Genomic DNA, 72,089 nt, shown 5'->3' on the forward strand with positions numbered 1-72,089 from the left:
GGAAGCTAAAAATACTGTCCAGGTGAACCTCAAATAATCATCAACAATAATTAAAAAATACCTCTTGCCTCCTCTACTATGACCCTCATTGGTCCACAAAGGTTCATATAGACTAGGTCTAAGCATTTGTGTGTGCTAACACAAGCCTACTACCATGTCCTTGAAGGTTAGTTTGTTCAGTTGTTTTAGACTTGCATGTCCAAGTTTTTTGTACCATGGGAGGGGTCATTCTCAATTGCATTTAGACATGCCAACTTGTTACTAGGCATTCCCATGATATTAGTCTTATACACATTTTTGTGTCTCTTGACAGTTAGAACAATCTTCTTTGTATCCATCTTTTTCACCTTACATCCTGTAGAAGTAAAAGTTACCTTGTGTTCTTTGTCACAGAGTTAGGAGATGTTGAGAAGATTATATTTTAGTCCATCCACATGGTAGACTTCTTCCAAGGCTCTTAATTTAGACCTGTCAATCTTTTCAATTCCAGTGATAGTACCTTTTTTACCATCTTCAAATGACACATTCCCTCCTTCAAATAAATTAAATGAAATGAATTTTTGTTTATCTCGAGTTATATGCCTTGAGCAAGCATTATCCATGTACCAATGTTGTTTGCCTCCTTTCACTTTTACCTGCAAAATATTTTAGGAGTTAGTTTTAGGAACCCAAATAAGCTTGGGTCCTTTCTTATGATCAAAGGGATGATTCAAGTTTCTTCTAGCCCATTGAGACAACATATTAGTAAACTTGTTTCTCTGACCAGTTTTGATAGTTTTTTTGTTAGCTTGAGCTAACTTGAAATTAGTTCCTTTTGCTAGATTAGTACTTATAACCCTACTCTTTGCAACAATTGGACACTCGATGGTAGGATGTCCAAAATTTCCACATATGTAACATAAATTCCTTGTGAGATCAGTTTCTTTATAGAATCCTAACCCAGCCTTTTCATTATGAGTTCTTTTACTAAGACTATTCATAATTTTAGATGAGTTAGCCCATCTATTTGTTGTTTCAAGATCCATTTTTAGCTTAGACATTTCTTGATTAAGTTTTATCACTTCCTCCTTTTGATAAAGATAGTTATTTTTGTATTTGTTAAGTTCAAACTCAATTCTTTTTTTATCATCACTCATGACATGTTTCCCTTTTCAGAGTGAGATAGTTTTCAAAACTTCAGACATGAGATTTAGATTAGATAAATCAAGTTTGCTAACCTGTTCCTTTATGAAATAATTTTTCTTTTCAGTTGCAATCTTGCAAGTTTTCAAATTAATATAATCAAATTTTAAGCTTGCAAGACTACTGAACAATTCATCCCTATCAGAGGTAGTTCTTGAAAATCACCAATTAAGGCACTAATTAATGAAATGAGTTTTCATTTTGAAAAAATATGCAAATTTTTTTAGTTAAAGAATGCTTACCTCAGAAGTTGCTTCTTTCTCTTCCATGTCTGAATCTCCAACGTCTATGAGAGCAATTTTATCAACATTTTCATCATCTGATTCTTCTGAGTTTGAACCCCAGGCAGCTACCATAGCATAACCTTTCTTTTTCTTTTTTTAGCCTTTTACTTTAGTTTCGTTTCAGCTCTTTTCTTTTTTCACTCAATCTCCCAGAGAGGACAATCTTTAATCTGATGATTAATTTTGTCATATTTGTAGCACCCAGCCTGATTTTTTCCATTAAATCACTTCTTGTTATCAAACCTTCTTGTCAGAACCCTTTTACGTGAAAAACTTCTTGAAGTTTTTCATAATAAATGTGACTTGTACTTCATCCAATTCAGATTTAGCACTGTCAGATGCCCTTAGAGCCAATGATTTTTCCTTAACTACTTCCTTCCTTTTTAAATCTTCCATGTTCATCTCATAAGTCTTCAGATTATCAACTAGCTCATCAAGGGACATCCTGAAATTCTTAGCTTCTCTTATGTAACTTTGACATTCCACTTGGACTTTTGTAGAAATTTCAACACTTTCTCTACTTGTTTCTCATAAGATAAAACTTTTACTAAAGATGAAAACTCATTTACTAATGAAGTCAACCTAATTATCATTTCTTGTAGTGACTCATTTTCTTTATTTTGAAGGCCTCACATTCAGTGAAAAGTAAGACAATTCTAAATTTTCTCACTTGACTAGTATCTTCATGTGCATTCACTAAGACATCCCAAATTTATTTAGTAGTGTTGCAGTTAGGCACTTTATTGTACTCAGCCGGGCCAAGACCACAAAAAAGAATATTTTTGGCCTTTGCATTCTTTTTGAGTGCCACAAGATCTTTAGGGGTGAATTCACTCCTTACCTTTTTCATTTATTCTCCATCCACAGTCTTCATGGGAATTATTGGCCCATCCGTAATTCTATCCCATAATTCACAGTCCTCACCTTAAAGATATATTTTCATCATGGCCTTCCACCAAATGAAATGAGAGCCATCAAAGAGTGGTGGTCGAGTTATTAACTGACCTTCACTGTGTCCAATAGATGGTGCGGAGTTCATCATGATTTTATCTTAGGTGTTAACCCTTAAAAATAACCTCGCTCTGATACCAATTGATAGAGTACTAGACCTATTAATTTACTTATAGTTACTTATGAGTAGCCTAAGAGTTAAACAAGTTGCCTAACGTGTTTCAACCGTGTTGTAATAATATAAATAACAGAGACAGTATTTTCACGTAGAAACACTTAGCTCAAAAAGGTGTAAAAATTACGACTTATACCTCTACAGGATTTCACCCCAAACTTCACTAACCAACTTAAGCCTCAGCAACAACAAATTATAAGACTTCTGTAACCTAGGAATTATAAACTCTAACTCCTATTCAAAACAAAACTCACAAATCTCTCAAGATATGTGATCCCAAGTGTTCAAGTACCCTAACTTGAAGAAAATAAGCCACTCAGTATATAACTAACTAAAACAAGGATTACATCAATGTTACAATACAAGAAGCAACTCTAATACATAAAGACTAAGACTATTAGTTTTTTTAAGTATTAAGACCAGATTAGCAAAATATTCCTTCAGTCTTCAAGCTCTACACTGCTAAGTCAATTTGTTAATTGCCTTTTTTGCTTTGTAAGTGCATGAGTGAAAATGTAAGTCACTCCCTCTATTTGAACTCAACTCTCTAAAGAGTTCTTCTTTGAATCAGTCTTCTTCTTTCATTAGGACTCTCACGTATTAGAGTTCCACTTCAAGTGGGACTTCCACTTTTAATTCAAATTGAAATCTCTTCAAGTGTTGTAGTTCACTCTAATCTTTTGTTCAACATATGGCAATTGATTTTGAGCTTATCCAGCTTAGTCATTATCTCTTCTTGCACGTTTGTCTGTGTTCTTCAATAATCAAGTAAACTCTTTTGGACATTATTTCATTGAAACAACTTCACAAAGTGTTTCATGTATTTGTCTAATCATCAAAACTTCATATATCTAACACACGAGATACTTTCATGTTCAAAGGAAGACCACACCAAGTGGCAAGCAGGAATACTATAATCAAGTAAGCTCTTTTGGACATTGTGTCATTGAAACTACTTCACAAAGTGTTTCATGTATTTGGCCAATCATCAAAACTTCATATATCCTAACACACGAGATACTTTCATGTTCAAAGGAAGATCACACCAAGTGGCAAGCAGGAATACTATAATCAAGTAAGCTCTTTTGGACATTGTGTCATTGAAACTACTTCACAAAGTGTTTCATGTATTTGGTCAATCATCAAAACTTCATATATCCTAGCACATGAGGTACTTTCATGTTCAAAGGAATATCACACCAAGTGGCAAGCAGGAATACTATAAACAATATTCATGATGCCTAGTGATACGAATTGCAGGACCAAGTCTAGTGAAGGTTGAATTTTACTAATTTCTCCCACCTAATGAGCTCTATTGCTGAGGAGTTCCATTGCATAAATGTTGAGTTTATTCAAAGTGGCTCTTTATCAACAAAAGTTCATCAAGAGTTCGATCCTAGATGCTTTAGGAGAGAACACTTGGGTCTTCGAAAAAAATTTATGTGCCTAGAGCTGATGGAGGCCAGAATGTTCTTAATCTGTCACTTTGAAATCAAGTTATTGTACTCAAGCAACTATTGACATCACTGAGAAAAAAATTCATTCATGAATCAAATGGTTACAAGTGTACTATATAAAAGTTGTCTCTATTGACTCTTGTATCTCCCTAGGCTATGTTGCTTGAACTCTTAAAAAATGTAATGGGGTGTGTGTCAGATCCTTCAAAGTAGTGCATTTTTAAAAGATCCTATATAAGTGTGCAAATATTTTGGAGAGTCTTAGGAACTTAGATCTCAGATAATACAACTTGGGTGGTCAGAAAAATATTGAACTCTAGAAAGCATGTACTGCAGGCTAACTCTTTCCAGGGTAATCTGTATGCTGGTCTACAATCCCATGGTTTATGGGGGAACATTCTCTACAAAGACTATGTACATTCGTTTTATGTCACAATACCAAAAGGTCCCTTGGAGAGATATTGCGCTTCAACCAAATATCCACCCCATACATAAATTCATCGTGTGGTTGGTTGTTTGAAAATACTAAGTTACTAACCACTATAGACAGACTATTCAAATTTGATATTCAAGTTCCTATAAATTGTATAATTTGTATTGTTGCAATGAAAACCTTTGATCATCTCTTTTTTAATGCTCTGTCACAAGTTTGCTCGAGGGGTATCAAGTGATAGCCCTTTGTCAAAAATTTACACACTGTATATGTAGCTATAATTTTTGATTTTATAAATGTATATAAAGGTGTTGACAACATTTGACACAAGTTGAAGGTTAAGTGTAGTGATTGAGGTGTAGCAAAACAGTTTTGAGGTCTGTTCTAGCAACATAATAACACTTTTTAATTGCATAATAAACAACTTTAATTTATTTCATGATCAAATACAATTTCAGTTTTCAAGAATCATTTCTCACTTTAAAAATAAAAATTATTTTTTCTATTTTCACAATGAAGCATGGCCAAATGCATAACTTAGTTTCTTTTATGTTGTAAAATAGATTACTAGTGTTAGGGTATCTTCCAGTCTTTTCTTTGTCTAGTTCACTCTTTTTTAAGAAATGCGAAGTCTCCATCTATTTGATTTTATAAGTATTTAGTTTGATACAATAGATAAATTTAGTTACCCAAAAAAGAAGAAGAAGTTAAGAACATAATTGTGCAATATATATTTGGTTACCAAAAGAAGATAGAAAGATGAAGTTAGAAAATAATTATACAATGCACTAAAAAAGAATAGAGAACATACCCAATTATCTCATGAACTATAACTAAAAAGGCTATGACACACAAGGGGTTTTTTACCCCTGAACTAATTAAAAGTGTAATTTTGACACTCTTAGTGCCTACGTGGCGCACACGTGTGCCTATGTGGACACTTCAATGTGTTGTACCACGTATGTGCCATGTAGGCACTAAGGGTGTCAAAATTATACTTTTAATTAGTTCAGAGGGTAATAGGACCACCTTTAAGTTGAGGTGTATCATAATCTTTTTGGATATAGTTTAGGGGGTAATTGGGTATTATCTCAAAAGAATAAGAACCATTATTTCGACTCAAATTGCATACACCAACTTGAGTTTGAGAGAAAATGTGAAGAATATATTTAAAAGTATTTTTTAAATAATTAATTTCCTTTTTATAAATTCAATGTTAGAATATTTATTATTCTTTTAGTTTAGGAATATTTTATAGAATAGATTTATTTTCGTTCTAAGTTTGGGGCCTACATTATTGGTAGTAGAACGTTGATTTTTTCATATTTTATAGAATAGATTTATTTTCGTTCTAAGTTTGGGGCCTACATTATTGGTAGTAGAACGTTGATTTTTTCTAATGCTATAATAGGCAAATTACATACATATATATTTTTTTTTTATCTCTTTTGATTTTTTTATAAATGTCGGTGTTATCTTCTATTTTAATTCAATACACACCCACAAAAAACTAGAATCAATACGAAAAGTTATCATTTACTCTTTTTTAATTTTCATTCCAATTTCTTTGATATCATAACGATTCCTCGATTCTACTTCCCTATCATTGCTATGGTGATGAAGGTGCGGCAATATGATGACTTTCAAAAATAATTTTATTTTAATAAAACAAAGTCATTTTGGAATTTCTCACATATCCATGAGATGAGAAAGTACCTTTTTTTTTTCTTTTTTGTTATGGTAGCGTATTTTTATTTAATAATAATAAACTACATATTAAGAAAGATTGGAATATCTATTAGATATAAATTTAAAATGAAATGATAAGTGAAAATTGTGGCCAAGCTAATTCACCTTTTCTTTTAATTAATTATTGTAAATTGTATTCCATTCGGTCTATATTAACATACTTCTTAAGAAATCATAAATAAGATAGATAATTTGCTAGTTTATCCTTTATCTACTTTTTAAAAAAAGAAATTGTTCGAAATTTATAAACTTAGATGTTTAGAATATTAATGTTAGACATAAAATTAAAAAAAGAAAGTATTTAAAATAGTAAGATAAATGATTAATATAAAATGGAGAAAATAGGTAGCACTCTCTGATGCAATCAAAGCGAGACAATACTAAAATTTTTAATTAAATGATTTTTTTGGAGAGAAAATTATATATCTTGAGATAGAAACAATAAAGTATGCCTATAATAACTAAATCAGCTCAAAAGAGAGAGAAAGATCCCCTCTCACTATCTCCTCTAACCTTGGCAGCGACTTCAGTCATGGATCCAACATTAACTCCACCTATGTTACCAAACCTCCCAATATCGACCATCTCCAATGAAATAAGCATGGAAGAGCCCTCTCTCTCCTCACTATCGTACAAAGAAGTAACTATGGAAAAAATCTTGCCCCCTGAGTTGAACCCAGAAATAGGTTCAATAGTCAAAGAAAGAGACCTCGTAACCGCCGATCGAGGCATTCTATTAACGACGGAAGACAAATAGAGGCTGTATGCCCCTTGGATCTACTCCTTCATAGTAAAGCTGGTTAACACAAAATTCAATCACCAATTTCTAAAAAGTAAATTGGAGTATTTGTGGACATTATAAGAATCCCTATCACTTATTGATTTAGGGATGGGTTTCTACACATAAAAAATCTCCATAGCAGAAATCCAAGCGTCAATTCTCCAAGGTGGAACGTGGTTCATCGCGGGCTCTTTCATCTCTGTTCGGAAGTGGAAACCCAATTTCGTACCTGCAAATTCCAGGGTAGACTCCACTGCCATCTGGGTCAGATTGCCCCAACTACTAACGGAGCTATACGATGCCCTCATTCTACAATGAATAGGCAACGAAATTGGACAACTTCTAAAAGCAGATGCATGTACCTCAGCGGCTCTGAGGGGTAGGTACGCAAGGATATGCGTCCAAATACCACTTGATACCCCAGTAGCAACCTCAGTTTCCATCAATCATCATACCAAACCTCTTCTCTATGAAGAGGAGAGATTCCTATGTAAAAACTGCGGAAGATTAGGCCACACAACATCCAATTGTTCGTACTCTCTCACATCTTCGCAACAAACCCCGACTGGTATTGAGGAAGAAACTTAATCCACCAATGTGATGGAGCAGACAACATCCGTAATGGACGATTCCGATGAGTGGCAGACAGTTCACTTCACCAAAAAGAAGAAGCCAAAGTAAGCGTCAAACCACTCGAGCACGAAAGAAACACCCATCGTCAAGGTTAAAACCTTTGATGAGGTGTCAGGTAAGTTTCTCAGCCCTAGTACTCCCATGGCGGCGCCATTAAAGTCTCACCCTCAATTCTCTGAGACTTCTCAGTATGGGCCAGCCCAAGCTCAGACCTCCAAGCCCAATTCTTTGTCTAAGCCTGGCCTGCAGAAAACAACTAAGAATTTAACTGTTGGGTTTCCAAAAGGGAAAGCCCATCAAAACAAGGCTCCCATCAACAAAGGAACCCTTGGGCCCAGAATTCTGACCCATTTGGACCCTAGAGAACCTGGTCCCTCTCATCAGAATTCCCTTCCTCCTAAATTATTTCTTCTACTCTTAAACTAGATGAAAAAAAATAAAAACTCCCCCACTGGTGGGCCACCCTCTTTACACGCAAGCATGAGCAATCATGAAGCCTTTCTCACAACTGTGGGAAACCTTTCCACTTCCCGTAGTGATGTGATTGAGAATGTCTCAACTCTGGATAGTGCATTTAATGCTGGTGGAGTTCCTCAAGGAAAAACTCCTCAGCTGCCTTCTGTCGCCTCCTCACTCTCTATACATAATAAGATAAAAATAACAGAGCTTTCTCAAGAAAGCTCACATGGAGTCACCGAGCACCAATCAAATTACCATTACCAAAGCTCCACTACCACAGGACCACCCACCAACATCTTGGTTGGAAGTGTGCCTATCCAACCAAACAGTCCCCCTGCACCTAGAACGGGAAGAGAGACACTTTACCATACTAATCCAAGACCCCCAATACCTGGCCCAGCTAGCAATGGTAAGTCTAAATCAGGGTCTGCAGACTTAGTGGTCCAATGTTTGGATGGCCACCCTATTTCATGTGATCAACTCCCCATTCCAGGAGAAACTAAGCACGGAATCCTTAGCCAACATAATGAACTAGCTCAGTCCGGGACTTCTATTCTTTTCTCCCCATGAACCTGTAGTGATGCTCATGGGACCAGCTTTTGCACCTACAACTGGGGAGCAACTGGCCCCTCTCATCCAAGGAATGACACTAGCAACTCTGGCCACTCCCTCAATATCCCCTATTTGACTCTAGAGGGGATAGAGAGAATGAATGGATTGGAAGCCCTAAGAGAAACCAACAAGGACATAGAGGACTTTCTAGCCAAGTTTAAAGTGCTAAGAACAGAAATCCTCGATCTAATAGAGCCTCTAAGGCTAGAGTTCACAGAGACAGTTCAGGAGATTGTGATCATCCTGATGCCTCTAGGGTTAGAAAGACTAGGTATAAAAATAAGTCCAACAAACCCTATGATAGAAGAGGCCACCAAGGTCATACTCTTCTCTCTCACCAGGAAAAGGAAGGCTCCTTCTTGGGCTCCCACCTCCAACTCCAAGGAGAAGGACAAGGTGGCTATGACAGAAACCCACCATCTCCTACATTCTAAGATGAAGAACTGCATTGTATGGAATACTAGGGGAGCCAAGAATGTTAAATTTAGAAAGCACTGCAAGGCTATGGTTAACATCCACAAACCATGTATCCTTGCCTTGTTTGAAACTAAAGATGAATGAGCATAAGGACCTTTGTGAAGAGCTGGGATACCATGACTATATCCAAGCTGAAACAAATGATAACTCTGGAGGAATTGTTATCATGTGGAAAGAGGACACTATCTCTATTTCTTCTATCTCCATCTCCCCTCAGGTTATCAATGCTAAGGTTAAGTTAAATTCTCCTCCCTCTTCCTGGTTTCTTAGTATCATTTATGTCAGCACTGACTTTCAGTCTAGACTTGAGCTTTGGGACTAGCTCTCTGCTTTCTTTGATACACTCGTTCTTCCTGAAGATAAAAGCTGATTAATCGGGGGAAACTTTAATAAAGTTCTTAGAGCCTCTGAGAAATTCGGAGGCTCCAGTATTAACATGAACAGGGCTAACCTCTTTATGAATTGCTTAAATTACCGTAAGCTCATTAATTTAAGCTTCAAAGATAGCAAATACACCTGATCCAATATGAGATATAGAAATAGACAATGTCTCATCCTTGAAAGACTGTACATGTGTCTAGCTAATAATGAGTGGATTCACCTCTACCTAAAGCCACCATCACCCACCTCCTTAGAACTCACTCTGACCACTCTCCTTTTCGCCTTAATATGGGTTCCGCACTCAACAGCCAAATAAAACCCTTTAGGATTGAGTTCATGTAGCTTAGTCACCAGGACTTCCCCAACCTTATTAAAGATTCCTTCATGGATTGCCCTAGCATAACTGTGGCTACCTCTGAGTTTGAGAATGGGGCTAATAATTGGAATAAGCTTATCTTTGGTAACATCTTTGCCAAGAAAAAAAATTTGCTTGCAAGGTTAGCTAGTATTCAAAAGTCCCCCAATTGCCCTACAAGATCCTTCCTCCATGGTCTAGAGGCAAACCTTCTCAAAGAGTTCAACCATGTCCTTACCCTGGAGACTGAATTTTGGAAGCTAAAGTCCAGAATTTCTTGACTTTTAGAAGGGGACTCCAACTCTAGACTCTTCCATACCACCACTCTCAATAGAAAGAGAAGAAATAGAATCAACTCTCTTACTGATGAGAGTGGCAATTGGCATTACCAGTACTCAGACATTGAGAAATTGGTGTCCTTCTATTATACCAATCTTTATACTACTGATCATTCCCTGGGTTACCTGGGTACCCAATCCAATCCCTCTACCAAGGGTATCATCAACTCTCTCCACCATGAAGCTCTCCAGGCAATCCCTTTCATGGAAGAAGTTAAAAGAGCTATGTTCTCCTTTAAACCCCACAAGGCTCCTGGATCAGATGGTCTGCACCCTTTCATCTGCCAGAAATTCTGGGACATTATGGGCCCTCTCCTTTTTAAGTTTTTCCAGAAAACCTTTACTTCCTACTCTATGACCCCCAAGTGAACTCTACCTATATTTACCTCATACCTAAGAGTAGGAATGCCACCCCCCTAAGAATTTTACAACACTCAGTATAAACTTAGAACCAAAATCATTACCAGTAGGCTGAAACCCTTCCTGGCAAAGATCATAGGCCCTTGCCAGGCCAGCTTTATGGCCAATAGGAAAGCCTCTGACAATGCCATCATTGTTCAGGAATATGTCAGCCATTTCTAAAAGATGAAGGGTAAGATGGCCAACATGCTCCTTAAAATTGACCTTGAGAAAGCCTTTGACAGATTGTAGTGGTCTTTCATCAGGCAAGCTCTTTCTTTCTTTAACTTTTCTCCTAACCTTATTAAACTCATTCTATCTTTCATTTCAACCTCTTCCATCTTTGTTCTAATTAATGGAGGGAGAATTGTTAGCTTCACACCCTCAAGGGGTATTAGATAAGGTGACCCTATGTCCCCCTATATTTTTATTCTCTGCATAGAAATGCTGTCCAGAAGAATCAACCATGAAGTAGACAATCTTAATTGGACACCTATCTCTATCTCCAAAGAGGGCTTCCCTCTTTTTCATCTCTTCTTTGCCGATGACCTCACCATTTTTGTAAAAGCAGATTCAAAGAACTGCCTCACTATCAATAGAATCCTGTACAGTTTCAGTTCTCGTTCAGGCCAAAGGATTAACCTTTCTAAATCTAAGATTATCTTCTCTGCTAATTGTTCTAATAAGGTCCAGGATAATCTGAGTAGCCTTCTGGGAATACATTCTGCCATAAACTTTGGTAAGTAGTTAGGATTCCCCATCTTCCATAAAAAGCCTTAAAAGGGGGACTTTCAATTCCTCATTGATAATTTGAATTGCAAGCCTGCTGGTTGGAAAACCAAGTTCCTCAATATGACATGCAGGGTAACACTAGCCAAGTCCTCCCTGGCTAGCATTCCTAATCATGTTATACAGTACATAAACCTTCCCACTTCTGTTCATAAGCTTATTGACAGATCCCAAAGAAATTTTATTTTGGGAACTACTGATTCCAAGAAGAAAATGCACCTCATGAGGTGGGGCACAATCACCCTTTCCAACACTATCCACCATTCCTACAATTGGATCTGGAATCTTAGAATACCTAATAAGATCAAGACCTTCATTTGGATAATGCACCAAAACAACCTTCCAACTAACCATACTCTTGCCAGAAGAGGACTGAATATCAGTCCCTCTTTTCATAGGTGTAACAGTAGTCAAGAAGACCAGCATCATATTTTTTTTGGATGCAATGCTGCTAAGACCTTCTGGAACTAGCTCATCCAAAATTATAAGGGCTCCTTACACCTAAGTATCCACTTGTATGACACTAACAACTGGCACTCCACCTGGAAAGTCCTCAATAATGAGAATTATGACCCTAACACACCCTGGAGTTCCTTACTTCCCTTTTCTCTTTGGCATCCCTAGAAGATCAGAAATAGCAACAACTTTAAAAATCCCAACTCCCTTTCTTCCTTTAGCATTCCCTATGCTAAAACTGTGGAATACCACTACCTAGGGAACCCTACAAACCACCAGCCTAGGACCAGCATCTCTGTTAGATGGCAATCACCCACCTCTAACCCCTACAAGCTTAACACTAATGTGTCTTGCCTTGAGAACCCAGATAGGGGAGGAATAGGGGGGATCATTAGGAATAGTAGAGGGGATTGGGTAGCTGGGTTCAGCAGAAGCTTCACCCATGCGACCAACAATCTCATGGAGCTCTTGGCTCTCAAAGAAGGCCTCAACTTGGCCATAGACCATAACTGGATACCTCTGGATATCTGCATTGACTCTCTGCAGATCATTAGATTAGGGCTAGGCATAAAATATCGAAAACCAAATTACCAAACCAAATAAAAAAATTTAGTAATTGGTATTCGATAATTCGGTATTTGATATGGTATTCGGGAGTAAAATTTTAATATTTCGGTATTCAGAATTGGGTTTGGTAAAAGATATTAATACTATTTGGAATTCGGTGTTTATCGAATATCGAATTATATATATATTATAATACAATATGTCTAACCAACTCAACAGACAATAGTATTAGTCAATCCCAAAGAATCTCTTGGACCTTCGTAATATATTGGTAAAATGCAACAAAAAGGAATACTAAATAGGATTTCTATTAAATATACTCTTTGAAGTTAAAATGTACATTTGGATATTTCCAACTTCAATATGGTATTACCAAAAACCGTACCGAACCAAAGTTTAATTTACCGATTACCGAATTACCGAACCGATGTTTATAAGTATGGTATGTGGTATCTACTTTCAAATATCTATTACCGAATTACCGAACCTGAAATTTAAAAATACCGAATCGAATACCGAACGCCTACCCCTAATTAACATATTTCATCATGGAAACTTGTTATATAACTCAATTATTTTTTATTGCAGATCACTACTAGAGAAGATGGGGAATCCTCCGGTGCATCACACATACATGGAGCAGAATAGGTGGCAGACTCAATGGCTAAGCTTGGCTCAAAGCAGGTCATGCTTGACAAGCTTCATATTTTTGTTACTCCTCCAGCTAGTATAGGAGGAATTATTTAGGAAGACTTCAAGGGGAAATCTTTCTCCTGATTTGTATCCAGTACAGAAAACTTTGATCAAAACCTTCATATTTTTGTGGCAGACTAGATCTGGATTGTAACTAACCTTACTTAATGCATTTCTTCCTAACCAACAACAACAGCAAACAACAACAATAAACCCAGTATATTCCCACATCGTGGAGTTTGGGGAGGGTAGAATATACGAAGTCCATACCACTACCTCTAAAGAAGTAGAGAGGCTATTTTTTATAGAACCCCGACTCAAGACAAAGGACAGTATACAAAACAAAAAAAACACCAAAAGCATGGGACATGATAAATAACATAGGCATGATATCCACAAAAAATTGTACATTGCCAAACAAAGGATACCAAAGCCCTCCTAACTACTGACTACGGCTCACCCACACACCTTAGTCTTCTATCCTAATGTTTTTCCTCCATACCTTCCTATCTAGGGTCATGTCCTCAGTCAGCTATAACTGTTCCATGTCACGTCTAATCACTTCCCTCCAGTATTTCTTCGGTCTACCCCTACTCCGCTTGAAACCATCCAAGGCCAATCTCTCATACGTACGAATCGGGGTATCCGTACCCCTCCTCATTACATGAATAAACCATCTCAACCTCACTTCTCGTATTTTATTCTCCACCGACACCACACCCACCTACTTTTGAATAATCTCATTTCTAACCTTGTTAGCCCTTGTAAATCCACATATCCAAGGCAACATCCTCATTTTCTCCACCTTCAATTTTTGGATATGAGAATTCTTAACCGGCCAACATTCTGCTCCATATAACATAGCTGGCTGGACTGCGATTCTATAGAATTTTCCTTTCAGTTTGGGGGACACCTTCTTATCATATAAAATTCTCGAAGCGAGGCTCCATTTCATCCAACCTTCCCCAATATGGTGAGAGACATCCTCATCTATCTCTCTATTTTCTTGAATCGTGGACCCAAGGTACTTAAAACTATCCCTCTTACAAACCGCCTGGGAATCCAACTTTACTACCACCTCCTCCTCTTTCCTCGAGTCACTAAACTTGTACTCCAAGTACTCCATCTTGGTCCTACTCAACCGAAAACCTTTAGACTCCAGGTTTTATCTCCAAACCTCTAGCTTATCATTAACACCTTGTCGTGACTCATAAATTAAAACTACATTATTCACAAAAAGATACACCAAGGCACCTCACTTTGTATACTCCGCGTCAATACATCCATCACTAAGGAGAATAAAAATGGACTAAAAGTTGATCCTTAGTGCAATCCTGTCAAGATTGGGAAATGCTCGGAATCTCCTCCCACTGTCCTTATTCGAGTCTTTTCCCCCTCATACATGTCCTTAATCACTCTGTTGTACGCCACAGGGCCCCCTTCACTCCAAGCATCTCTACAGAACCTCCCTAGGGACCTTGTCATACGCCTTTTCCAAGTTAATAAATACCATGTGCAGATCCCTCTTCCTCTCTCTATACTGCTCTACCAGTCTCCACACTAGGTGAATTGCCTCAATTGTGAAGCGACCAGGCATAAATCCAAATTAATTCTCCAAAATAGACACAATCTTCCTCAACTTTTGCTCCACCACTCTCTCCCAAATCTTCATCATGTGACTCAACAATTTAATATCCCGGTAATTGTTGCAACTCTGAATGTCACCCTTATTCTTATATAAAGAAATCATCGTGCTCCATCTTCATGCCTTAGGCATCCTTGTGGACTTGAAAATGTTGTTAAATAAGTTGGTCAGCCACGTCAACCCTGCCCCCTCTAGAAAACTTCCAAAAATCCACTAGATCTCGTCGGGCCCCGTCGCCCTACCCTTCGCATCTCGCAAATAATCTTACTGAACTCCTCTACCTTAAAACACCGACAATAGCCAAAATTACAACACTTCCCGAGTGCTCCAATTCCCCTAACATAACACCTCTATCCCTTTCCTCATTCAAGAGCCTATGAAAATACGACTGCTATCTTTTCTTAATTGGGGCGTCTTTCACCAATACTCTGCCATCCTCTTCCTTAATGCACTTCACCTGATCCAGATCCCACCTCTTTCGCTCCCTAACCTTAGCAAGCCTAAACAACCTCTTTTTCTTGCCTTTCTCCTCTAACCCCTTATATAAACTCTCAAAAGCTGCTATTTTAGCAGCCGTAACTGCTAACTTAGCCTCCTTCTTGGCTAACTTGTACTCCTCCCTGCTCACCCATTTCTCCTCTTTATCCTTACTCTCAACCAACTTAGCATAAGCTGCCTTCTTCGTCTCTACCTTCTTCTTAACATCTTTATTCCACCACCAATTCCACCGATACCGACTAGACCATCCCCTTGATACACCCAATACCTCTCTAGCAGACTCTTTGATGCAACCAGCAACCCTATCCCACATACTATTTACATCCCCCCTACACTCCCACACCCTCATCCCTCCCAACTTAGCCCCTATCTCCAAAGCACTAGCCGGAGTCAAGCCACCCCACCTAACTTTAGTGGACTCTTCCTACTCTGCCTCTTCTTGTCCTTTTTCATAGCCAAGTCCATCACCAGGAGTCTATGTTGGGTCACAAGATTCTCACTTGGGATTACCTTACAATCCTTACACAAAGCTCTATCCCCCTTCCTAAGCAGCAAGAAGTCAATCTGAGTCTTGCCTAACTTACTACGGAAAGTAACCAGATGCTCCTTCTTCTTTGAAAAACTAGAACTCACTACCACCAACCTAAAGGACCTCGTAAACTCAAAAAGAGCAGCTCCATCATCATTCCTAACCCCGAACCCAAGTCCTCATGTGTATCATCATACCCTAACGGCAATGACCCGATGTGCCCATTAAAATCCCCTCCTATGAAAATCTTCTCCGAACTAGGCACGCCTCAAACCACCTCATCCAAAACCTCCCCAAAACCCTTCTTCTCCTCCTCATCCAAACCCACTTGTGGCGCATACGCTCTACAGATGTTCAAAGTAAACCCCCCAAAGACCAACTTGATAGTCATCACTCTATCACTAACCCTTTTAACCTCCACTACCTGCCCCCTAAGCTCCTCATCCACTAATATACCTATGTCATTCCTACGCCTCTCACTACCTGAGTACCACAACTTATACCCATCTACCTCCCTGGCCTTAGAACCTACCCACTTGGTCTTCTGAACACACATAATATTAATCTTTCTCTTCCTAAGAATCTTAACCAGTTCTATTGAATTCCCCTGCAAGGTCCCTAAATTCCACGACCCTACCCTCAACCTATTAACTTTCTTGTCCCCTCCCTTAATACCTCACACTCTGCATGACAAACCTAACCCAACACCAGACCCCGCCCCCGCCCCCAGTACCCTAGGACATGACCCTATTCCACCATGTGTCACCCCAGCCGCTACTCAACAAAAAACACAGCGAAGGGTAAAAACAACAAAAACTATAGAAGGCACAACATTTCTTCTTAACCAAAAAAAAGTATGCCTATAATAAAGAAAAGAAAAATTAGTGTTGTTTTAAATTTGTAAAGTGGGCATCCCTAATTTTGAACAGAGATGGGATAGAATGGTGTTTCGAGTTTGTTAAGTATTATATTTTTATTTATATTTAATATTTATATTAAAATTAATTAAATTTAAATTTGCACAAAAAAAAAATGCCTCTAACAAAGGTTGTTTCATTCTGTACCTGTAAAGTTTAAATTCAAAAAAAGTTAATCAAGTACAAAAAATTATTTATTATTCCACCTGTTATGAAATAATAAAGAATAAAGAAGAGGAGTAGAGAGAAAAGAGAGAGTTATTCTTATTTCTCTTGACGAATTCTTTGAGGGGTGATTTACAATGAAGAAAACTCTTCTATTTATAGAAAAAATTTACTCTTAGTTTCTCACTAAAAAACAAATACTTCAAATCCTGATAGATATCAACTAGATCTTGGTAGATCTTGATAGATATTATCTATATTCTTGATAGACATTCACTATAATGTAAATGCATTTATAACACTTTCCCTTGAATGTATAATTGGTAGATAATGTACCTCGTTAAAACCTTACTAGAAAAAATTTAGTGAAAAAAAATCTAGTGAAGAAAAAAAAGTACATATCTCTAATAATACGCATTTGGGCTTCCTCATTAAAAATCTTACAAGGAAAATCCAGTGGAACAAAACCTTGAAAGGGGAAAAGAGTACAACACGTATTTACTCCCCTGACGAGAACATTAATGAACTTTTGCATCCTGATCTTGTGCATCATCTTCTTTAAAGTTACAGTTGGAAGAGACTTGGTGAATAAATCAGCCACATTGCCAATTGAACAAATTTGTCGTACATTAATATCACCGTTCTTTTTGTAGCTATGTGTATAGAGAAACTTTGAGGAAGTGGATTTCGTTCTATCTCCTTCATGAATCATCCCTTAAGATGTGTTATGCATGCTCCATTATCTCCATATAAAATTATGAGTACATTGTCACATTTCAAATCACATTTTTCTTGAATAAGATGTATCATGGACCTCAACCATACATATTCTCAGCTTGCTTCATGAATAGTTATAATCTCAGCATGGTTCGATGAGTACTTTATAACGAATCTAATTTGATATATTTTTCATTTCAGCAATAAAAAGTTTTAATAATATTCAAAACATCAATTTATCCCTTATAAGGATAATAAAAAAGTTTTCCAAAAACTTTATATGTTTCAGGCATTTTAAATCCTTTAGAGATTTTCATATAGATTTTTGTCAAGTGACAATATCCAACATTTAGTGTGTGACATCTTCTAGTGTCTGCACTGCAAATCAAATAAGTTTCATGCTTATCGAGATGCATTCTTTTACGTCACTTGATAAATATTTCTACGTCAGCATGCTTAAATAAATGTAGAACTCAGATCCTCGTAATCTTTCACAATATTGTACAAATACTGTATCAAAGATATTAATGATATTTCATTTCGTATCGGTTCACAATGTGACATAACATTTTGAGATCTCATCACTTCATTATTTTCAAGTACCTGAACCTCTCATAAGGTTTCATAAAATGTTATGTCGTAGGCTCTTCAAAAGCACATTTTCTTCTTATTATGATTATTTGCTTCTTATTTTTCAAGGATTATTTTATTTAAAATTGATTTATCTACCACGCTTCACGCATGCATAGACTTTATCCTTTTGGACACAAAATAACAGCACTTGCAGTTTAAATTTTAGATGCTTTCGACATTTGACATAAATTATCTTTTGAATGAGGATCTGATGATAATTCCTAACATATTTCATAGTTGTTTATAATCTCCCTCTTATGTTAGGAAAACTAACATACATCCTCCATCTTCTTTAAGGAATCCATCTTTGTGCATCATGTTATATTCTTTAATCGTATACCGCACATCAAAATTATTATATGGACAATATGTGGTTTCTAACTTAGAACCAACTTTGAGGAAGAATTAATCATAACTTATTGGTTTGATGCATACAAGTACTTTTGTATATAATATTTTAAACCAACACATGGAGCTTTCGTTCTCATTAGTAATGATTTAGCTATATATCGATGCATCTTAACAGATCACATGACTGGTGAACGGTCCATATTACCTTTTATACTTTTCAACACTTTTTACTTTTTAATCCTAGCACATACATTTCCGAAGCAAAAACTATTTAAAAAACAAACAAACAAAGGTCACATACCTAAAATAAAAGAAAAATAACTTTTTTTTGGAAAAGTGAACCGAGTTTTTTTGAAAAAAAGCACACATCAAAACACCAACAAAATATTATCATAAATTTAGAAATTTAGATATAAATAGAAAACTATTTTCTATTTAGAGCGATCAAATCTAAACATTAGTTGGTCCAACCAACTTGTCATGAGAATAAACAACATAAACAATTCTTGAATAATCTTCTATTTCTTCAACATATGTCTAATACTTAATATGCACATTTTCAGAATGTCATAATCGTTCATGTCAACTTATAAACTTATTTTTACTAGTAAACTCCAAGTTTATCATGACATGTATCTTTTACTTTAGTAAATTTCAGATTTACTATTACATGAATAAATTTTCAAAATTACTACTTCAGAAGTAGATTTCAAAATAAATCTTCTCAGTTCTGCCTCTTTCGGGGGTGAGTTGTGATACCATCATAATCAAGTACACATTTGCATTAATAAGCTTCTTATTTTTTAGGAATGAAATACAATCGTGCCTTAACCCTATCAAATTTTGATAGCTTATAACCTTTTTCATGATATTGCTACTTCAGGAGCACATCGAGGTATACATATCTTCCAAAGTATATCATATATTGCTATCACATTCACTTCAAGAATGGAGCAAATTATCATCTTTTAGACCTATCATATATTGCTACCACATTCACTTCAAGAATGGAGCAAATTGTATCTTTCAGACTTATCATATATTGCTACCATATTCATCTCATGGAATGGAGCATATTCAACGAGATAAATTTCATGACTTTTCACCAATGCGTATTGCTTTGCTTTAGCTATCATAATATCACCGATATGGTGCATTAAAATTCAAACTCAACGTCTTATCCATATAAAGACGTCTTAGGATGGGACTTGAATCCAATATTTTATCATTCCTTTTAGTGCGATGAGATTTGAATCCACCGTCTTATTCTTGGACGGTTCAAAAGAAAATTACTTTGCGATTGTAAGAAATCCAACATTATATTTGTTAACTATAATTGATCATATAAATTTTAAATTAAAAGTATCTCAAGTTAAATTGCTGATGAGAATTTACTGTACAACAAAAATTAGAAAGAATTTTTTTCTTTTCATCATGTGACGTGTTAAAATATTAATTAAAGGTGAATAGGGATGAAATATTTCCTTTACTGATTTTGACTCGCTTCGTAATATGTAATAATATCTTCTTAATCGCCGAATTTCACCTGTAACTTGAGCAAACTTATTAGATAAAGATTTATTATTAAAAAAACATACCTCGTACTGGTTCCAGTATCAAACAATTGCCTTAACAACAATCATTCTTAGTTCCAAGAAAAATCATAAGAAAAGCACCAACAAGAAAACGTTATTCAATTAGAACGTGATGAGATTTAGAGTCTCGTGCTGATAATGTATTATAAAATAATAAAGAATAAAGAAAAGGAGTAGAGAAAAAAGAGAGAGATTCTTATTTCTCATAAGGAATTCTTGAGGGGTGATTTACAATGAAGAAAACTCTTCTATTTATAGGGAAAATTTACTCTTAGCTTCTCATTAAAAGATAGATACTTCAAATCTTGATAGATATCAATTAAATCTTGGTAGATTTTGATAGATATTATCTATATTCTTAATAGGCATTCACTATAATGTAAATGTATTTATAACACTACCATAGTTTTGGTGATTTATTTCTGAGTTTATTATTTGACTCTTTCATTATATTATTTCCTTTTTTTGAAGTCTTATCAAGCCAAAGGTTTATTTAAAATAATTTTTCTATTTCTGGAAAAAGAATAAGAGGAAAAGAATAAATTAAGCATATATCTACTTTTTTCAAATTTTATCTTATGAGATTACTATCATTTTTTAATTTTATTTTGTTGAATTACAACAACAATAACATACCTAGTAAATTTCCATCAAGTGGGGGTCTGGAGAAGGTAAATATATACAGTTCATACCACTACTTCAGATGTGAGATAGATGAGATATTTTCGATAGATCCCCTGCTCAAAATAAAATAATTTGGACAAGGAATAGTAAAAGAACAAAATACAATAGAAATCTACAATATCCAGTAATACCATAAGCAAGAGACACCAAGTAAAACAACAAAAGATACAAAATCCTAAACTTATACTAACCTTCTACCCTAATCCGTCTACTCCACAACTTTCTATCTAGGATTATGTCCTCGGTTAGCTGGAGCTGCTCCATGTCATGTCTAATCATATCCCTCCAATATTTCTTCGGTTTATGTGTTACCTCACTTGAAACCATCCTAGCCAATCTCTCACGCCTGCACACTGGGACATTCGTGTCCTTCTTAATCACATGATCGAACTATCTCAACCTCGCTTTCCTCATCTTAGTTTTCACTAAAACCACTTCTACCTTATCTTGACTAACCTCATTTCTAATCTTATCTTTCCTATTACACCTGCACATCCACTGAAGCATTCTCATCTTCGTCACTTTCATCTTTTCGATATGGACCTTCTTAACAAGCATTTTATGGAATTACACTAAATATATTATCTTATTTTACTGACGCAATTTTTGTAATTTGTTCTAAGTATATTATTTGGATTGTGTGTTATATTTACTTCGAATTGCTTGGATCTGCTTTTCATTTTATTCCAAGTCCCACTTCAAACTTCATTATATGAGATTGTTACCTTAATGCTTTTCAAAGTTTATTATGCTTCAAGGCACATATATCCACGTAAAGTAAACGTAAAGATAATATTCGGCTGTTATTGTTTTTTTTTTTCTTAAATAATAAATTCTATAAATATATTTGCTTCCTTCCATTTTATATACGCCATCTGTTTAAAACAGAATGACTTGCTTTGACTTGACATAAAATTTAAGAAAATAAAGAAGACTTTTAAATTTTGTGGCCTTAAATTAAAGTTGTGTCAAATATATCAAAATGTCCTTTAATCTTGCGGTCCTAAACATGTCATGTAGAAAGTTGAAATTAAAATATTGTCAAAAAAGAAAAACTATCTTTCTTTTTGAAACAGACTGAAAAGGAAAGTAAGTCATTCTTTTTTGAAACGAAGGGAGTAGCATTTTTTAAAAAATTTATTTTAATAACTTAACTTTAAAAGTTTTTCTTTTATTTATAAAAAGTATAATGACCCCCTGGACCCCTATACTATGTCGATTTTGTAAGTTGGACACTTCTACTTACATGTTTGTCATTTGAAACCCTGAACCTACTAAAAAACAACATTTTAAACCCTTTTTTGGCGAGTGTAACACATTCTCTCCCACTTCAGCTGCCACATCAGTTGCCACGTCAGCCATGTCTGCCACATCATTTAAAAAAATAAAAAAATAGAAAAAGTATTACATTAAATTTCAAGTCATTTTTAAAATGCTACATAACAAATTAAATATTAAAATTAATTTAATTAAATAAGAAAAAATTATAAATTGTAGAAAAATTTGAATAATCATACTTTTAAAATTTGAAAAATTTGAATAATTATTTTTAAAATAAAAAATAAAAAAATAATAAAAAAAGTTTTACATTAAAATTAATTTAATATTAAAATTAATTTAATTAATTAATTTAAAAAATTAGTAAAAAATAATCAATTAAAATTCTTAACTAATTAAGCTATTTAAATTAATTAATTTATAAAATTTAAAATTCTTACCTAATTTAAATAAATTTTACTTAAATAATTAATTAATTTAAATATGATTTACATATTTAAAATATTTAATTTAAATTAATTATGGGGGAGGGGCTGAGTAGGGTGGGGGCTGGGGGAAGGGGTTGCGTGGGGGTGGGGGGCTGGGAAGGGGGAGGGGTTACGTGGGGCTCGGTGGGCTGGGGACGGGTTGGGGTGGGGTGGAGGGCTGGGGGAGAGGGGTGGATGGAGCTGGGTAGGGTGGGGATGGGCTAGGTTGGGGTTGGGGTGGGGGTGGGGGAGGTTAGGTGGGGTGGGAAGGGGTTGGAGAGGGGGGTGAGGTGGGAAAATTTTTTAGATTTATTATTTTTAAATTTTTAAAAATATTTTTAAATTAAAAAAGATGGAGGAAAAAAAGGAGGGGCTGGGGGTATAGGGTGGGGATGGGTTGGGGTGTGGTGTGGAGGGAAAAAAATATTTTTTTTAAATTTTTAAAAATATTTTTAAAATAATTTTTTAATTTTTAAAATATATTTTTAAATTATTTTAAAAATATTTTTATATTAAAAAAGATGGAGGGAAAAAAGGATCCTTATTTAATTTTTTTTAAAAATTTTATAAATTTTTTTAAAAATTTTAAATTTTTTTTTAAATTTTTAAAAATATTTTTAAATTTAAAAAGATGGAGGGAAAAAAGGACCCTTTTTTTAATTTTAATATTATTTTTTTTTAAAAAAAATTATTTTAATGTAAAATTGATCAAAAATTGACTCCCACTCGCACCTTTAGGCGAGTGGTTATACTCTCTTTGTCCTAGTCATCATGACCTTGCCACATAGCCAAGGTCAACAATCAAAGGATGCGAAATATTGCTTTTTGGTGGTTCAAGGATTCAAATGACAAACATATAAGTAGAAATGTCCAACTTACAAAACTGATATAGTAGAGGGTCCAGAAGGTGATTTTACATTTATAATAAAGTGATTTATAATCATACAATTATCTAGAGTTTGTTTTAAATATTTCAGAACTCTTTCTTTGTTTTTTTAAAAACACAATCTCAAATTAAATAATGCCATTTAAAATAAAACAAAAAATGCACTCCCTTCATTTAAAATAAATCTTTTTAAATAATATTTTAAAATATAAAATTAAAATTTATTTTGACATATTAGATATAATTTAAATTTAATATTATAATATTTAACTTTTTTATTTTTTTAAAATTCATATCAAATTAAATTAGATTATTCTTTATGAAACTAAACTGAAGGAGTATTAATTTATAATACTTCCATTGGAAGTTGAAAAAAGAAAATTCATAATAAAAGGGTGTCTCTCTCTCCTCTTTCTTTCTTTCTTAAAAGAGTTTCTATCATCTCTCTCTCCTCTCTCTTCCTTTCTCTCTCTTCTCTGTCTCTCTCTCTCCTGAAAGCAAAAAAACCCTAAGATTTGTTTACCAACAAGTAAGTTTCTCTTTCTCTCTCTTTCCATATCTCTTTCTCTCTCTCTGTATATATCTTTTTCCTAAAAAATCAGGACTTTTCTCTCTCTTTCCTCATTTGAATTTCTTTTTTTAAAGAAACAATGTATTTTTGTCTTGCATGCCAATTTTCTAATTTTATTGTGATAAATTTATATTTGTTTAGTTTTAAGTAATTTATTATGGATCTGGTTTTTGTGAATCTTGTTTTTAATAGATCTGTGTTGGAGAACTTAAAGATTGTATTTTTATTTGTGGGTTTTCATTTCTGTTGAATTTTATGTAGAATTTAAGTGTACCCTGTTGTCTTGAATTGTTGATCAGGAAAACCTAAAGATTCTATTTTTATTAGTGGGTTTTCAATTTTACTGTAGATTTTGGAGAACCCCATTTTTGGATTTAGCAGTTTTGGTGCTTAATTTGCTTCATTTTTGATTTGGAAAACCATAAGATTGGAATTTTATTTTGGATTTTCAAATATTGGGGTTGGGGATTTTCAGATTTAGCATTTTTGTGTTTAATTGCTTCATTGCTGATTTGGAAACCATAAAGATTGTAATTTTATTTGTGTGTTTTCATTTTTATTCAATTCAATGTTGCTTTTCAAAAAATGGGGTTTGGGATTTTTGGATTTAGCATTTTTGTGTTAATTGCTTCATTGCTGATTTGGGAACCATAAAGATTGTATTTTTATATGTGGATTTTCACTTTTATTGAATTCTATGTTGATTTTGGAGATTGTTGGGTTTAGCAATTTTGTGGTTAATAAGCTGATTTGATAACTCTAAGATTGCATTTTTATTGAACTCTATGTTGATCTCGAGAGTAACCCATTTTTGGATTTAGCAGTTTTTTGTTTAATTTGTTTCTTTTCTGATTTGGAAACCATAAAGATTGCATTTTTACATGTGGTTTTTCATTTTTATTAAATTCTATGTTGATTTTTGAGATCCCCATTTCTGGATTTAGCTGTCTCGTGTTTTAATTGGTTAATAGCTGATTTGGAAACCCTAAAGATTGCATTTTTATTTGTGGGTTTTCATTTTTGTTGATTTTGGAGTACCCCATTTTTGGAATATTAGATATTTGTGTTTTGGATTTTTCAATGATGTGTTTAATTGCTTCATTGCTGATTTGGGAACCATAAAGATTCTATTTTTATTTGTGAGGTTTTATTTCTATTTGTTGCAATGTTGGATTTAATGAGTTTTGGGTTGAATTTGAGTTGGGGTTATCACGATTTGTTAAAGTTTCCAGTTAGTTATTTCATTGTTGTTGAAAGGTTGATGAAATTGTATCTGAATTGGAATGATGGCCATGGGTATGGGTAGATTTGATTGATTTGCTACAGGCATTTATGTTGACTTGTTTCTATTATTTCCTCATCCAATTCAAATCTTGATGGTTCTGTTGTGTTTGATGTATTCCTAATTTGGGTCTTTCAAGTATATGGAGGTTAGGAATTTAATGCATTTTGTTGGGCGTTTCTTTGTGTGGCAAAAAAGTTAATGTTAAGTGGTGATGTTTGCCTTTATCTGTAGTTTATTGATGGATGACGACGGTTTGAACATGAGGAACTGGGGTTATTATGAACAATCCCTTAGAGGGAATCTAGGTCTTCAACTGATGTCATCGGTGGTTGATCGAGATACAAAACCATTCCTTACTAGGCGTGAGAATCCAATTATGCTTGGTGCTAATGGGGTGTTCCATTCTCGGGATTCTATCATTCCAGAAGCACCTTTATCTCACATTGATTATGTAAGGGACGGTTGGATAAATCACAGAGAAAAGTTTCTTAATATGTTTCCGGGGAGTCCTTACACTACCGTTCTCCCTGAAACCTCTGCAAGTCATTCCATGCAAATGATACAACAACCTGATGCAACTAAGGATGTGGGGGTGAATGCAGAGGAACCACCAAGTGTTAGGAAAGAAAGTGGTCCTTCAAAGAGAAAGACAGGTGGTGCCACCCCCAAAGCTCCCAAAGCAAAGAAGTCAAAGAAAGCCTCATCCGTACCTAAGGAAAACGGTAATCCCTCTGTTCAAAGAGCAAAACCAGCTAAGAAGAGCATGGACATTGTAATAAATGGAATTGATATGGACATAACTGGCATTCCTATACCAGTTTGTTCCTGCACTGGTGCTCCTCAGCAATGCTATCGATGGGGATGTGGTGGCTGGCAGTCTGCTTGTTGCACCACTAGTATATCAATGTATCCACTTCCAATGAGTACTAAAAGACGTGGAGCAAGGATTGCTGGAAGAAAGATGAGCCAGGGTGCATTCAAGAAGGTTTTGGAGAAACTTGCTGCCGAAGGTTACAATTTTGCTAATCCAATTGATCTGAGGACTCACTGGGCTAAACATGGTACCAACAAGTTTGTGACAATCAGGTAGACTTACATAGAGGGTACCACAACAGACCGCCAATGCGTCCTGTTTGTTTACTTGTATATCCCTGAGGCCTTTGCAGAGGTTTACTTGGTACCTTTTTGTAGTCTGTGATGATACATGTTTAGACTTTGATATTTTAATTCCCAGCAACAGTTGTTTAATCTTTCATTTCGTTGCTTTGGTGGCTTGCGCTCTAGTTCTGTCCACCAACAGTAGGATGTTGAAAATTTCTTTTCTTGATTGGATGTTTTTAAAGATGAGCTTGTTCATCCATTTATTTACTCCTGTCAGTTATCTCTTTGGGATACCTACTTATCCCAAAGGAAAAAAAAAAAAAACTCTTTGAAAGACTGTCCACTCTGCTTGATTTTCTTTCCTTTGCTCCTTTAACCTTATGTAGTTTTTTTTTTGTCATAAGCAACGCTTTTGTTTAGATGTATTTCTACTTGTACTTTTGCAACATTCTGATTGAGATTGGTTTTTATATGACCTGTCTTAGCATGACAGAATTATGTTGGTATCACCTAGGACTCTCTACTGAAGGGAGGCTTTGCATTACCCACTTTTTTAATAACATGCAGTTACATGGCTCGTGGCTGATAATTGTTGTGAGTACATGCAAGCTTAAGTTTGGCATGTGCTTTGTCTTTGTGACTTTATGTAAATGTCAGTGGCGCTAACTATTGTGAAAATATAGCAATCTTAAGATTGTAATCTGCATTGACTTGTAATTACGGGTTGGTCCTGATTACACCATATCAAATCATTATTTAAGTCTGGAAATGTAAATTTTCTTAATTTGGGGGAGGCTGAAATTCTCCGGTCATTAACTTTCCGTACATGGATTCAAGTTTAGTCACAGAGGTTTCTTTGAAAAGAAATACATGTGACTGGGTAGACTTCTTGATCAGCATGAACGTGCAAGTAAGATTCATCCTTTTTTTGGTAAGTTTATTAATATACTTGTCTCCACTTGTAAGTAGGCTTGGTTACTTCTATAGCTTGAATTTCATTCATGTTGCATAGACTTTCTTGTTTTTGCATGAAATCTCATTTTTGGTGCAAAATCTTATGATTAATTGTATGCATGCTGGCAAGTCATTGTGGAAAATATTATGCAAAAATTAGAATTGTTATCAACTAAAACTATATTGAGTACGCAAGTGGTGCAACAAGCAAAATTGCTTCTGAATTTCCGAACTAACCTGTTAAGTTACTGTTGCTGACTTCTTGTAGGTAGTTTCCAAATCTATTCTATTTTCGGAATATGCAATAGAAGATTGTACGGCTGATTGCATTGTTTTCAGTTCATAGTAAAATATTGAACTGTTGGTCTTGGAGCTGGCTTTTGTGACAGAAAGAAGGTGGTGTGGGTGGGACAGAATTGCATGAGATGATAGGTTAATGGATTGAAATATTTTGAAGGATGTTACTTTGGAGAAATCCAACAGTGCCTTGTTATGTGTGTTAGTCTGAGGTACACAATATGTCTTGGATTAGAGTCAGACTATCGCTATCCCCTGTTATGGGAGATAGATGGTGTTGCTGCATTTGTTTACAGGTCAATGGATGATTAGTATATGCGGAGTAACATACTTTTAAAGTAAATTTATAATATGTAGTCTTGATGTGAACTCCAGAGTGTTTGTCCATTATTCATAATTTTAAAGAAGAGGCGGACTCTTGATGCCTATTGAAATGTCACAGGATAATCTCCCCTCCCCCCGGTTTCTTGTTCAGTTGGGGACTTAGGAGGATTAGGTTGGTTGGGGATTGTTTCGAGATGAGATTTAGCATGTGTAGCTAGAATGTCAAATTAGAGCTCTAGGCATATGGTCTAAAGTTTGCTCTTTTTGAGTCAGAATTCTTGTTGTAGATGTTTTTGGTTTACCATTTTGATAGTCTGAAATGCATAAATGACACAGTTGGTGAGTATTTTGTTGTCTTGTCATGTACCTCTTAACAGGCTGTGTGACAATAGTAATGTTACTTTCCTTGTCATGCTGTAAAGCTTACATGTTATAACTCTAGAGTTTAAGCAGCAAATTTTACCGTGAAGGTTGCATGTTTTGGTAATAGCGGTTAATCCAGATTTTACAATTTCAAATTTATTATTCATCCTTTGCTAAGTCAATCTGTGTTAAGAAGTTTCTTATTTAGTTGAGCTGAATTTTGCTAATCACAAACTTTCCAAACATGAAGTCAAGTTAGACTGCTTAGTTTCTTGCAAGAAGTTATAGTAGTCATTGGGTAGACTTGGGAAGTTATAGTTGTCATTGGGTAGACTTGGTTTTCATGAATGTGCAAGTATACTCATCCTTTTCAAGCATTGGCTTATGCTTTCTTGTTTTCATTGGGTAGACTTGGTTTTCATGAATGTGCAAGTATACTCATCCTTTTCAAGCATTGGCTTATGCTTTCTTGTTTTCATGTGCATACTCTATTAAGCTACTGTTGTAGATGTTTGAAACAAGCCTAACAATCTATATTATAGGTTTCATTTCATTATATCTTTCAGTATAAAGATACGTATGCTGGCATGTTAGTTTGGTGTTAATAGTTATCTTGTACCATTCAAGGCTTGTCTGATTGTTGTTCATAGTTATGTGTAGCCCAGGGTTGGGAATTGGGAGGCAGAGGGGATTGTGTGGACATAAGATTCAAGATGTGCAGTGCTAGCATGCCTAACTACTAGTCTTTGCCATTGGGCTATCTGTTGCTCTTTCAGCTTAGATGTGTTAATAATAAATAAAGTTCCTTAGTCTCTTCATGCATTTGACAAGACGGTGATTGTGAAATAGTGATGAGGGGTTGAGAACTATGAGGTCTCGAGTTTATATCTTGGAGGCAAAAATATTATGTGATTTTTTTCCGCCTCTCCAAACCTTTGTGGACACGGGTACCTGATAGCTTTGCTGGTGGGAGGTATCTTATGGAATTCGTTGATAGCCTTTCTAGTGGGAGGTATCTTGTGGAATTCGTTGATAGCTTTTCTAGTGGGAGGTATCTTGTGGAATTTGTTGATGTACGCTCGAGTTGGATCCGATATTACATTTAAAAACTAATGATGAGGGGTTGAGGAATATGCAACGAGCAAGAGTGGCTGATAACAATATTTTAATCAAGGACTTCTTCCCCAACGCATCGTTATTTGCAAGGGCCATAGAGGCCTAGCGTTGAGTTGTATTAAGAATTTTATCCTCTATGCTATTAGGTAGGTGTGGGCATTCGGTTTGTTTGGTTTGGTTGTTTAATATCGATTTGGTTTTTCGGTTTTTGGATTGACGAAAACAGTAACCAACCCGAAATGGTTAGGTTCCTACAGATTCGATTTGGTTATTTCAAATTTTTATTTCGGTTTTGAAGATTGATGTAGGGAGCCTTTCTTTGTCATGATTGGACTTTTAAAATTGGTAATTTTTTTATAAAAATAATTTTTTTCAAATCTATTTTTCATTCTCAAATATAAATAACTCAACATGGATCAAATAAAATAAAATCAAATCGTTTAAATGAATTTTTAAAATTTGAAAGCAAAATCCATTCAAAAAATCAAAAATTCAAAATCAAAATTGAACTTCAGTTTGGATTTTAAGCAAGTAATTCTAGGGTTATTTATTTCAGAATTAGTTATCCTAGAAGTTAAGATAAAAATAACACTATAATTTTGGAAGAACTTATGTAGGGGTTGTTTTGTATGAGGGATAAGATAAGATATTCTAGGATTAAGTTTGGGATAAATTTATCATAGGTATTTCAGAGTTGTTTTGTATACTGAACGACCCCTCAAGGGCGGGATATATAGGAACTTTGAAGCAAACAATCCTATCTATTGATAGTATCACTTTGGCCTTATTTATTTACACTTAATAGAGATCTGAACGTAAATGGTTTAGATCTTAAGTATATTTGTTTTCATTAAGATTCAAGTTCTTAATAGGTTCGAATGAGTGTTAATGATTAAGATGTGGAACCAAGTTTTAATACCATTAAGAGGTATTTTTGTGTGGGATAATATTTACCACCAATCTATTCATAATCACTCGTCACTACCACTAACCAGCTTTGCCGCCATCATTATTGTCAACCATCACCAATTATCTCTACCATTACATCTACCACCGATAGCCGTTATTGCTACCAACCACTACTATCAGCCGTTACCATATCTATCATCTTTATTATTGTAATTATAGCTACTGCCACTACCAACCACTATCAGTCAATTCCTACTATCAATCAACTCCATTATCACAATCAACACCAGCATCAACTTACCACTAACACATCATCAACCACCGCCACCTTCATTACCACTATCAACCACTATCACCGTGCAATCTATTCTTATTGACAACCATCTTCGTAATCACAACTAAGGCCGTCTTCAACTACCATCAACACACTGTCAACTACACATTCTTCAACCACTACCATCAAAACCTCTACCTACTAACATCAACCAACTTCACATTACAACCCACCATCATTATCAACAGTCACCATCATGAATTACTGTAAAACGAACTACATCTACCATTATAACTATCACTACCCTCATTTCTAACTGCTAACACCAATTATTATCACCATCACCACCATTGCAAATCGTCTTCATCATCACTAGCAAATATAAATATTTTATCTTTTAACAAAATAATTATTTTATTTTATTGAATTAAAATTTTTTCTCAAGTTTGATTAATTAATTATTTATATTGTATACTTGTTATGTTTACAGGTAAATAAATTATGCACATTCAAATATTGAAAAATATAGTCTTAATTATTCAGTGTTTAAATTTGGAGACAACATCTTAATTATTCAGATATACATTCATATTTAGACGTCTTAATCTTAATGAAAACAAATGCAATTTTTATCTAATAAAGCACTAGTAAAACGTAGTTTAAGTGGCAAAAGTTGAAAGACGTGATTATAGGTTTGAGCTAAGGGTGTCAAAATGAATCCAAATTGAGTTGACCCATCCAATCCGCTCAAAACTTAATAATGGGTTGGATTCAAGATAATTTGCAATTGGACAAATCTCAACCCATTAAGTGTCAACCCATTTTCAAGTTGGGTTCAAATGAGCCCAATCAATCTCTATTCAACCCGTTTAGTTAAAAAATTATTTTCTTAATGAAAATAGCAAAAAAAAGTAATAGTGTATCCTCCCACTTTCAAAAATTACCCACCTCACCTCACCCCACCTTACCCCAACCCCACCAGAAGCCAACTACCCCACCCTCGCCCTGCCTTCCTTAAATAAATTAATTTTCTTTATTAAAAAGCTTTTCATAAATTTTCTTCTTGCTTCACTCCACCTCATCTCCATTCCCCCTCCCTACACCGAGCCTCCACCCCCACCTCCATCCTAATTTTTTTTTTTTTAAATAAAAATCTTTTCTTATCGCATGATCAAAACCCTACCTTCTCTCCTTCCCCGCACCCCCTACCCCTTCCCCCAAAAATATATTTTTCAAAAATAATTTTTAAAAATAAATAAACAATTTCATTTTTTTAAAAAATAAATCTTACCCCAACCCCCATCTCCCCCTACCCCGCACCCTCCAATACGACAATACCCTATCCTTCAAAAGAATATAATTTTTAATTTTTTTTTTTTAAAAAAGAACTTTTACTTCAACCCCACACCTCCACCCTCACACTGCTCTCAATTTTTTTTTAAAATATTTATTTATTTAATTTTTTTTTTTTAAATTCTTACTTCACCCATATCACCCCTAATCCCCCACCCCACCCCGTGACATATTCCTTTGCCAAAAACTTATTTTTTTTAAAAAAACTAATTTTTTTTTTTTTTTTAAAATCTTACCTCAACCCCATCCTAACCCCCGACCCTCTACCCCACACCCCTCCCAAAAAAATAAATTTTTAATTTTAAAAATTAAATCTAAAAAAAAGTTTTTACACCACCCCCTCCTGCAACCCTCTCTATCCACCCACCAACTTCCCAATTTCATTCAATTTGTTTTTTCTTGAATTGTGTTTACAAGGGATAAATATCAATATGTTAATATTTTTTAGACTAAGTGAATCAAATTGGGTGGGTCAAGACCAACCCAATATTTATCCATTTCAACTCAAATTGAATTTGAACGGGTCATGACCTAATTCAATATTCAATTGTTCAACCTGTTTAATATTTTTAATTTCAACCTAACCCGTCCATTTGACACCCTTAAGCCCTGATCACGAACTAAGTTTGGTAATTAAACGGAGAAATCTTGATAGATCGGTCCATCATCCCCAAGTTATAAAAGTTGTTGGCCCAAAAAATTGGGACCCAGACTTCTGCTAGAATCCAAGATGTTTATTAATCATTTTTAATATAAAAATATAATATTTGGGTAAAGCATAAGCCTTAAGGCTAACGATCGCATCTCAGCTAAAATGCCGGCCAAATTAGTCATAAACTTCCGACTCAAGACATTCGCACGTTAGCTTTGCATCATATACTTAGAAGCTACAGCATAGAAGAACATTACTAGAGACCTAAAATCAATTAGAAATAATAGAAGTTACATCTCAAAAAGTTTGCACCAAATTCTTAAAATAGACCAACAAAAAAATGTTTTGACAAAATGTGAGTTTCCGCAGTTTGTTTTTTTCACATTCTGTCAAATCTAACGAAAGTATTTTATTAAATATTTGAAAAAAATCGAAAGTGCTCTTTTTTAGCAAACTTAAATAACCAAAATCACATAGAAGTATATTTTAGAGACTAATTGCATTTACCCCTAGACATAGTGGACTATTTTTTGTTATTTTCTCGCAAAGTTAAGCAAGAAAACAGACAATTTATACTTGTTTTAAAAACCGATTTCTTATGTTCTAATATTGTTTAGTTTTAGTTCTTTAATCTATTGATGTTTTGAAAATGATTGTCAACATGTAAAATTTATTGGATCAAATTAATATAAAATTTGAATATGATTCATATTTTATTGGGTCAAATTATTTTGGAGCAGTAAAAATAATAAGTCCATTTTATTTCTCCTCAAGGTCCATCTCATCTTGAAGCCCAAACTCATACCACGTGTCAAGTGATGTGGCATCCCATTCCAATTAAAGACCAATAAGACGAGGCCACCCATTGAAGAATGTGGCACGCCAAGTCAAGTTCAACCGCCAATGAAATATCGCCATGTGTCCCAAATGACATATTTGTGGCCAATCACAAGCAACCTTATCACATAACATTTGTGATAAGCTTGATAACTGAATAGACCAATCAGAATGAGGCAGAAGAGGTTATTTACACTTGGAGTGCCTATCCCCTACAACTATAAATAGGAGGGTTACATAATTTTCTAGGGGGATTCGACAAGCATTGGAGAAAGCTTTGCATTAACTACACAGTTTTTCAAAGAATTGACTAACAGAGTTCTGCCCAGAGATCAATCCGACAAAATGAAGTGCTGTCTGACATTCTTGGAGATCCATACATATTTCTTGGAGGTTCAAATCATCCTACATTCGAGAAACACACTTTGGAAGGCCCTCGAATCATGAAAAAAAAATCTTAGGAGAGAAGAATCAAGAGAACAACAGAATTGTACTCACAAGATTCATTTAAATAAAATTATTCTTTTTGTTTATTTTATTTTGCTTTCAGTTAATTTTCAGCACTACGAAAATTTATTGCGAACAAATTTTGGCATGCCCAATGGGACCAGTTCTGCTCTTCATCTCTTTCTTCTACAAATTGAAAAATCATAAATTCAACTACTATAATAGGCTTCAGAAAAATCAATGAAGTTTCGTGCAAGAAGTCTACCACTGCCACGTCTACTGAGATCAAACTTATTGGCCTCATCAATTGACGCAATCTCAACGTTTGTGCTTTGGATAGATCCCAATACTTCACTTTTTTTTGAGATGATGAAAATGAGAAAATCTCAAATTTCTGCTATAACTACAACTCCTGATGACAACTTTGCTTCTATGTTATTAGATGAACCGTCTGAAACTGTTTGCAACTTTGGAGAATCTAAAGACTTAATGAATTCTCCAATTTCAACAAAAGTGAATATCTTCATTGTTGAAGCCGTTGACATGGATGAGAAGTTTGCAATGATGGGGCAAACTATTAAAGCTTTGAAGAAGTCTGTTGATGAGAAAGATCATCAAACTCGACTTATGAGCAAGTTAGATCTCTACAATTCCGAAGAGTCAAATTATAATCTAACACCGCAAATAAAAGTTGATGATGAATCTCTCATCAAGTTAAGTGACAATCACTGCGATGATCGATCCGCTTTAGTGGCTACTCTAACAATTCAACAAATGCAAGATATGATTGCAAACACCATCAAGGCATAATTGGCGGTTCGCCACAAAGTTTTGTAGGACCTTAAAGCCGTTTTCTAAGCGAATCAAAGGCTTACCAATGCCAATTGGATATCAACCGCCAAATTTTCAATAATTTGATAGAAAGGGAAATCCAAGGCAACACATAGCTCATTTCGTTGAGACTCATAGTAACGCTGGTACACATGGTGATCTTCTTGTCAAGCAGTTTGTTCGCTCTTCGAAAGGCAACGCTTTTGATTGGTACACAAACTTGGAGTCTGAATCAATTGATTTTTAGGAGCAACTAGAAAGTCAGTTCCTAAATTATTTCTACAACTCCCGTCATACGGTCACCATGATGGAGTTGGCAAGCACAAGATAAAGTAAAGATGAGCCTGTAGTGGACTACATAAATCGCTGGCGAACATTGATCTTTGATTCCAAGGATCAACTTTCTGAAACTTCCGCGGTTAAAGTTTGCATTCAAGGGATACATTGGGGCCTTGTGTATATCCTCCATAAAATTAAGCCTCGAACTTTTAAAGAATTAGCTACGAGGGCTCATGACATGGAGCTAAGCATTGCAAGTCATAGAATGACGTCACCTATTTTTGATCCTAGGCAAGAAGTCACTAAATTCAAAGACTCGTTAGAAGATCAAATTGGGGAATCTATCATGACAACTGTGAGTTTTACGAAATCCTCCACAAGACAAAAGTTAAAAGAGGAAGCTCCAAAGTAACAGATGCGAGAGATAAAAAATCAACCAACCTTGAAGGATTTACAAGCAAAGGTATATCCTTTTTCCAACTCTGATGTTCTCGGGATTCTCGACAAGTTGCTAGACAAAGAAGTCATTGAACTCCCAAGTCTAAGCGACCTTCAGAATCAAATTAAGTCGATGATCCTAAATACTAAAAATTTTACCGCATGGTTAGTCATCACACCACAAAATGCTTCATCCTGAAGGAAAAGGTCATGACATTAATGCAAGAGGGAAAGATTATCGATGATGGCGATACAGTTGATGCAAATCATGTTAGCGCCAAAATGCATCATATTAAAGGTTCAAGTTCAAAAGCTCTACAACCCATGTGCTTTGTGGAATAACCAAAAGTTGAAGAAATCATCATTCTACAATTTTGGAGCTTTGACTCAATTGGGGTTCCAGCCTTGAAGAAAACAACAAGCAAATCCATCACAAACGACTTCTCCAATAGGAAGAAAGGTGATACTTGGACATGGATCGCTCGCAAAAGAAAAAAATGTCCAGGGATTTCTAACTCCAATTTTCAAAAGTCGACATGAGATCAAATGCAAATCTACTTCAACCTATGGGGGCAATAAATACCAAAATAAAGTTCAACAATACTTCATTATAAAGGGTTGCGAGGAAAGTTACATTACAAGGATTTTTCCCTAGAATACTCTTTGATGCACGAGCCTAAACTGCAAGTCAAAATGCTCCTCAACGCACGAGCCTAAACTGCAAGTCAAAATGCTCCTCGACGATGATCCTAAACTGTGAGTCAAAAATGCTCCTCGACACACGGGCCTAAACTGCAAGTCAAAATACTTCTTAGCGCAAGCTTAAACTGCAAGTCAAACACTCTTGGCCCGTATGAGTCTAAACTATGAACGACTCTAAAAAAAAAGAAAAAAAAAGAAAGAGAAAAAAGTATGAAGCTTGAATGCATATGTGGATTCCTTTGAAGATGCCGTTTTTAAAGAAAAAGGATTCTTCATTACCGTCCAAGAAATGAAGTCTTCTCGATATGGAAAAGACTTTTCATACATTAAATATTGCTTAAGTCCGGCCTTCAACATATTGTACAAGTGATTCGGTCCAAAACTTGAAGTAGATGAAATTCATGAAGTATATAGATCTGATGAGAAATAGAGTATCACAAGATTTAGGCTGCAATTTTAAAAAAATACCTGAAAAAATATTAAAGTTCTATGATGGTGATTTCACGAGGGATGTAGATCTGCGAGTTCACATCCCAATGCAAAAAACCTCTTTTGATTCTGATACTCGTACATCAAGATGTGGAATTTGTCAAGACGTCGTGCAATGCTGATAAAACTGGTGAACCAAGATTAGAAGACTGGTTTTGAAGCAATATCTTGAACGACTCAGTGTAGTTTGATTGTAATTTTCACGTGAGACGTATATCTTCGAATCTACTTTCCAATGCAAAAAAGGCACCTAATTCCAATGCAAAAAAGGCACCTAATTCCAATACTTCTACGTTGAGATATGAAATTTATCGTGACACTGTGCAAAGCTGATAAAATCAGTGAGCCAAGATTAGAAGATCGGTTTTGGAGAAATATCTGGGACGATTCTGGCATAATCTGATTATGATTCCCGTGTGAGACGTAGCTCTACGCGTCTAGTTTCCAACACAAAAAATGGCTCCTGATTTTGATATTCTTAAGTCAAGATTTGAGAATTTTTGTGAGGCTGCACAAAACAAATAAAAAGTGACAAAACAGAATTGAAAGTTTGATTTTGGAAGGATACCTGGGCAGATCTGGAGAGAATATGAGCGTGGTTTTTGCATAGAACGTAGCCTCACGAGTCTACTTTTCAATAATGTAAGCTGTTCATGATTTAGACACCCCCATGATGCGTTACGAATTCTCTCATAGATGCCCCAAGCTGCCTGAAAACTCAATTGTGAAAAGAACAAAAAAAAGGAGAAGAACGCGAGTTGTATTGCGGCTCAAGCTGAATTACAATGACTTAATAGTGCAGAAATGTCTTTTTATAGACTTAGAAGGCCTCCAGTTTGATTTTAAAAAGGAATATGCTGAATAAGTTGTCTTAAAAAAGAACTGGGATGTCCAAGTGTCCAAAATAAGTCAAATTACTAATACCTTTTGAAGTGGGATAACATCATTATTCAATTCTATTAAAATTTGATATAAGACTAATACCCGAATCCTACTTGATTTGGATATATTTAGAATTAAACAAAATTTACACTCCTAATGAAGGAATTCACATTATTTTACTCGAATTATCATGAATTTGAGGAGTCGGATTTTGACAAAGTGCTCAAGTTTTTCAAAAAAAGGGCTCAACTCATGCAAAAAAAAAGAAAAGCCTTCGATGTGTATTAATTAATTGGCTTTAGCTTGTCAATGAGAAAAATGAGACACAATTGAAGAGTTCAGCTATATTTTATTCGAATTCTACATTTTATTCTCGTCGAATTCGAATATTTTGTGAGGATTAAATTATGCTCACACACACATATACAAAAAAAGAAGCTCCACGAATACTTCAAATCTCATATCTAAAAGGTTCGAAAAATCAAACACCTCGACGAGTCTTGAAGTAGAGGCCATCTGTAGACACGTAAAATTTATTGGATCAAATTCATATAAAATTTCTATTTGATCCATATTTTATTGGGTCTAAAATTATTTTGGGGCTGTAAAAATAATAAGCCCATTTTATTCCTCATCAAAGTCCATCTCACCTTGAAGCCCAAACTCATGTCTCGTGTCAAGTGATGTGGCATCCCAGTCAAATTAAATACCAACAAGATGAAGCCACTCGTTGAAGAATGTGGCAGGCCAAGTCAAGTTCAACCGCCAATGAAATATCACCACGTGCCTCAAATGACATATTTGTGGCCAATCACAAGCAACCTTACCATATAATATTTCCGATAAACTTGATAATTGAATAGACCAATCAGAATGAGGCAGAAGAGGTTATTTACACTTGCACTGCCTACCCCCTACAACTATAAATAGGAGGGTTACATAATTTTCTAGGGGTTTCAGAAATCATTGGAGAAAGCTCTGCATTGACTACACAGTTCTTCAAAGAATTGACTAACCAGCTTTTGCCCATAGATCAACTCGACAAGACGAAGCGCTGTCTGACATTTCTAGAGATCCAAACGCATTTCTAAAAGGTTCAAATCATCCTACATTTAAGAAACACGCTACGAAAGGCCCTCGAATCACAAAAAATACTTAGGCGAGAAGAATCAAGAGAACAATAGAATTATACCCACAAGATTTATTTAAATAAAATTATTCTTTTTATTTATTCTATTTTTGCTTGCAGTTAATTTTCAGCATTACAAAAATTTATTGCGAACAATGATCAAAAAATTTTTACTTGTCACTTTATTCGACCGCCTTCTAACGTTTCCTTGTAACAATGGTGTTTAAATTAACTTGAGCGTAGTTTAACTATTTTATCAGAAAGCTGCCACTCTCACTATTATAAGTACTGGGTAGGTATGCTGAAATTTCGGGAAATGATAAGAAATTCTTTTTTTCTCTCAATTATAATTTGAACTTGATTTCCAAAGTTTGCACACACCTCATTGATTGTTAATCTTGATCTGGTCGTCTTTTAACTTAACTTGGTTTTCTTAACTTAACTATAGAGTACAAACATGCAAAGTCTTTCTTGATATGTTCTGAGACTTGCATTCGTTGTATACCATGATTCACTCTTATACGAATAACATTTGTTGCCGCTGCTTTCTCAATATGCTGTTTTAATGGAAAAAGTATTTATAGGCACCCTATAATAAAATGTTGTTATATATCCCTAATTCCATTTGCAAACATATACAACAAGAGTAATTCTACCATTATAAGGTAATTACGTAAGAATATAAGGTTACATATAGTCAGAACTCTCAATAACAATATTTTACGATAATGGTCAAGTTTAACCGAATTTTAAATTTATGTTATATTATATGTTCTTTATAACAAAATTCTTTTATAGCAGTCAAAACAAACAGTGCCATTATAGAGAGGTTTGACTGTATAGGTTTTTCAGTGCGTGCATTTTCGTAAGATTACTCTTTTGAATATCATATGAGAGGAGCCTTACATATCCCAAAAGGCTCAAAGAGGGTGTCTCAATCCAAGAACTTGTACTTCTTCGGCTATGATCTCTAACACTAAGACTCCAAAGCTGAAAACATCGGATTTCTCACAGAATCTTCCTTGGATTGCATATTCAGGGGCCATGTATCCACTGTAAAAACATCATTACGTTCGCATAAAAATTGTTTGGTTAATAAATGGCATGGTTTTTTTAGGGGAGAAATTATGCAAAGCTATGGTATATAGGGGTCAATATCCACTTACTAAGTACCAACTACTCTCCTTGTGTCTGCCTGAACTTGGTTAGATCTGAAAATTCTTGCCATGCCAAAATCTGAAATCTTTGGATTGAGGTTATTATCGAGCAAAATGTTACTTGGCTTTAGATCTCTATCAATTATCTTCAATCTTGAATCTCTGTGAAGATAAAGGAGTCCTTGACCAACCCCTTCGATTATAGTGAAACGTTTTCTCCAATCCAAAATGCCTCGCTGTCCTTCATCTACATGTTTGTCAAATATGAACATAGAATGTAGAGAAGAAGATCAAACAACTTTCTAGTTTTTCTGAAAAATAGTGACAAAGGATTAGCTTTGCTTCAGAAGAACTTGCTCAAATTCTCCAAAAATGCTGATGCGTACTCATGTTGGATGCTCCAAAAATGCAATACTTCTGGAGGATCTAACAAGCACCCACCGACTTTATTGAAGATTCCGAGGAATGTGGATGAGGAGTAACTAAGAATTCAATATGAGAAGTAACAAGGACTAATCAAAGAGAAACACATCCAAGCTTTTCTTTGACATATCATAAGTCAACATCTTCTTGTCTTTATCCAAACAACATCCGTAGAGTCTAACAAGGTTTCTGTGTTGGACTTTAGAGATCACCAACACTTCATTCATGAATTCCTCTAGCCGTTGTCCAGAGGCTTTTGAAAGTCTTTTGGCTGTTATTTCTTTCCCTTTTTCCAATTTTTCCTAGAAAGAAGCACCAATTTTAACAACAAACAACAAACCCAGTGTAGTCCCAAAAGCTGGGTTTGGGGAGGAAAAGTGTATACAGAACTTACCTCTACCTCGAGGAGATAGAGAGGCTATTTACAGAAGACCGTTGGCTCAAGTAGCTTCAGATTAGCAAAAAGATATAGAAGTAAAAAGGACAAAGAAAATAATAGGAAAAACATAACATTCAAACGAAGAGCAATAAAAATAACCAACCAATGCGATAACTGAAGTGCAGTAAATAATGAGTAACAAAAGTCAAAAGACAGGCAACTAGGAGCCAAACACTGCACTACTAGTATAAACAGGGAAACATGTACAATACATCAACCTGTCCCGCTAGGAAATGAGACAACACTCAACTACCAACTGAACTTCTACCCTAATTGGGCGACCTCCATAACCCTCTATCTAAGGTCATGTCCTCGAAAACTAGGGCTGCGCCATGTCCTGTCTAATTACCTCTCTCCAATGCTTTTTTGGCCTATCTCTACTGTTATGATCAAACAGAATAAGCAAACCACAAACAAAAGAAAACAACAAGAAGAAACACACAGATTTACATGGAAACACTTGATGGGAAAAAATACTAGCAGAGGCGAAGGAATTTACGATAATGGAGAGGAGTACAATGAAGGATACGAAAGTCTCAATGATGTAATTTTTCACACCCAAAAACAACCCACTTAACACACTTATATAATATATGCGTACAAAAAAATCCTAAGCCAAAAGATAAACAGGTCCATATTGCGAGGGATCGACCTGATCCCTATGCTACCATTACAGACCCCACAAAAAATCACAAGCATGGGTTACACCGCAAACTTTTCAGGGCTGAATCAACAAAAAATAGGGTCACAAACTCTAACAATCTCCACTTTGACATAAATTCTAATTCAGAACTCAACTTCATTTTGAGAAAACTCTCCACCTCTTCCACAAAAGCCCCAAAGGACATCTCAACTGATGACACCAACCAAGTCCAAACAATGCTCAAACTTGGAACTTGGTAGTTTCTTGGTCATCATATTAGTAGGGTTATCATAGGTACTAATCCTGCTTACCACAATATCACCACGAGCAATAATCTCACACATAAAATGATACCGAACATCGATGTGCTTTGTCCTCTCATAAAGCATCTGATATTTTGTAAGAAAGATAGCACCGTGACTATCACAAAAAAATATAGTAATCTATAAGTCTATGCTAAGTTCACCAAACAGACCCTTCAACTAAATAGCTTCCTTGCAAGCCTCTATAACAGCCGTGTACTCTCCTCAGTAGTTAACAAAGCAACTGTACTCTGTAAGTAGCTTTCCAACTTATAGCACAACCACTAATGGTAATACATAGCATGTAAGGGATCTCCTTTTATCAAGTCTCCTGCAAAATTAGAATCAACCTACCCGATCACTCCATCTCTATTTTGCCCAAACTTTAGCAAACATCAGCAGATCCATGCAAGTATTTGAAAATCCATTAAACTATTTCCAGTGTTCTTTACCAAGATTTTCCATGTATCTGCTAACTATACTGACTGGATATGATAAATCTGATCAGGAACACACCAGCGCGTACATAAGAGACCCAACCGCACTAGCGTATGAAACTTGAGACATATAGTCACGCTCATTATCTATATTTAGAGATAACGTGGCCGAGAGTTTGAAATGAGCTGCCAATGGAGTACTAACAGGTTTGGCATTTTGTATATTGAACCTGTAAAGCACTTTCTCAATGTATCTTTTCTGATTCAAGTATAAGTTACACTTTTCTCCATTCCTCAGAATTTCTATGCCAATGATTTTCTTTGCTGCTCCTAGATCCTTCATCTCTAAATCCTTACTGAGCTAGGCTTTGAATTTTATTATCTCTCTCATATCCTTGCTATAATCAACATATCATCAGTATAAAAGAGAAGATACACAAACGAATCATCACTTACCTCCTTGAAATAAACACAACTATTATAACTCCTCCTCCAAAATATATGAGAAGTCATAAAAGATTTAAACCTCTTATACCACTGTCTGGGTGACTATTTTAAGCCATAAAGAGACTTTTTCAACAAACATACATAGTCCTCTTTTCCTAAGACTACACAACCCTCTGGTTGTTGCATATAGATGTCCTACTCAAGTTCTCCATGTAAGAATGCAGTTTTGACCGCCAACTACTCAAGCTCAAGAATTGTGCATGGCGACAATACCAAGCAAGGATCGAATCGAACTATGCTTTACAACTGAAGAAAACACATCTGTGAAGTCAATACCTGGAACTTGATTGTAACCTTTAGCAACTAGTGTTGCTTTGTACCTAGCATCTTCAACTCCTGATGTTCTTTATTTTTCTTAAATACCCACTTGCAATAGACAACTTTCTTATCTTTAGGCAATCTCACCAAAGCCTATGTGCTATTCTTATGAAGTTATTCCATCTCCTCTTGCATAGAAATCATTTATCGGCCAGAATCATCACAACTAATTGCCTCTGAGTAAGAAGAAGGTTCTTCACCGAAACTAATACCTTCTACTACATTCAATGCATAAGAAACCAATTTAGATTCACCATACTTCTGAGGAGGTTTAATATCTCTTCTAGGCTTTCTTTAGCAATAGAATATTGTGGTGCCACTGGTAGTAAAGAAGAAATAGTATTACTCTGTATATCTGGCTAGACTGAGAAGTAGGCACTTGTGTGGACTCTGCTCTAATCTGCAATTCAACGTGGGTTCTTGACTTTTGATGATTCATGTCACTAGATTCATCTGGGGGCGAAGCAGTTGATTCTTTAAAGGAGGAAGCACGAAGCATTACAGTTTTATCGAACACAACATCCCTACTAATTATAACTTTTATGTTTTCTAGACACCAAAGCTTATATGTTTTAACACCATACTTATAACCCATAAATAAGCACTTGACAGATCTAGGTTTCAACTTTTCATTATCAACATGAGCATAAGCAGGACATCCAAATATCTTCAAATTAGAGTAACTGGCAGGAGTACCGGACCATACCTCGTGTAGAGTCTTTTTGTCAATCGCGACTGAAGGAGAGTGATTCATAAGAAGACAAGCTGTGGAAGCAGTTTCACCCCAAAAAGACTTGGGTAAACCAGCATTAGTGAGCATACAATGCACCTTCTCCATTAGAGTCCTATTCATTCATTTGGCCATACCATTCTGCTGTGGAGTATGACTAACTGTTAAGTGCCTCACGATTCCTTCTGACTTGCACAGATTAAACTCTAAACCATTATTAGTTTGAAGGCATTTTACTTGCTTCCCTATTTTTTTCCAATCACAGTCTTCCACTCCTTAAAAGTAGGCAACACATCATTCTTTTGCTTCAGGAAGAACACCCAAACTTTTCCCAAACTTTTCTAGAATAGTCATCAATAATAGTCAACATGTAATTAGCACCTCCTCTAGAAGGTACTCAAGAAGGACCCCAGAGACCAGAATGAATGTAATCAAGTGTATCTTTAGTTGAGTGGATGCCTTTAGTGAATCTGACTCTCTTCTGCTTTCCAAAAACACAGTACTCAGAAAACTCCAATTTGGTAATACTCTGGCTATCAAGAAGTCTTATCCTTCTTAGTTTAACCATTTCGTTTTTACTCATTTGTCCTAGGCGCATATGCCAAAGTTTAGCAACATCACTTTCTGATAGGGAGGAGGTAGAAACTGCTGCATTACCTGTAACTGTAGAACCTTTCAAGACGTACAAATTAGTAGTCTTTCATTGTCCCTTCATCATAACAAGAGTACCTTTATTAACCTTTAGGACTCCACCTTTACCAGTGTGCTTATATCCATTCGAATCAAGGGTACTCAAGGAAATAAAATTTCTCTTCAGGTCTGGGACACATCGCACATCATCAAGATCGCATATCATCATTCCCTATGCTAGCACTATAGACCCCACAAAAAATCACAAGCATGGGTCACACCACAAAATTTTCAAGATCGGATCAACAAAATTTGAGTCACAAACTCTAATATCTACCTATCCTAAAACCCACTGTGGCCAATCTCTCATATCTCTTCACTGGGGCAAAGCACCAATTTTAGCAATTTGAAATTTAGAAAGTGATCGAGAGAGAAAAATCATACCCTGTAAACTGGACCAAAACCACCCTGACCAAGATTATTATCCTTATGGAATTAAGATGTTGCATTTGCAAGCATATCGAGGTTGAAGACTCATAATTCTTCCATATGAATTGGACTTTTGTTGCCAAGAACAACTACCTCCTTTTTCTTCACTCCTAGTATAAGCAGGGTTACAAGTTAAATATAGCTAACAAAGTGCTTCAAAATATATAATACAAAACTTATATAGGCTATTTTACCTTTACGCCTGCCCATCCTTGTACAACAAAGGAACAAACTTACACAAAGTGCAAGAGTACCAAGGATCACTGAAATTACAATTTTCTTTATTTCTTTTTGATGATCTACAACTCAGATCAAACACAAAAAAGTGAATTAGTTCTTTACAGAAGAAATAACTTCAAATATATCCATCAAAATCCAATTAAGTTCATGATATCTGCAATGATAGAATAAGCTACACCGACTGGAAAAGTAGATAATGGTTGGGTTTTTTGAAAGAAGATGGGGCAGCAAAAAAGAGAGTAAAATGGCTCTCAATGAATTTAAATGGCTTTCAGGCTTTCAATAATTTACTAAGCATTGGGAGGCTTTAAATAGCCAACATAAAGCATCAACATAATTTGAAATTTGAAATACCTAAAATCTCTCAACAACTACACAAACCTAACAGAAATTTAAAATTTAAATATATGCCAAAGCTAAGCAACTTATTTTGCTAAAAATTACTATTGTAACTAAAAGCAAATTTCAACACCAGTATACGTACCAAGCTTTGAATCTGCCACACAAAAATAGGGATCTTCCCCCCAGATTTGGAGCTGCTGAATATCAATCAGGTTGTTACTCCACAACATACATTCGATACCTGAGTCAAATACATAAGCTATGCAAGAAAAATTTCCCAAGTATTGGCTTCGACACTGATCTTTTATAGTATATAACCTTTCTGCAAAATTAGGCAACTTCATTAACTTCATCAGAAAGAATCTATCTTTTTCACTTGAATCCCCTATTTTATTCTTTACTTCACATAGCAAAGGTCTCCTCTTTGCACAACCACTAGTCCAATTCCCCTTTTCCCATTCTTCCCTTTGTTTTGGATCGAAACCTTTTAGACAAGACCAGATCAGTGAATCAAAATAGTTGTAGCTCCCAAATGGACCACATGTTCCATAAACTTCACAATCATTTTTGGGAACTGACCATGTTATCTTTCAGTTTGACTCATTCTTCTCTCAATATGATTTTATCAAGTTCCCTTTACAATCCATGATGAATTTGGTTAAGAATTTAGAAGAAACTGGGCAGTAGAATATATAGTACCTTGGTATTCTTTCATTATACTAAATCCATCAAATTCCACAACATATATTTCTTACGCTCTGATAAAGATCTGGCCATTCCATTGACCACTCGCCAATGAGAACGTCCACCTTTCTAAATATACAACAGAGGAATGAATAAAGAGCTTATTCCTAAAGAGAAGTTTCCAAAATTAGGATCCAAGGGCTTCTCCAAGATTTTGCTTCTACTATCTCCATCTTTGTATTTTCACTTATTCATATTATAAGGACAATTGTATCAAAAAGATGTTCAAAACTCTACCATATCATGTGCATGTTGTTCAGATGGCCTGCAAGAACAAAGTTCCCAAAATTTTGGAGAAGTGAAATTAAGTCTACCTGAGAGGTTGAAACTTTTGATGACCAAAGAATCTCCTCCTCTTCGTTCATAATAACTACTGTTACAACCTTGGAGTTTTGATGACTCACAAACTGTTCCACAACGGACCTAATTGAAGCTTAAGTCAGTATCTATGGGACCTGGTCCAATATGAAGTTGCTCTCTGAAGATGACTTATTCACTATAGTTGGAAGCTGTACTTTCCTACAAAAAGTTGGTGGAGCGGTAGTAGTGGTACTGAACCTCGACTAATGGGAGAAGTTCTAGGTTTTGTTGTCTTGTATAAAAGGATCACTTACATACAATAAAACTTAGTTTTTGTAGAAATAAAGATTTCTTCTTCAGAACAAAAGCCATCCTTTCGAACACAGCTCATATATCATCAAGGGACCTGATCAAGTGCTCACTCAATCTTGTTGTGTCTTGAGTCTTTGTGTGTTTCTCTCATATTATAAATCTACTCTTGGTTATAAAGGATAGTAGATGTATACTTGTCTAAGTCTTAGCTCGAGTCGAAGCAGTTAGAGTTAATTGATTGAGTCATTTGTAAGTTGGTCAAGTGAGTTTTACCCTCGTGGGTGGTGTTGAGTTCTAAATAAAGTTACCTAAGATCAGTGGCTAGAGTTAGTCAGTTCAAAGTGTGGTAGATTTACCACGCTTGTCTTGTGATAGAGTTATTACGAGAGTTGTTGATTATTGGAGTTTGTAACCACGTGGTTGCTTGAAGACTAGTGAAACTTTGGAAACCCTGATGGCAGGTCGTGATTTTTAATTTTATTGAGTAAGGAAGTTTCCATGTAAAATTGTGTACTTTTTACATTATTGCATTATTATTCTTTCTATATTCATTATATTACATTTTCTAGCTCAGGGACCAGGTCCTGTTATATTTGATGGTCTTATAGAGGTCATTAATTGATATCAAAGCTTGCTCTCTCTAAAAGAGTAACACCTAGAGAGGATCCAACTTAAAAATGAAAGCTCCACCAAACTTGGAAGTAGGACAGTCTACCGCTAGACCACCAAGATTCAATGGTCAATAATTCAGATGATGGAAAACAAGAATATGATTTCATAATGGCAAAAGATAGTGAATTAATAGATGTTATATTGGATGGTCCACATATTCCTATGAGAGAAGTTAAGAAATGAAAGGTTACCTACTTGTTTCTAAGACTCGAAAGGAGTATGATAAAGATGATCGCAGAAAGATTGAAATGAATTCCAAGGCAAAGAGACTGCTTATGTGTGACAGAGGACCTAATGAGTATAATAGGGTCTTTGTATGTGAGTCAGCCAAAGAGATCTGGGACCGTATGAGAACAACGCATGAAAGGACAAGCCAAGTGAAGGAGTCAAGGTTTCTATACTTACTACATAGTATGAAACCTTCACCATGAAGAAAAGAGAGACTATCCCGAAAATGCACACAAAATTTGCATCTATCACTGATGAGTTGCATAGTCTAGGTGAGGACATCAAACTTACTAAGTAAGAAAAGTGCTTAGTATTATTCCCAAGAAATTTTCTTATTAGTGAAAAGTAAATACTATCACTGAAGTAAGGGACCTGAAAACTCTCACAATGGATGAGCTCATAGGAAACCTGAAAACCTATGAAATGAAGAAGCAGCAGGAGCAAGCTAAGAAAGAACTTAAGAAAGAGAAAACTTTGGTTCTCAAAGTTGCTAAAGGTGAAATGAGTGAAGAGGATGAAGACATGACATATATAACCAAGAGATTTCTCAAAGTTATGAGAAACAATAGTGGTTTTCAAAGAAGAGAAAACTCAAGCAGATCAGCTACAGGAAATAATTTATATCATAAGAGTAGAAATCCTGGTCACTATATCAAAGATTGTCCAATTCATAAAATTAAGCACTAGGAGTATGGCAGAGATGGTCCTAACAAAGAAAAGATAAAGGACCGGGTCCCTGATAAAGTTAGAAGTAGAGCAACTACAAATTATGTTGTGAAGCAAGTTCTGTTAGCCTGGGGAGACTCATCCAGTGATTCTGATAATTCTTAACATCCTAAGGACATTTCAATGATGGTAATTAAAGATTCAGATGATGCCTTTGATTCACTCTTTGCATTTATGGAAAAGTCTAATGATGAGGCAGTAACTTCTCTAGATATAAAAAAAATCTGTATAATTACTCTTTAAAAGGGCTTAAGGTCCTAGCCAGTATTTTGATAGATTCATTGTGTGAGCTTACTAGTTAGAAAGATCTCTAGAGTGAAACTTTTGAGGTGGCTAAAAATGGAAAACTGTCCTAGCCGTCAAAGTGTATGAATTAGGCAAAAAACTTGGTTTTATGTCAAAAGAAAATAGTGCTCTTAAAGAAATGATGCTGGGAGTGTCTGTAGATTAATCCAAGGACAATGGGAAAGCCAGTAGTCTTCAGTTAGAACTTGAAGAGAGGTTAAGAAATTTTGAGAAACTTCTTGTAACCTCTCTAGACAAAAACTCTCAAATAGAGAGGGACCTGGTCCGAGTCAAAGAAGATCTTCAAAAGTCACTCAAATGGACTACTTTCTCCAAACTTCTTTCCAGCTTAATAGATCAAACGTCCAATGCGGTACAAGGTCTAGGAAGGAAAAATGTTAATCCTCATAGGAAGTATGTTTCTGTGTCTGACAATTTATTGTGCACCCACTGTGGTAGAATGGTCATCTCAAAAGGGACTGTGAGTCCAAAAAAGAGTTGAGAAAAGATTCCAAATGTATAATCATAAGTCCTGGTTCAAAATATTAGGGACTAGATCCTCATATTGAAACCAGCTTTTCCAAGATGCCTAGCTGGACCAAGAAATCTTTAATCACACTAGTCACCTTATTAGGAACTCAGACTTAAATAGGTTTCCAATCCTAGCAAATGATTGATGATGTAGGTGAGATAAAGATGAAGCAGTCAATGATGGTTTATAGATAGTGGATGCTCTAAGCATATAATTGGAAAAAACAGAAGACTTTCTCTTACTGAAAACACTTCATGATGGAAGTATCTTAATTAGAAATAGGAAAAAGAGAAATATTGAAGGTGTTGGCAAGATTGTAAAGTCTCACAGTCATGCCATTAAAATGTACACTTTGTCAACGGCTTGAAATATAGTCTTCTTAGAGTGTCACATATTTATGATAAAGGAAATAAAGTGAAGTTCCTATCAGATAGTTGCATGTAACTAGTCTTAGCTCTGGTGAAGTGATTCTAAAGGCTAGATGATACAAAAATATATATGTGGTAGATTTGAGCTTAGTTTTAGGAGATGACCTGACATGTCTTAGTACTTAAAGTGAGAGAACTAAACCGCGACATTGAAGACTGGGACATATGAGCTCATCATTGCTGAACAAATTAGTTACAAGGGACCTGGTCTATGGTATTCCCAAGGTTATGTTTAATGAAGATAAAATCCATGATGCATGTTCCTGATAAAAGAAACTCAAGTCCCCATGCAAAGAAAAGAAACATGTCAATACCACCATACCTATAGAAATGCTTCATATGGATCTTTGTAGATGTATCAAGGTTAAAAACAGATGTGGGAAGAATACATTCTAGTGATTGTGGACGACTTCTCAAGATTTGCCTGGACCATATTCTTAAGGTCTAAGGAAGAAACTTGTGAGTCACTTATAACTCTGGTCAAGAAGATTCAAGTCAAATATAATTCCAAGGTTGCCAGGATTAGTTCATATCATGGAACAAAGTTTGGAAATGGCAAGATAGACTAGTTTTGTACAGAGCATGGAATAAACCACAACTTATCAACACCTAGAACTCCCTAACAAAATAGATTTGTTGAAAGAAAGAACAAAACTCTAGTGGATATTGCAAGGACAATGTTGATAAACTCTGGTCTTTCTAAGAATTTTTAGGCTATGGCAGTGAACACTGCCTATTATGTAACTAACAGATGCTTGATCAGGTTAATGCTGAACAAGACGCCCTATGAATTGTTTAACAATAGGAAACCCAACTTTGGTTACTTGAGGGCCTTTGGTTGCAAGTGTTTTGTCCTAAATAATGAAAAAATAATCTTTGAAACTTTGATCCTATGAGTGATGAAGGGTTGTTAGTTGAAGAAAGTGTCCATGTCATTTTTGATGAATTAGGAAGCATGGAAGACGTGAGCAATAAAGATGATGCTGAACTAGATGAACTTCTTCAAGTTCAAAGAGATTCACCAAATAAGAAAATAAGTGGTTCATATAATTAGAAGAGATGATGAGATTCAGGATAATGAAAAAGCTGTAGAGAATAACTTTAAGACCAGTGAGGGACTAGGTCTTAAATCAACTTATCATGACTATTCAGACCCTCACTCTTAAGATTGAATGATCAGCTAGATTAGGAACCTAGCCCCAGCCAGCCCGAGTCAAGTGTTAGAGAATCCAATTAGAAGCATAAATCATCTCATACTCTTGAGAATCTTACCTCACCTTTGTACTCTGGGATGCAAACCAGATCCAAGGGAAGGAATCAAGTTATCTTCTCAATCTTCATTTTCTTCATTGAACCTAAAAATATCAAAGAGGCTTTGAAAGATGCTGACTGGGTTATTTTATACAAGAAGAGTTGAATCAATTTCAAAGAACTAAGGTATGACACCTGGTGTCCATACCTGCAGACAAAATTTTCATAGGGACCAGCTGGGTCTACAGGAACAAGAAGGATTAACATAAAGCTATTGTCAGGAACAAGGCCAGATTAGTAGTGTAGGGGTACAATATAGCTAAAGGAATTAATTTTGATGAGAATTTTCCCCCTGTTACAAGAATGGAAGCAATCGGAATTCTTGTTGCTTTTGCTGCATATATGGAGTTCAAATTATTTCAAATGGATATCAAGAGTGCCTTTCTAAATGGGTATCTCTAGAAAGAGGTGTATGTGAAACAACCCCAGGCTTTGAGAATATTAATCAACCCAATTATATCATACAACTTGATAAAACTCTTTATGGTTTAAAGCAAGCCCTAAGGTCCTGGTAAGAAAGACTCTTAAAGTTTCTTCTTGCAAATGTTTCAAAAGAGGGAAAATTGATAAAACCCTCTTTTTGAAATCAAGGGTGAAAAATTTGTTAATTGTTCAAGTATATATGGATGACATTATTTTTGGAGCAATCTCAGACCCCCTGTGTGAAGACTTTGCCAAGCTCATGAGAAGTGAGTTTGAGATGCGTATGATGCGAGAGCTGAATTTCTTCCTGGGCTTACAGGCCAGACAGACTCCTACATGGACCATGATTTACCAAGAAAAGTTCATTAAATAGTTTCTGGACAGATTCTATATGTGCAATGCCAAGCCAATTGATACTTGCATTGGAACCAGCTGCAAGTTGGACATTAATGAATCATGTTCCAAAGTGAATGAAACAATGGACAGAGGCATCATTGTAGCCCTTCTATATCTGAAAACTAGCATAAATGACATTGTATTTATTATTGGAATGTGTGAAATATTCCAGGCTTGTCCTAAGGAATCACATCTAAAAGCTGCTAAGAAAATCTTGAGGTATCTGAAGGGTACTGGGGATCTGGTCCAGTACTACCCTTCTGGTGACTCCTTTGATCTAATAGGTTTCGTTAATGAATATTATACAAGGTACCTGGTTGATAGGAAAAACACTTTAGGAATGGCTCATGTCCTAGGATCATCCTTGATCTTTTAGGGGACCAAAAATGTAACTCAGTAGCCTTATCCACAACTGAAGCTGAGTATATTGCTACTGCTTCTTGTTGTGCTCATCTTTTGTGGATTAAAAAACAACTTGAAGATTTTGGCATAGTCTCAAACACTATTCCTCTACTTTGTGACAACACGAGTGCTCTCAACATGGCCAAGAATCCTGTGTAGCACAAAAGGACCAAGCACATTGATGTGAGACATCACTTCCTATAAGACAATATTGAAAAAAAAATAATCTATATGAAATTTTACAAGTCTGAGGACCAAGTGACTGATATCTTCACAACGGCTTACATAGGGACCAATTTGAGAAGAGCATTCTTAAACTTGGTCTAATTAAAATGAACTAAGTATTTGTAAAGTTAGTTCTATTTTCTTTTATTATTGGATAAGATCAGAAAGCAATTATCTAGATTGTGAGTAGTGATCAAGTCTAATACAGTCTCATACCTATGACAGGTATAGACCTAGGAGGATTGGTCATACTGAGGAAGCAGTAGGACAGACAAAAGAAAAAAACCTCAAAAATACAGGGACCATGTCCTCACTAAGCGGTCAGTATCTTATACAGTGTATGATTTAAAACTACCTGAGTTAACTTCTTAAGTGACACGTGTCCTTTATCTTTTCCTGACCGTTGTCACATCATCCCTACAAGTACAGTGGCGTGTCCAATAGGGACCAAACACGTCACTTTACTTTAATCCCAACAGTACCCTCACTTAAACCCCATTAAATACTCTCTTCAACCATTCAACTTTCTCTATCATTACCAAAACTCTAAGCCTTTCTCCTAAAATTCTATTTCATTGTCACCAAGTTCACTTTATTCATTACCTCATTCTTCACCTTCTTCAATCCCTTTCTTCAAAAACAAAAAAAATGTCTCTTCCTTCCTCTCCAACTAAAACACCCTCAGAAAAGAATGTTTTTCTCACCAAACCTTCCTCAGCAAATCCTTCACCATCATTTGAAAATTCCTTTTATGAGGAAACTATTTCACCAAAATCCTTTATTAAGGGTTAGGGTCTTTTCAGATCACCCATCAATGAAGAATTGCTCATTTCGCCCATTTCTCCCTCACCGTTTGACTAAAAAATAATTGAAGTAACTTAGAAAACACCAAAATCTCCATCTTCATCTATTTCAATCATCAATCCTGAAGTCTCATCGTCTAATCCTACTACTGATTTTAGAATCCAACCTGAAGTTTTAAAAAGACCAGTTCCTCTTGCAGGGGTTGAACCTTTTGAGGTGGAATACTATTTTTTCTAAGGAGATTTACTTGTAGAACGTGGAAACCCCCTTGTAGTATCGAGGTTAGATTTGATTGGGTAGTTGACAGTCTTACTATATTAGCCTCTAATCCTTGAGGTTTTTCTCCCCTTTCTACAGACTCTCCCCCAAATCCCTAAGTCCTAAATTTGATGCACCCTTATGTCTTCAGGGGTGGATAAAGAGATGCCTCATTCTCTTGTAGAAGATAATATGAAGAAGAATGACTTAGTGAGTTTTTCCTGAAATAGAGTAGGGAAGAGAGAATACCCAGAAAAGGACCAAGTATTCAAGAAACAAGTTTATAGGACCTACAATACTAGAAGAATTAAGAAAAAGCTATTGACTAATGCCCTGAAATCAAGTAAAGGATCCAACACTAGAAAGAGAATTATAAAGAAAAAAAATAAGGTTGGCAAGACAGTCTCACCCCCGAGAAGATAGTTGATGTGGAAGTTGAAGGACATAAGGAGAAAACTGATGATAACATTATTTTTTTGTTGGTAAGAAGTGCAAGGAGGTAGGAAGTTCAAAGACTACTCAATATACATCAATATCCAAATCAAAGGGTGTAGGTAAGAATAATACTTCTACAAAGAGAGAAAGAGAGGAAGTGACCAAGGGACCTGGTATCAAAGCTGATCCACTTGATTATTAGGAAACTGGTAAATTAGTGAAGGGATCGAGTACCTCATCTAAAATACAGAAAGTTTAGTAGCCTTTTTAGAGTCTCACAATGAAAGAGCGAAATCAAATTCTCAAATCTCAAGAGGTATTAATTGAGAGTGTCTTTGATCCCAAGATTTATGAGGAACTAGGAATGTGTGAGTTGGTTCAGTTTGTGTAACATCAAGATTGGTTTCATTTGTTCAAAACTCCAGCACCTATATTTTATGAAGATGAATTTAAAGACTTATTCTTCATAATGGAGTTTTCTAAGAATGGTTCAAGCCTCACTGAGATGATGCATGGAGTAGAGATTTTTCTAGACGAGGTATATCTTGGAGAAATTTTGGACATCCCTATAGATGGGATCTAGTCAATACGAGATCAACAACCCTCTCTTCCTTATGTTTAATATTTTTCTAAGGTTGGTGGAAACTCTAGAGCTGGAGTTAGAAAAAAGTTTATAAAAGAAGGGTTCCAATTGCTCTTTAAATTCGCCAACAAAGTTTTGCTACCCTGCTTTGAGAAATGAACAGTTGTTTCTGCAGCAGACCTCCTTATTATATAAGCTCTTAGAAAATTTGAATTGATCAATCTTTCTACCATGATCATTAAAAATGAATATGTGGAAGGGAAGGTAGGGACCAAGTCCCAGGTGTTTAAATTATTGGATGTTTAGGAATGCTTTACTAGAGAATTGGAAGAAATGAGGGTGGCTTTGGATTTTCATGATGCTCAGATCACACAACTAAAGGCAATGATATAATAGTTACCTATTGAGGGACGTGGTACCTTAGGTGATTTGAAGAAAGAGAATGCAGGGTTAAAGGCTCAAGTTGTTGCTCTGACTGATGAAGTTTAGAGTCTCTCACCTGAGGTCAAGTACCTTACCATGCAACTTTTAAATGCCCATGCTGCAGAGAGTGCTCGTATGGATATGATTCTTAGTTCCCTTTCCCCCCAACCTCCTTCTACCTAAGCTCAATTTTTCCTAAGCCTCATTTGATGCCTATTTATATTATCTCAAGTCTTTTGGCACTTTTTGGTTTCTCTAGTGTTTTCTTTTATGTAATGTATCAGGTACTGCCTTCTCATTAATAAAGTGACTGTTCTTCTTGTCTACTACGTGCCTTTTATCTCTCTCTTTTTCATTTATGTCATAGTATCCTCAATGACCATAGATTAACTTATGTTGCCTCCTACTTAATTTGGTTTAATTTTCTTTTTTTCAGTGATACCAATAGAGGGAAGATGTTCTTGGTGTGCAGAATTTAGAAGTAGACTTACAGGTTAGGGACCAAGTCTGTGTGATAGGGTAAATATAAAGGTAAAAAGGTTGTGTTCTGATTATGATAGGGAATTTACGAGCATCTAAAGAAACCTGGTCCTGGTGACAGGGGGAATAGTTTGTTATCATAGAAAAGGGGGGAAAATATTACACCCTTAGGATTTTGATGATTCACAAACTATTCCACAGTGAACCTGATTGAAGCTTAAGTCAGTATCTATGGGACCTAGTCCCATATGAAGTTTCTCTCTAAAGATGACTTATTCACTACAATTAGAAGTTGCACTTTCCTATAAAAAGTTGGTGGCGCAACAGTAGAGGTGTTGAATCTAGACCAATGAGAGAAGGTCTAGGTTTTGTTTCTAATATAAAAAGATCACTTGCATACAAAATAACTTAGTTTTTGCAAAAGTAAAGATTTCTTCTTCACAACAAAAACCATCTTCTTGAACACAACTCATACATCATCAAGGGACCTGATCAAGTTCTTACTCAGTCTTGTTGTGTCTTGAGTCTTTGAGTGTTTCTCTCATATTGTATATCGACTCTTGGTTATAAAAGGATTGTAGATGTGTAAATTTTCCAAGTGTTATCTCAAGTCGAAGCAGTTAGAGTAAATAGTTTGAGTCATTTATAAGTTAGTCAGCTTAGTTTTACCATCATGGGTGGTGTTGAGTCCTAGTTAGAGTTACTAGGATCAGTGGCTAGAGTTAGTCGGTTGAAAGTGTGGTAGAGTTACCGCACTTACCTTGTAATATAGTTATTACGAGAGTTGGTGATTATTGGAGTTTGTAATCATGTGGTTTCTTGAAGACTAGTGAATCTTTCGAAATCCTGATGGCAAGTCATGGTTTTTATTTTCAATGAGCAAGGAAGTTTCCACGTAAACTTGAGTGTTCTTTACATTATTGCATTGTTGTTCCTCTTATATTTATTAGATTAAATATAATAGCTTAAGGAATAGGTCTTGTTATATTTGGTGGGCTCATACATTTCATCAACTGCATTTCCATCACTAGATGTCTTCATAACCCTAGAGGAATCTCTTAAACTTTGTCCCTATAGCCACCCAAATAACAGTTGTTAAAGAAACATTGTACCAAATACCAACATACCTATTAGTGCTGTTTAGAGTACTGAAAAATCCTAACTTAATAATGCCTCATGTGGATGATAAAATCCCAAGATCTCTCAAAGATTGAGTGCAAGTAATGCTATCTACTTTTGTGCAAATTCCTACTTTGAAACAATGAAGAATAACGACCATTACATGGAAAAAATTCTGCATATTTTTTCTACTCATCTTTTTGGTTTTCCTAGCCCTCATATTACCAAAGTGTTAAGTCAAATCATTTCATGGCCTGGTGAAATGAAAAACTACTATGAGTAATTCACATGGACTTAGAAAGGGCCTGCTGCATTTGTGTACAAGCTAAATTTTTTTGAAAATGAGTATCCTTGATCTCTTTCATTTTCAAATAGGTTTTCTATACTTTTTTGGCTCAATCTATATGTACTAGTTGAGAAGGACCAAGACTGAACACCTGGAATGTAAGGTCAGCGATGTTGCATCTGAGAGCGATATGGAAGTAAGGCCTGACTCGCAGGTAATCCCCAAGAGAAAATGTTTCAAGTACCTAGGATATTTTATTCAAGGTAATGGAGAGATCAACGAGAATATCACACATCATATTGATATGGGATGGGAGAAATGGAGGCTAGCATCCAAGGTCTTATGTGATAAGAAGATATCACAAAAACTGAAAGGTCTATTCTATAGAGTGGTGGTTAGACCGAGTATGTTGTATAGACGGAGTGTTGGTCTATTAAGAAACATCATGTTCAAAACATGAAAGTTGCAGAGATGAGGATGTTGAGGTAGATGTATGGACATACTAAGAGAGACAAGATTAAGAATGAATAGATCTAAGATAAAGTAGGAGCAGCTCCCATGGTGGACAAGATATGGGAAGCGATGCTGAGATGGTTTGAGCATGTGAAGAAGATAAATGTTGATAAGAATCAAACAACAAAAAAAGGAAATGCAGAAAAAGAGAAATAAGCTCTCTAGTTATTGAAATTATGGTCAACAAAGGGCCAAAACCCTCACTTCCCAATGAATTTCAACAACTCAAAAATTAACCCTAGCTAGAAAATAAATGAAAACTAAATTATTCACAAATGGGCAACCTTCGATTAATCAACAAAGAAGTTCACCAACAATTATAAGATTCCACTATTTTACCCACTAATTACTGACTAATTACAACCTATTTTCTTAAGAAAATTCAATAAGAAGAAACTACAAGTTTAAGAGTTAAATATTCAACATAATATACTCTTTCAAATGAAAAAGATCCTATTTATACTATGAAAATAAAGAAGATATTGACTTTTTATAGTATTGCCTTTAATGAGTCAAAGGCCTTATTTGGATGCCTTATTTATGAATTCTTGAATTTAAGAGGTAGCCACTTGCACTAGTGACTACTTTTCTTCCTACACATTTTTTTATGAATCTTCCACATGTTGTAAGCTTTCAATTGACATTGTTGAATATTTTCCTAATCTCCCTTTTGCGTGATCATTGTTTATAGGTCTTGGAGCTCCTTTGCTTGGCTATGTTTAAAAGGCCTTGAGAGACACGCACATTCCAAGCTAGTATTATCATCCCATTTTAAAGAGAATTCATCCTCGTATCTCAAATCTCACATACAACATAAGGAGATAGATCACTAACATTGAAAATTTTATAAATATTATACTTACGAGATTCCAGTGGATTTTTGGAAGAGCATTAGTGGAGCAGGTTTGGAGTGGTTAACAAGGTTGTTTAACATCACTTTTAAGACGAAAAAGATGCCAGAAGCGTGGAGGTGGAGTACGATGGTTCCTTTATATAAAAACAAGGGAGACATTTAGAGTTGCAACAACTATAGAGGCATTAAGCTGTTGAGTCATACTTTTAAGGTTTAGGAAAGGGTGGCAGAGTTGAGGCTAAGAAGGATCGTGAATATCTCTGAGAATCAGTTCAGTTTCATGTTAGGTAGCTCTACCACTGAGGCCATTCACCTCGTGAGGAGATTAGTGGACCAGTTTTGGGAGAGAAAGAAGGACTTGCACATGGTGTTTATTGATCTAGAGAAGACATATGATAGAGTTCCAAGGGAGATTCTGTAGAGGTGCTTGGAGGCTAGAGGGGTGCCCGTGGTGTACACTAGGTCGATCCAGGACATGTATGATAGGGAAAAGACTCGTGTGAGGATGGTAGGTAGGGATTCAGAGCATTTTCCAGTTCTGATAGGGTTGCACCAGGGATCAACTCTTAGCCAATTTTTATTTGCCTTGGTGATGGATGTTTTGATGCGGCATATTCAAGGACAGGTGCCTTGGTGTATGTTATTTACAGATGATTTGGTATTGGTTGATGAGACTCGGAGAGGAGTTAATGATAAGTTAGAGATTTAGAGATAGATGTTTGAGTCTAAAGGATTTTGGTTAAGCAAAACCAAGATGGAGTACTTAGAGTGTAAGTTTAGTGAGGTATCTTAGGAGGATGAAGTAGTGGTGAAGCTGGACTCGTAGGTTATTCATAAGAGGGAAAGTTTTAAGTATCTAGGGTCTATGATTCAGGGAGATGTCAAGATTGGCGAGAATGTCACACATCGTATTGGGGCAGGGTGGTTGAAATAGAAGCTCACTTTGGGAGTATTATGAGATAAAAAGGTGCCCCCGAAGCTTAAAGGTAAGTTCTACAGAGTGGCAGTCCAGCAGACTATGTTGTATGGAGCGAAGTGTTGGCCAGTTAAGAACTCCCACATCCAAAAGTTGAAGATAGCGGAGATATGAATGTTACGATGGATGTGTGGACATACCGGGATAGATAGGATGGGGAATGTGATTATTTGGGAGAAGGTGGGAGTTGCTTCAGTGGAGGATAAGATATTTCAGGCATGTGATGAGGAAGGGCTTGGATGCTTCAGTGTGGAGGTGTGAGGTACTAGCTATGGATAGTTTTAGGTAGGGTATAGGTAGACCGAAGAAAATATTGGAGGAAGGTGATTAGGCATGAGATATAACAGTTACAACTTATGGTTTACATGACCCTTGATAGAAAGGTGTGAAAGATGAGGATTAGGGTAGAGGGTTAGGAGGTGGGAGCGTGTCGATAACAATAAGGGAACGTTCTTTGTGTCTGTAGTTTTTTTATTCATGGTTCTGTGTGATATCTAAGATTTCGGTTAGATAGTTCTTATTTTTTTATCTTTTCGTTGTAGTATTATCATGTTTCTAGCGGTGTTAGTTTATTTTGCACTTATCTTTTGTGTTTGTTATACTGTTATTGATTCGAAGCTGGGGGTCTGCCGGATATAGCCTCTCTACTTCACTTGAGGTAGTGGTATGGTCTGCGTACACTCTACCCTCCCAGACCCCACTATGTATGTTGTTGTGTTGTATTATACTTACTTGGCAGGTTATCATGTAGGCATTATCGCTGATTCGCTTGAGCACTTTGAAAGGCCCAACTCTCCTTAGATTTAGCTTTTTTTTTGGACTTGTGGGAGCCTTTTGTTTTAGAAATGAACCAACATCCAATCTCTTAGATATAAGATCACCTGTTTCTCCCATGATTCTTTTGAATAGTCGCCTTTGAGTTGTTCTTGTCAATGGCCTCTTTGACCTTAGAATAAATGTTCATAATCCGTCTTTCCCTTTGTTTGATATCTAAACTTACAAAAACATGGCTAGATAAAGGAGTCATGGTTAATAAAAACAAAATTTTAAATGATCACATACGGAAATATCTTAATAAACTCAACCCATTTAGAATGCCATTTTTCCAACTTGGATTGCCCCTTAAGGTGTTTTAAGAACACATCATCGGTCCTTATTATAAACTCTTTATGCCATAAGTAGTGTTGCCAATGAGCCAATGCCTACATAAATGCATATAACTCTTTGTCATATGTTGAGTACCTAAGAGTAGCACCCTTTAGCTTTTCACTAAAGTAAGCTAATGGTTTCCCTTGATCAATGCACCACCTATACCAACACCCAAAACATCACATTCAATCTCAAAAGCTTTATCAAAGTTTGGTAGTTAAAGTAATGGTGAGGAACTCAACATTAACTTCAAGTCTTGAAAGGACTTCTCTTGTTTATCATCCCACACAAAAGGCACATCTTTCTTGATCAATTGGTTAAAAAGAAGCAATTAAACTAAAACCTTTCACAAATCGCCCATAAAAGTGTGCCAACCATGAAAACTTCTTACCTCAGTTGCATTGGTTAGAGTCGTTCAAGACTCGATGGATTCCACCTTCTTTTCATTAACTTCTATACCATTCGCAGTAACTATAAAATCAAAGAAAATGACCTTCTCAACACAAAATAAACACTTTTTAAGATTAGCAAAGCGCCTCTTGTGTAGAAAGACATCGAACACTTGTTTCAAATGGATCACATTCTCTTCAATTGTATTGTTATACATAAGTATGTCATAAAAATAATCCACCACAAACTTGTTGATGATATTCTTGAGAAAATGATTCATCAACCTCATGAAAGTGCGTGGAGCATTGGCCAACCCAAATGGCATTACAAGCCATTCATACAACCCTAACCTATTTTTGAAAGTTGTTTTTTCATTAATCACCCGATTTTGATGCAAATTTGATAGTACCCACTACGAAGATCAATATTTGAGAAAAAACTTGATCCACACAATTTATCTAACATGTCATGAAGTCTAAGAATTGGATGCCTATATTTGATGGTAATCTTCTTCACAGCTCTACAGTCAATCGACATCCTCCAAGTTCCATATTTTTTGGGAAGAAGGATTATCGGTATGACACTAGGACTTAGACTTTATTTGATCAAACCGCTTTCAAAAAGCTCTTCCACTTGCATTTGTAGATCTCTGTTCTCTTTCGAATTGCTCATATAGGCCATTATGTTGGAAATTTGTGAGTCTAACACAAAATCAATTTGGTGCTCAAGTCCTCTCAAGGGTGTCAATCCCTTGGGCATATCCTTCAAAAATAGATCATCATAGTCCTGCAAAAGAGAGGAAACAATACTAGGCAAAGTGCCAGTATCATGGTTAGAATTCAACAAAAGATTGGTGTTGACAAGGCACACTAGAAAACGTTCCTCATCCATACCCTTTAGACAGTTGTCTGGCTTGGCTATTATGCACATGTTCTTCTTGTTATTAGCTAAGTCACTTCTCTTCTTTGGAACAATGGTGTAACTTTCACCTTCACTCTTCTTCTCATCCACCTTTATCCTCTCTCGAAGCTTTTTCATAGCTCTATAGTCCTCACTTACTTGGTATGAAGTGAGAGGTGTAAGTACGTACTTCTTACCCTTAATCACAAAAGTATACTTATTGGACCTTCCATGGAGCATAACATCTCTATCAAATTACCACGATCTTCCCAATAATGCATGACAAGTCAATATAGGCACAACATCACAAATCAACTCTTTATTATACTTGCCCATACTAAATCAGATACTTTCTTGCTTGAGGATTTCCATATTCCCACTCTCATTGAGCCATTGTAGCTTGTAAAGGTTGGAATGTTTTTTTTTTTTTTTGGAATTTGTATACGTACTATCGAAGAACTACACACCATATTGGCATAGTTTTTGCTATCAATAATCAAAGAACACACCTTATCTTGAATTTTGCACCTCTTATGAAATATATTCTCCCTTTGATCAAGTTTTTCTTTGGCGAGGGGCCCCATAATTGGCCTCACAATATATGAAAGATTGACATTCACCTTTAATTCCTTATCATCATCAAGCAAAGTTTTTCTTTTTTCAATAATGCAAGCTAAATTCACCCTCTTATCCAACCTTTCTTCTTCATCCCCCAAAGTATCCTTGTCTTTCTCACTTTTATCTTCCTTTATCTCACTCTTTTCACCACCCTTTCATTCCTCTTCAGTTCTATGCCTATCCCATATTGCATCAAATGTCCTTCTATTAGGACACTTACTAGCAATGTGTCTTCTTCCTTAATATTTAAAGCATTGAATAGTAGAAGGTCGAGGAAAGTTAGGTTTAGTATGGTTACCTCCTTGTGTCTTCTTATATGCTTTAGATTTGTAATCAAACTTGACTTAACTTGACCACCACCCTTAGGTTTCCCGTTAGAAGATGTCGTCTTCCAATTATCTCTGTTCTTATCCTATATGGGAGTTGAAGAACTCTTGGACTTTTATGACTTTTATTCTTTTAAATCTGCTTCTACCTTTGAGGCATCATAGAAATCTGCTTCTAAAGTATTATAGACTTTAAGTTTTAATGGCTCAATATTTCATACCTCGAATTTGCCACGAATCGAATCACCGTACATTTCATGTTTTCTTCAAGCTTAGACTTTATTTTCAAGTTTTCAAAATCATCGTAGTATTCTTTCAAACTTTTGGAACCTTGCCTCAATATATACATCTTCTTGAGCACTTCTTGGTAGTAGTTTGGAGTCAAGTACCTCAATCCCATTAGCAAAACCAACTCTTGTCAAGTAGGTAACTCGTGGTTATGATGGTTCTCCCTATTTTGCATCTTAGACTTCCACCAAGTGGACTCTCTCCCTTTGAATGGCATGAAAACATACTTTGACTTTAAAGTTTTTTATGATATTATTTGTGCAAAAAGATCCACTCACCTTGATTTCTCTATTCCAAGATCATTGGGGTCACTACTTTCTTTGAACATTGAAAGTGTGACCTTGATAGTGTTAAGCCTCAATCTTGATCATGCCTCTCCCCAAACCTATATCCTCTATATTCAATCCTATTTTTTCTATTCCCATATTCTTGACCTCCTATGCTAGTCCCACTTTAATTTTCGAGGCTGAATTCCTTCTCTTGGCACTCCACAACCACACCTACCTCCATGCTCCCAAAACTCATCATTATTTAACTCATCATTCATTTTCTCATAGAGAGGATTTTGGTTTTAATAGTCTTGGTAAGGTGTTTGTGTAGTGTTTCATGGGTGTGATAGATAAGATTTATGCAAGGATACATTTGTTACATTTTGGAGTGGTGTTTGGTGTGGAACTTGGTTTTCCATAAAAGGACATTCCTCTTGTGGTGGGTGATAGGATTGAGTATTTATGGTTTTTCATTTAGAAAGTTGGTTGTTGGTAGTTTCAGGTTTGATTTGGTGAAGGGTAACATAGATTAGGAGCTTGTCCCAGAGGAATGGCAGTGGATTGAATCGAAGCCTTTCTTATCTCCTCATTTTTGGGTAATTGAAGTGTTCCCCTTTTGGTCTCACTCTCCAGTCTTGCCAATCTTTCCTCTATACCTCCTAACCATTCATTTACTTCTATCCTTATTTCTGTGATTTGCTTGGAAAGGTTGTTGATAACCTTCATGATGTTCATCGAGCTCTCCCCAATTGGACTCGTATTAGTAGTAAAAACTTAACAAACAATATTAGTAGTAAAAACTTTTCGTCACTCGTCTGTAAACTCTCAACTCACCTCCTATAGCGTCGTCTCAAAATTGATAGTGAACTAGCTTTGTTCGATCAATTCAAGTTCATCTATCAATTGTGGTGAAGTGGGTTCTTGTGACTCTTGAATGAAGGATGACTCAGTTAAAGCTAAAAAATATTTGAATCAAGAAGTTTATCAACGAATTAAGATGATAAATGTCGAAGAAAAGAAGGACGAAAAAAGCAGACTAAAAAAATTAAGTAACAAAAATAGAAAAAATTACTTGTGTTGCTTAATTTGAAGAATTGAAAAGATGATTTGATGTTTAAAAACTAGTTAACAAGTGATTAAATATGTTAATTACTTGTTAAATAGTTGTACAATGTAATAAAAAGAGTGTGGAAAAAAGAACCATGAAGTTTGGACAGTCACCTACTGCACTAACACTAGCATGGCAGCCTGTTGAAACACTGACGTGACCCTTCTATGTTAAATTTAATTAATTTTTTTTTAAATTTCCAGTAGTGGACCACTAAAACCTTGACCAACTTTAAATTGAAGATTTTGAATCAAAGTGTAACTTTTCTCTCTTCTTCTTCAATAACAATATGAGGAAGCTCAGAAATACTAAGAACACCAAAACACACACCCAACCTTAACACCTCCAAATCAACTTGAATTTGGCTCAAATTTTAATATTTTCTTCTCCTCGACATAGAGAGAAAACATCACAAGATTTTGAGCCCCAATTCCTTACTCAACAAACACCTTTTCAAAGCTTAAAACACTTCAATGATAGTTTCACTCCTACAACTCCGAATTGAATGAAACTTGAAACCTAAACTTAAAGACACTGGGGAACAAAAATTTAGCGCCAAAAACAACAAATCAAAACAAAAAAATTTCAAATTTTTGGATGTTTTTTTTTTTTTTTTTGGATTTTTAGAGTTTTGAAAAGATAAACTTTCAAGATTTAGATTTGTGGAAACAAACCTAAACCTGGCTCTAATACCAAAATGATAATAATCAACCAATAAAGAAAGGAAATAAAGAAAAAGGAACATGAGAATTAACTCTCAAGCTATTAAAATTATAGGCAACAAGGGGCTAAAACCCTCACATACCAATTGATTTCAGCAACTCAAAAATTAATTCTAGTTAAAAAGAGATCAAAGAAAACTAAAATCAACCATAAATGGTCAACCTTTGATTAATCAACAAAGAAGTTCACCAATAAATCCAAGATTACACTACTAACTACTCATTAAATTTCTCACTAGTTACCCACTAATTTCCATAATAGTATTCACTAAGACGAAACTACAAGTTTAAGAGTTCATTATTCAACATAATCTAATCTTTCAAATGAAAAAGATCCTATTTTTATTAAGAAAATAAAGAAGACACTGACTTTTAACAATATTGTCCTTAATGAGACAACAGTCTTGTTTGGATCCCTTAAGAATTCTTGAATTTAAGAGGTAGCCACTTGCACAAATGGCCCTTTTCTTCCTCCACTTCACCCTTATAAATCTTTCACATGTTGTAAGCTTTCTATCAACATTCTTCAAGCTTTTCCTAAGCTCCCATTAGAATGATCATCATTTGTAGGTCTTGGAGTTTCCTTTCTTTGCTATGTGTAAAAGTATTTGAGGGACACACGTCATCTAAGTTACTATCAAATGTTGATAACCCAGTTAGGAGGTGTGAGTTGTTGGCAGTGGAAGGTATCAGAAGAGGAAGAGGTAGGTGAGAGAAGTATTAGGGGGGAGTGATTAGGCAGGACTTGATACATCTTTTCTTTACCAAGGACATGAACCTAGATAGGAGAGTTTAGAGGTGGCGTATTAGGGAAAAAGACTAGTTGGCAGTTAGGCATTCTCTCGCTTCACTATGGAATAAGCTTGGTGGTCAATATTAGACCTTTCTTTGTTGTACCAATAACATTACTACGTTGCTCGTAGTTTCTTGATCTTTAATTTCAAATTTTACTGTTGTTTTGTGTGTTGATTATTGCATATGTTATTTTCATTATTGTTCCTTCTATTATTTGCGTGTGCCACGTCCATTTCAATTAATCTATTGTTGTAATTACTCCCATATCTATATCCCTTTTTTTTCTACATATTTAGTGGGTATCATTTAAGTTAGGGATCTATTGGAAATAATATTTTTACCTCTACATATACTCTACGTATCTTTTCAGGATATACTAGGTTGAGAAAATTGAAGGAAATGTATCTTTTAAGTCTTGAATGAAGGATTGGTAACAGTGACCAACTTAAAGGATCAAACATAACTAGAAAACTCTAAAGTTAATTGTAGACTTGATTAATATTTTTAAAACTTTCTAATCTTTTCAAAAATATAAATCAAGCCACACCCCTCTCCTCCAAATCAACGATCGTCTCTCTCATCTCTCTCAATATCTTTTCTTAACTCTCTCCCAACCAACAGTTTTGCAAAATTTCTTCCTTCAATTCCCGGCGACTTCAACCTCCAGCGACAAATAGCTGGGCAAGTTTCTTTTCAACTTTCAACCATCAATCGACGTGAAGAAACTGAGGAACTTGAGCCAACTTCTCTAGCTACAACAACTTTGAGTTCTTCGTAGTCCCATTTCTTATTTCACAAGTAAAAAATTATGTATTTTTAGTTATGAAGAAACAGAGAAATTTGAGCCAACTTCTCTTTTAGTATTGGTTAACAATTTCAATATTTCTTGCTTAAATTTGAAATGTGGACAAAATAAAACCCTAATTTCTGGCATTTCTTCTTTACTCTTTCCGGTGTGAAATATAATTTTTTGTTGATATTGTAGTTCTTATTGTCAAACTGTTGATTCGATTTTTTGGTGATTTTTGGTCACCGTTGATGTTCTTAGTATATGTGTTGTGTTGGTGTTGCTGGGTTAATTTGTGTTTTTCTTGGTAAAAATGGTTTTGCAACAGATGAACCATCCGACGCAACAAATTACCCATTTAATACAACAGATAAATTATCTGATGCAACAGATAAACCATCTGATTGAACAGATTAACTATCTGATGCAACAGATTAACCATCTGATGCCATAAATTAACCATATAATCCAACAGGTAAATCATCTGTTGCAACAGATAAAATATCTGATGCAATAGATTAAATATCTAATGCAACAGATGAACAAAATAGATCATTTATCTGTTGCGACTGACGACTCTTCTGTTTGGAAGAAATCAAAGCACTATGTATCCAACAAATAACTCATTTGGCAATGGATGAGTGATCTATTTCAACAGATGTGTGGCCTATTTTTATTATTTCCAACAAATTACTCATCCACTGGGACAAGTTGGTTATATGCTGCAACAGATATCCTATCTTGTGCAATATATGAGTGATCTATTTTTAGTATTTCTAATGGATTACTCACCCGCTGCAATAGGTTGGTTACATGCTGTAATAGGTATCCTACTTAGTGCAACAAATTAGTGATATATTTTTATTATTTCCAATGGATTACTCATCCGCTGCAACAGGTTTGTTATATACTGCCACAGATATCCTACCTGGTGCAATAAATCAGTGATCTATTTTTATTATTTCCAATGGATTACTCATCCACTGCAATAGGTTGGTTATATGCTTCAACAAATATCCTACCTTTTGCAATAGATGAATGATCTATTTTTATTATTCTCAATGGATTACTCATCCGCTGCAACAAGTTGGTTATATACCGCAACAGATGTCATACCTGGTGCAATAGATGAGTGATCTATCACTACAATAAAATGGCAAAATTGTGACAGAAAATTTATGACGGAACACTTCTGTCATAATTTGTGATAGAATTTTGATGAATTTATGACGAATTATTCTTGCATAATTATGAAATTTTAAATTTTTTTATTTTCACATAAAAATTCGAACAGTAATAGATTTGTGACAGATTTGAAATATAATTTTTGTGACGGATGTATTTTTATCACAAATCAAAGCTGACCAGAAAAATAATAACTTTCTGTCACAAATTCGTAACTAAATTTGTGACAGAATGAACATTCTGTCACAATAAAATTTTAAAAAAAGTAACTAATATTATAAAAATTTATGACAGATTTATTCCTTCACAGTAAATTATTTTTTTTGATGAATTTATTTTCGTCAAACAAAATTAGGCACTCTATTTTCCCTCTAAGAATTTTATCTTTTCAGTGTCCCTCCTTTTTTTTTACAACTTTTTCAGTTTTTCTTAAAACACAAAAACTCTATTGTTCTGTCATTTTCACTCATTGAGCTTTGAGAAGATAGTGAACCAAGTTTTTCTTCAATAAGCCTTGCATTTATCTCAAATTCTTTGTTCTTCTTAACTTCTTGAGGTATTTTTTCTCAAATTCTATTTTTTACATGTCAAATTCGACCAAATAGTCTTAATTAGGATTCTCTCTTGACCCCCTTGTTGGTTGCTTAATTAGTTGAGTATATATTTGGCTTTCAATTTGATGATCTGTTTAAAAAATATGTTTGTATTCACTTCCATGATTCTATTTTTTTACCCCCTTTATGTCTTTTTAGTTCAACTATATCAAGAATATTAGGTACTTTGGTAAATTCTTTAAATTTCATATTGTGTGGATACATCTGCATCACATCACAAATCGTCGTGTGTGTACGGGTAATATAAGTAAATATTTTGATAATCTTGATTGAACTTGGCAGCCAATCTTATTAATTGGTTGTAGAGATATTTGCAACTATTTTTGTTGTTTTTTGTTCAGTTTTGAAGAAGATTTTATGTTATTATGAACAGATTTATTGTGTAGCTATTTGTGTTGGTTTAAGTAGACTTTATGGTGTAGCTTTTTGTGTAATTTTGCAAAAATTTTGTGTGTTTTTGGCATAATTGATGCAGCTGCTCATGCTTGAGTTTTATAATACCTCTGTAGTCGTTTTCTGCTTAGTTCCATCATTGAAGTTAACCTCTTTTCATAAATATTCCTTAATAATAAAAGAAACCTTCTCTGCATTTCTGCGTGCCCATAGTGTATGTTATTTGGACTCTTCAAAAGGGTTGTTTTGTGTCCGATTCTTCAAAAGGAGTGCATATTTGAAGGATTTTTTTCCTTTTTATAGCATCATGAATGATTCAGACGTAAATTACCCATTTACGATATATAAAATTTCATTATATGCCCATATTTGGAGGATGGTACTACAAGAAGTTTGAAAAGTCCAAGCTACACTATAGTTATACCTTAAGATCTTCTGGAATTTACAACAACTATGGCACCTCACAGTGGTGGAATTGAAACTATTACTAAGTATACTAGAATAATGTCAAGCCGCTCAAGGATTGGTCATATTACTAAGTAGTTTAGTTGGATAAGTATGTTTCAAGCTAATACTAAGTAGGATAAAATGGAGTCTTGAGTTATCTTCTATCGTGATAGTCTGATCCATGTATGTGAATTTGTTTGGCCTTTGCTTTGATTTTTAATTTAGTGTAAGATTGGTGATTTCATGCCCTTGCAATTGGCAACATTTAAGAGATTTTTAATTTACTATAAGAATGTGTCTGTGAGGAATAGACTCATAAAGAATTATTTTTACTTATTCATACAAGAATGTCTCTGTGAGGAATAGACTCGCAATGAATTACTTTTACCTCTCCATCTAAGAGTGTGTCTAATTCACAAGGTAAAAGTAAGGCTGGACACGCACCACTCTTCCTAGTCGCATCTTATGGGACTACAGTGGGTTTGTTGTTGTAGTTGTAAAATAGGAAATAAAACAAACCCATGGTAGGATCTTCAGAAAGATACATGTGTTTGTTCCAAGTGTTGAGGGTGCAAAAACAATTTTTACCAATGATTTTTCTCTTTTCAACAAGGGCTACGTGAAGTAGATGGCAGATGCCGTGGGAAAGAAAAGTTTGTTATAATTTCCTCAAGAAAGTCACAAAAGGATTAGGCACCTCCTAGCTGATCCTTTCTCAATGAATTCATTGTCAAAGTTTGTCCAGAGATTTGATAACATACTATGTGAAAGATTGAAGAAAGTACAAAAGGAAGGAAAGAGCTTCACTGTGCTTAACTTCAACATGAAGGTAATTTGTCCAAAATGGTTTTGGATCAATTACTCCATTTATAGAATCGTACACCACGAAAATAGAAATCTTAGGCTATAGGACCATTACTAGTATAGTACTAACATTGCTACTTTGGTATTATGACTTGAATAAATTTAATCCCTTTTTCTTTTTTTGATTAGTTGAAACATGAGTTGGTGCATTCGTCTCGGCCTTTCGACAAATTCTAGATAAACCAGACAGAAAAAGAAGATTTGATATCCTAATTATTACTAATATCTATAAGAAAAATGTAGGGTGATTAACATTAAGTTGAAGCATATAATTACCAAAAGAAATAGTAGTAAAAGAATTTAAGTTATATAAACCGATGCTATATAAAATTCTTTTGCACAATCAATACAATATAGCTGGTTAGAACAAGTTTTTTACTTTCTTTTTACAAGTTACTGTATCAAGTTTGCTATAAGAAAGTACAAGTTATTTAGACCCCCTTGACTTTTTAAAGTGAAAAACTTATTAATCGCCTGACATGTGCTGCAGTGAGTGTATGCTGAGTGCTGACCTTGTGAAATTTGGCTTCAAATAACCTTTGATGCAATGTGCGATATGCTAATGAGCATCAAAGATGCGTCCTTCCTAGAACAAATTGAAAGAGATTGCACTGTTGTTTCTGATGCCATGTTGTCCTTTCCAATCATGATTCCAGGAACTAGAAATTATAAAGGCATCAAGGTAAGGTTGTCTGCTAATGCAGTGCACATGATGGATTGCAACATCTCCAACAAAATTTACCCACCACAAGAACCCAAATGGAACCTTGAGTAAACAGATCATTAGTTATCTAAAGGGAGTAGATAACTAAGATGTCTCGCTTATTATAAGAGAAGGTAATCTACACTATTAGATTATGCTCATCCTTAATTCTTTGACTTTATCTCAAATTTTAATGTTGAACTTTTTTTCCTTCAGGCGGGAGAAATGGGCCGTGAATTAAATTCATGGGAGATATTTAAGAAGTTGTACCAAAAAAGATGGCAGTTTTGTTGATGCCAAGTCGAAGAGCATTAATGTAAGTTTGCTAATAAGCTTCTCATTCTTTAGATCTTGAAAGCATGAGATCAATATAGATCTTGCAAGTAGAGTAACTTGTTGTTTGTATCTTGAAGTAGTGAAGCCGTATGGGACCAATTCGATTCACTACACTTGTTATTTGTATCTTGAAGTAGTGAAGCCGCGTGGGGCCAATTTTGATTCGCTACACTTATTGCAATCTTGTACTCTTAAAAAATCTATTTTTTTTTTGAAATCTTGAAGTCTAGTGAAGCCCATTTTAGCCTATTTTGATTCATTAGCATTGTCGTTGACATCTTGTTGTGGTTTGCTTTTTGTCGTTGACATCTTGTTCTTGTTGTGGTTTGCTTATTTGTAGTTTTTGTTTAGAAATTTGTTGTTGTGGTGGGTTATACTCTATTGGAACTTTGTTGTCAACCTCACAGTCAAGCTTATCAAATTTTATAGGAAAATTATTTTCAGAGGAGAATTTTCTTCCGTTGACGATATAGTTGATGACCTATCATTTGAATGGGGGATCATCTAACATATCACCAACTCAAACTAAATTCAATGCAAGCATAGGTGAGTTGTCTTGGAAAATTGCCAAACAAGACTTTATAAGAACTTTTTTTAAAAAATAAAATTGGCCATTTAGCCATTTTGGGCTCCCAACGGTCATATATCCGTTGGGCCCAATGACTACATCGTATGTTACTGTGAATTAGATTCCTACTTAGCTTCATATATATGTTAGTTAATATTCCTCCAATCCAAACTAAATATAAATTAATTTATCATTTGAGGAATTAATAAGCATATGATTAACTAACTAATTAACTAGGTTTCTTCTAAAAGTATATATGATCTTTCCAATCTCCTTTTGATATACTTTATAATCAAAAGAAAAAAAGAAGACGTACTTAACTAGCAATCCCTTTTGTATCAAATCATGGAGTATTTATGAGGATATTATCAATTGGTGAAATGAAAACATTGGATCTCTCATCCTGGTTAATCTTCGAACTAACCTTAGGTTTTATGATAGTAGTATATGTTTTAAGAATGTTGTTTGTGTGTTAGTTTTAGTTATT

The 72,089-nt window shown here is 35.2% G+C and overlaps 1 protein-coding gene and 1 pseudogene across 2 annotated transcripts; one reads left to right on the forward strand and one right to left on the reverse strand.

Moving 5' to 3' along the window:
- The first annotated feature begins 23,905 nt into the window (after positions 1-23,905).
- On the forward strand, positions 23,906-28,414 carry LOC107870476 (protein BASIC PENTACYSTEINE2). Of its 2 annotated transcripts, XM_047412632.1 has the most exons (3): positions 23,925-24,065; positions 25,624-26,478; positions 27,716-28,414. In XM_047412632.1, exons 2-3 carry the CDS (start codon positions 25,631-25,633, stop codon positions 27,717-27,719), a joined length of 852 nt encoding a protein of 283 aa, XP_047268588.1. In that variant the 5' UTR covers positions 23,925-24,065; positions 25,624-25,630; the 3' UTR covers positions 27,720-28,414. The 2 variants fall into 2 exon arrangements, with proteins under 2 accessions (XP_016572497.1, XP_047268588.1); XM_016717011.2 differs by lacking the exon at positions 27,716-28,414 and having other exon boundaries at positions 23,906-24,065; positions 25,624-26,918.
- An 8,781-nt stretch (positions 28,415-37,195) lies between these two features.
- LOC107871683 lies at positions 37,196-46,535 on the reverse strand (annotated as a pseudogene).
- Between the last annotated feature and the right edge of the window lie 25,554 nt (positions 46,536-72,089).

The sequence above is a fragment of the Capsicum annuum genome, chromosome 5 (genome assembly GCF_002878395.1).
Source record: "Capsicum annuum cultivar UCD-10X-F1 chromosome 5, UCD10Xv1.1, whole genome shotgun sequence".
Classification (NCBI taxonomy): domain Eukaryota; kingdom Viridiplantae; phylum Streptophyta; class Magnoliopsida; order Solanales; family Solanaceae; genus Capsicum; species Capsicum annuum.

What these genes read in the sequence shown, in the direction of transcription:
- LOC107870476 (XM_016717011.2), top strand. Translation starts at nt 25,631, where the DNA reads ATGGATGACGACGGTTTGAACATGAGGAACTGGGGTTATTATGAACAA.